Source organism: Myotis daubentonii, chromosome 7 (assembly GCF_963259705.1).
Source record: "Myotis daubentonii chromosome 7, mMyoDau2.1, whole genome shotgun sequence".
Classification (NCBI taxonomy): Eukaryota; Metazoa; Chordata; class Mammalia; order Chiroptera; family Vespertilionidae; genus Myotis; species Myotis daubentonii.
Window position 1 is genome coordinate 85,624,009 of NC_081846.1, and position 65,668 is coordinate 85,689,676.

The following is a 65,668-nucleotide window of genomic DNA, read 5'->3' on the forward strand; positions in this document are numbered from 1 at the left end:
GACAACCAAAAAGATCTCCAGACATTGCCCGATGTCCCCTGGGGGCAGAGTGGGCCCAGATGAAAACCACTGGGCTAATCAGAGATGATTCAAGGAATACCCCAATGGGCGATTGGAAAGCTATTCACTAGAGACAGTGGTTAAACCTGTGGAACCTGGGAGTACCTCAGTTTCCTCATCTGAAAATGGGGCTGATGGTAATGGAACCCCGCTCTGGGTTTGTGATAGGAGATGATACTTGTCAGGACATACATGACAGAGCCTGGCACCTGTAAGGCCATGTGTGACCCCTCATTATTTGTCTCCCAAGAAGAAAGGACCCTAAGGCAAAATAGGGGAGTGGGTGACTCCTTGAGCAGGGTGGGGAATGCCCAGCCCAAGGGCCGTGTAAGGCCCGGGAAATCATTTGGTCTGGCCCTGCCAGGGCATTAGGGATGCGTTAATGAAATGTTTGACCAAAGATAGCAGGCTAATTTTTAAGTTGATAATTTTGTATGGCCCGCAAATTATGTTATAAATATCCAAATGGGGAGGGCGGGCGCCGGTAGTGACGTAGCCGGGCCGAGCCGGCACTGTGGACGGAGCGCAGGCTCTCCGTGGCGTCTGTGCCCACCAGCCGGTGCCGCCGGTGTCCCGAGTTCAGAGTCCTGTGCAGGCCCTGCTGCCCGGGCACTGCCATGTCTGCCACCAGCCATGCGGCCGCGCTGGCAGAGGACAACAGCCCAAAGATGAGAGTGATTCGCGTGGGTACCCGCAAGAGCCAGCTGGCGCGCATACAGACGGACAGTGGGGTGGCAATGCTGAAAACCTTAAACCCAGGCCTGAGTTTGAAATCCTTGCTATGTCCACCACAGGGGACAAGATTCCTGATACTGCACTCTCTAAGATCGGAGAGAAGAGCCTGTTTACCAAGGAGCCGGAGCACGCGTTAGAGAAGAATGAAGCGGACCCGGTCGTTCACTCCCTGAAGGACCTGCCCCTGTGCTTCCTCCAGGCTTCACCATTGGAGCATCTGCAAGCGAGAGAACCCCTATGATGCTGTTGTCTTTCACCCAAAATTTGTTGGGAAGACCCTAGAGACCTTGCCAGAGAAGAGTGTGGTGGGAACCAGCTCCCTGCGAAGAGCGGCCCAGCTGCAGAGGAAGTTCCCACATCTGCAGTTCAAGAGCATCCGGGGAAACCTCAACACGCGGCTTCAGAAGCTGGACGAGCTGCAGGAGTTCAGTGCCATCGTCTTGGCTGCAGCGGGCCTGCAGCTCATGGGCCGGCAGAACTGCATGGGGCAGGCAGATCCTGCACCCCGAGGAATGCGTGTACGCTGTGGTCAGGGGCCCTGGGCGTGGAAGTGCGTGCGAGCCAAGGACCAGGACATCTTGGGCCTGGTGGGCATGTGGCACCATCCTGAGACCCTGCTTTGCTGCATTGCGAACGAGCCTTCCTAAAGCACCTGCTGTACCTGACTGGAGGGGTCTGGAGTCTGGATGGCTCGGAGAGCAGGCAAGAGACCATGCAGGCCACCATCCACGTCCCTGCCCAGCATGAAGATGGCCCTGAAGATGACCCACAGTTGGTGGGCATCACTGCCCAGAACATTCCACGAGCAGCCCAGCTGGCTGCTGAGAACCTGGGCACCAGCCTGGCCAACTTGTTGCTGAACAAAGGAGCCAAGAACATCTTGGAGGTCGCACGGCAGCTTAATGATGCCCACTGACGGGTCTGTGGTGGCTGCTGCTGCCCAGTGCCGGCACCCTAGACCTCAGGGGCCTGAACGGCAGGGTCAGACTTCCAGGGACGGCCTTGCCTGCTCAGTAGGCGGGGCCTCATCTCTTTAGAGCCCAAGCCTTTGAAATGTAATCGACTCTGCCAATACGCCAGCTCTGGAGGTGCCTTTGTTTCGGTGGGCTTGCAGGGAAGAGGACAAGCAAAGCCCTTTACTCCTTCAGAGGCTGGGAACTGCCCAGAGCGCTTCTGGAACCTCCTTGTTTCTGCCTCCATCGTTCTCATGTCACCTCCAACAGCAAATTGTCTCCCAGGGACATTAAATTAAAATAAATAAATAAATATCCAAATGGGCCTGGCCGGTGTGGCTCAATGGTTGAGCGGTGTGGCTCAATGGTTGAACCAAGAGGTCACAGTTCGATTCCCCGTCAGGGCACATGCCCAGGTTGTAGGTTCAATCCCCGATCGTGCAGGAGGCAGCCGATCAAGGAGTCTCTCTCATCATCGACGTTCCTATTGCTCTCTCCCTCTCCCTTCCTCTGTAAAATCAATAAAAAAATATTTAAAAGGAAAATATCCAAACGGCCCTTGGCAGAAAAAAGGTTCCCCACCCCAGCGTTAGGGGATCTTGGTCTTTCTGATTCCCCAACCTAAAGAAAATGTGTAGACAGAGTTAGTAAACTCTCAACAAAGAGCCATGGCAGGCTAGCCCGTAGGGGGCTAAGATTCTAGCACCCAGTTCCAATGTGTGGCGGGGGTTCCCTCACCACCAACAAGCAATGCGTGGACAGCAGCTGGGTGTCCTGCAACTCAGCTCAATTCTGACACTGAACCTGGAAATAGCACCAAATTAAGCACCCAGTCCAACGAGACCGCCCTCCACGTCAGATGCCAACCAGACCAGATGTTACCTGCGCTCTGAGCGGCGAGAGATTGGAGATTTATGGATGCCACCACCACCCTGGGTTCCGTAAACTTGCTGAGGCGACTCACACAACTCAGAAAACCCCTCTTCTCACTAGATTACTGATTCATGGCCAAGGATATAATATGAATCAACAGCAGAAGAAGAGATGCATAGGGTGAGGCCCAAAGGGGCTCTGTCCTCGAGGAGCTGGGCCCAGGTGGCGGCCCTGGAAGCGATCTGGGTCCCCAGCCTGCAAACTCTCTGAAGCCCCCAGGTGGGCTCTCATGGAGGCTTCATCGCACAGTCCTGCCTGAAGGAATCATTGGCCACTGGTGACTGATTCAACCCCAGCCTCTTGCTCCCCAGGAATCGGGTGGGGCTGAAAGTTCCAGTCCCAGTTCAAGGGCCAACCAGCCCCCCTTAGGTGCTTTCCAAACGTCACTCATTAGCACAGCAAACCCAGTTGTGGGAAGGGGCCTGTTATGAATAATGAGACCATCTCCCCTTTATGACTCAGGCCTTTTCAGGAACTCAGGGAGGAGGACACACTAAGTATTAGAACCAGAGATGCTCCCACTGCTCTCATCACTCAGGGCGTTCCAGGGGTTTGGGGAGCTGTGAGCCAGGAGCCACGAGGGGAGACCGAATAAACATGGAGAATATATTGTGGTTACCTGAGTGAACAAATACATATTTCTTATAAGTCACAAATTTCAGGGGCAGTGAGAGGCAGGACCCCTCCTGCAAGCCTGGCTGCAAGCAGAGAGCGCCCACACGTTCTGGGACCAGGGCTTCTTGGATGTCAGGGGCTCCTGCTTCCCTGGCCTGCCAACGCAGTGGCCTGCTCCCCACCATCCCCGGGGCTTACGTGGCTCTGTCTCCATGCCCCCAGGCCCCTGGCGTGAACACAACTGCTCCCTTTCCCTGTCCCCCGACCCCTGACCCCCGAAGCATGCTAACTACAGTTGTTGTTGTTTTAAAAAAAAGGAACAATAGAGCAAAATGGAGTCATTTTTGCTAAGCCATCATCACCAAACCAATACTTAGTACCTAACTCAATAGTGGCTGAATTTTAAGCCAGTCAGTCTAGATTGAACTCCCTGGTGGCTCTTGTGAGGGAATCTGCCTGATAAAATCCCCTCCTTTCCCCTGAGGAAAGGTCTCCCGGCCTGAAATAACCCCCTCCATTCACTTCTTAGTCCCACCTTTCTCTGCCCATGAAAACCTTCCCTGTACAATCCCTCAGAGCATCCTTCCAGTTGCTAGAAGGGCTGCTGCCCCATCACCAATTGTTTAATAAAGCCAATTAGATCTTTTTCTTCTCTTTTTAGGCCAACTTGATCTTGACATTTACTCCATTGAATCTTGTTCTTCAACACAAGGCAGGCGGCCAAGATAGGAGTTTGCTGAAGTCTGGGACACGGTGCGTAATGGACACGTGGGGCTGGAAACGATCCTAGCGGGCTGTCCACACACGGGCTAGAAAGAAGGGCCTAGGTCCGCCGGCTTCCAGAGGCCCCTTTCTTCCCAGATCCTCCTTCCGTCTGGCTGTGAACTCTGGCTCCTCACACTTCTCTCCCAGCTTTCCTGAAGGTTAAAAATCCTGGTTTTTAAAATGCAGGACAATTTCTTTCCTGTGTGTGTCTGGTCCCCCTGCCCCAGGTGTGAGGCGAGGGATTAGTGGAGAGTTTGCCTTTCATGGTGAAATGGTTACTTAACGGTGGTGTCCCAAAGAGGCAATCTCTCTCTCTCTCTCTCTCTCTCTCTCTCTCTCTCTCTCTCTCTCTCCCCATTCCCCCCTCCCTCTCTCCCTCCCTCCCTCAGAAGAATTCTGCCTTCCTCCTTGAGCCTTGTCCAAGTGGTTCCAATTATAGCCTGTATTTTATTTTATTTTTATGTGTTTTTATTGATTTCAGAGAGGACGGGAGAGGGAGAGAGAGATAGAAACATCAATGATGAGAGAGAATCATTGGTTGGCTGACTCCTGCACGCCCCACACGAAACTGAGTCGGAAACCCAGGCATGTGCCCAGACAATCGAACCGTGACCTCCTGGTTCCCAGGTTGATGCTCAACCACTGAGCCACATCAGCCAGTCTAGCCTGTATTTTAAAAATAACACAATTCTTTTTAAAGAAACATCCACATGTACTGACATAAAAAAGATGGAGCTGCCCACTACTGGGGAAGAGCCCCGAGAAGAGCAGGGTGGGGTCTGCGGCTCAGGCCCCCTCGTGGCTGTGTGACTGGGACAGGCCAGCCTCACGTCCCTGCGTTCCGGATGCTGACATCGGAAGGGCTGGAGACCACCCAGCAAAGAAGGCATTGCAGGCAGCATGGGGCCCGTCCTCAGCACATGGCTCTGAGCTGCCCCAGGCCCAGAGCGACAGAAAGCTTCCCCCTCTCCTGCCCTCCCCCCCTCCCTAACCCCCTACCTGTCCCACCCCTTCCTTCCCCACTCCTCCCAGGGCTGCCACCCCGCAGGGCAGGGCTGTATGGACAGCCAGGCTCTGTGCAGGGCGGGTGAGTGCCACTCAGGCCTGGGCGCCTTTCTTGCTGAGGGAGAGGCACTGAGTGGTGGTTTCTCCCAGGTCCAGGGTTTCGCGTCTCCGTTGCCAAATATCACATGTGAAAGCTTTCGTTCGGGGGTTGGTCTGTCAAACGGGCATAAGCTGATGGCGTTCAAGCTGCTTCACCCGATCCAGGGCATATGTGCTCAAAGCTATTACAGACCCGCAGCTGAGACAAAAGCGCTGTGAGACAAACTTACCCTTATGGTGTGATGGTATCTGATATCTTAATTTCATTCTGCTCCTTTCATTCTTTTTTTTTTTTTTCATGAGAGAGAGAGAGAGAGAGGGAGACATCAATCTGTTACCTCCCCTATGCACCCCAACTGGGGATTGAACCTGAAACCTGGGCACGTACCTCGATTGCAGGCTGGATCCCTGGCTCCGGTCAGGCGTGTGCAGGAGGCAACCAATCGATGTGTCTCTACATCAATGTTTCTCCCTCTCTCTGTCTCTCCCCTTCCACTCTCTCTAAAATCAATGAGGATTAACAAAACACACAAAAAAGTGAAATGGCCCTGCCATGTGGCTCACTTGGCTGAGCGTTGTCCTGCACAACTGAAAGATGGCAGGTTCGATTCCCAGTCAGGATACATACCAGGTTTCGGGTTCAATCCCCAGTCGGGGTACATATGGGAGGTAACAGCTTGATCTCTCTCTCTCTCTCTCCCTCTCTCTCTCTCTCTCTCATGAAAAAAAAAAAAAAGAATGAAAGGAGCAGAATGAAATTAAGATATCAGATACCATCACACCATAAGGGTAAGTTTGTCTCACAGCGCTTTTGTCTCAGCTGCGGGTCTGTAATAGCTTTGAGCACATATGCCCTGGATCAGGGTGAAGCAGCTTGAACGCCATCGGCTTATGCCCATTTGACAGATCAACCCCCGAACGAAAGCTTTCACGTGTGATATTTGCCAACGGAGACGCGAAACCCTGGACCTGGGAGAAACCACCACTCAGTGCCTCTCCCTCAGCAAGAAAGGCACCCAGGCCTGAGTGGCACTCACCCGCCCTGCACAGAGCCTGGCTGTCCATACAGCCCTGCCCTGCGGGGTGGCAGCCCTGGGGTGAGGGGGGGGGAGAGGAAGGGGTGGGGCAGGCAGGGGGTTAGGGAGTGGGGGAGGGCAGGAGAGGGGGAAGCTTTCTGTCGCTCTGGGCCTGGGGCAGCTCAGAGCCATGTCCTGAGGACGGGGCCCATGCTGCCTGCGATGCCTTCTTTGCTGGGCGGTCTCCAGCCCTTCCGATGTCAGCATCCGGAACCCAGGACGTGAGGCTGGCCTGTCCCAGTCACACAGCCACGAGGGGGCCTGAGCCGCAGACCCCACCCTGCTCTTCTCGGGGCTCTTCCGCACGCAGTGGGCAGCTCCATCTCCTTCATGTCGGTACATGTGGACGCCATCCCATTCCCACCGCTGCAGCACCGGCATTCTCAGCTAGGAAACGGGCAGGGGCGGGGGGTGGGGGAGGGCTTGCTAGAAGGCGCTGAAGTTGTCAGGGATGAAAGGGAGCCCGGGGCAGGCGAGAGCTGCTCAATAGCAGCAGGATGGCCCTAGCTGGTTTGGCTCAGTGGATAGAGTGTCAGCCTGAGGACTGAAAGGCCTGGGTTCGATTCCCATCAGGACACATGCCCAGGTTGTGGGCTCAATCCCCAGTAGGGGGCATGCAGGAGGAGCCGATCCATGATTCTCTCTCATCATTGATGTTTCTACCTCTCTCCCTTTCCCGTCCTCTCTGAAGTCAATACAAATATATTTTTTAAAAAGCAGCAGGACGGCCAGGCAGCTGATGAGGTGGCCGTGTCCCGCAGAGGGAGGTGACAGCCCTTGGCCCTGGCCCGTGTGCTCTCCTGCCCAAGAGGGTTTGAGACTGGAGCACAGGGGCCCGTTTTTCAGAGCATGTGCCAGGGTGAAGCCCCCTCGCATGAGAGGGCAGAGCCTCGGGGGGCGGAGGGTGGGAGGGTCAAGAATGGCATTCCAGCCCTGACTCCAGGGGGTCCAGGTAAAGATGCCCGAGCTCAGGGTCACAGCCTCAAATACACTCTTGAGGGGCAGGGTCCATGTCTCTGCTCTCTCCCTTCCCAAGGACCCACAGCCCTGCCCACCCCGCTTACCCCTCAGTGCACCATGCATCTGAGAGCCTGGGGCACGCTCCTCCCCACCGTGCATTAGCCTGGCGGTGGCTAATGCTTCAGCAGCCGCTCGCCTCACTAATGGAGGGGGAACCGACCATCCCCCCCCCCCCCCCCCGGCTGAGTGCTCTGCCTGCCCACCTCTGCCCGGCTTGGGCAAGAAGCCCGGCGCTGCCCCACAGCCACGCTCACCACACTGCCCTTGGCTCCCGTTTGCCCTCTGCCAAGGGCGTGGGCCTCTGCTGTGGGGCTGGCATCGTATTTGGCCCGTCATTGCACCTGGTCCCTGTGTGAGAAGCCGGGGAAGCACAGAGTTGCCTTATTTCACTTGGGGAGCCAGTCGAACTCCGAAGTGAATGCTGCTCGGGAAGAAGCCGGGTGCCCCGAGGTTGAGGGGCGGAGACTGGCTGCTGGGCCTAGAGACCCTGTTCTGGCACTGGTGCCCCCGGACTGCCCAGCCTCTGCCAGCTCAGCCATGCCTTCTGCCACCACCTCCACACTGTGCCTGGCCAGTACCCAGGCCGGAGAACAGGTGGGTTATGTGGGTCTCAGAGCCCATCAGCCTGTCACCCCCTACAAAAGTGCCTTTGCTTTTGAGGCTGAAATCATTCTAACACGAGCTCCTACACCACCTACCAGGAGGTTATGGCCTCTGGAGAATACCTGCCCCACCCCTACCACCGTTATCTCTGAGTATTTCCCAGAAAACTCTCTCCAAGTAAGGCCCTTCCTCCAGCCTTTGCCCTGCCCCTTACCAATGATCAGCGAGACGGCCACATGCCCACTTGTGTGGGCATAGCTCTCTCCACTGAGGACCACGAATGCCCCCACTTGCTCTAGAGAGGGAATGGGATCCCTGATTGGCCCCAGCATGAGCAGGCCCGACTATGACTCAGAGCTGAATCTCCCTCAAAGCTCAGAGTCAACCCAGATCCAGAAATCTTAGTTCACATGACCTCAGCCTGACCTTAGGACACCACTCAGTTCTTGCCTGTGCCCCCTCCCCCATTCCCTGGAACTGGAAGGTGGACCAGAGGGGGGCTGGGAGGAGGAGGAAGGAAGTCACAGCTCAACTCTCACCAACGGGAACTCTTGCCCCTCCTCTTACCCCTCCACAGTTGAGCAGTTGGGCCCAGAGGGGACCTCCTTGCCTAGTTCTAAGGCCCCACCGCAGGATGCGTGCCTTTCCCCATGATTGGCTAATAGAACATTCATTTCCTGACATAAAAACACTACCCCCAGCTACCCACAGAGTGTTGTCTGGCCGAGACCAGGCCAGCTTAGGGAAAGAGCAACAAATACCCCTATGGCTGAAACAGACTTTATGTGCTACCACCTTAAAGCGTGTTTCCATGCATTCACAAAGCATGTGCCCAGCGCCTTCCAAGTGCCAGGCCACAGGTCCGGGAATGGAGAGATGGCCCAGAGGTGGCACGTTCAGGGGCCCTGAGTCCCACTGCAGAAGCCCGCAGCTCTAGGTGACTCCATGCCCACATGTACACACACCCCGGTATTTAGTTATTAGGTATCTCAGTATCATAGACAGCGACGATGGCAAAGGGACAAGAAATTCGATCAGGCAGCTCTGGACTGAATTCCAACTCTGTCGCCTCTTGCTGTGTGATGAGAAGTTCACCACACCCTCCACGCCTCACTGTCCTTCTATGGGTGAGGGTGTTGTCCTGAATCAGGGGTCAGTGCCTGCAATCTTCCTCTAGGCAGTGATGGCGAACCTTTTGAGCTCGGTGTGTCAGCATTTTGAAAAACCCTAACTTAACTCTGGTGCCGTGTCACATATAGAAATTTTTTGATATTTGCAACCATAGTAAAACAAAGACTTATATTTTTGATATTTATTTTATATATTTAAACGCCATTTAACAAAGAAAAATCAACCAAAAAAATGAGTTTGCGTGTCACCTCTGACACACGTGTCATAGGTTCGCCATCACTGCTCTCTAGGGTGTCCCCTCGGTGCTTCCTGCAGAGAGACCTACGCAGTGGGCCCTCCATGGTTGCTTGTCTCCCGTGTAAGCCCACTGAGAATGACTGACTGAAGGGGCAGGCCTCTCCCTGTGAAGTCCTCCTGGGAAGCAGAGGCGGAGGCAAAGTCAGAAGTAAAGGGGGGGGGTACCCCATCCCCACCAGCTGCCATCCCAGGGCACCCAGCCTAAGGCCAGCTACATTTGCATGTTATTTACATAAATTTGCATGAGCACAGTATTCACATGTCTTATAGCCAATTATCTTATTCAGGCATCTCTGCATCCAGGAAAGGGCACCAGCAGAGATGTGGCCCCCTGGGCTTCGTGTCAAGAGGGCATCCAGGGCCCCTACTCAACCCCAACAGGAACGGGTCTCCCTCAGGCCTGCACCTCTCCTCCCCCACCTTAAAGAGTGTTTCCATGCATTCACAACGCATGTGCCCAGCGCCTTCCAAGTGCCAGGCCCTGCCCTAAACCCCCCTTAGGAGCTACTGCCACTGCCGTTGACCACCACCAGGGAAGGCCGGGTCTTGGCAACTCCAATCGTCCCCCACTCATGAACGTCCTAATTTAACCAGATTAGTCTCTTAGATGTGGAGGCCTGGATGTCACAGGCAAGAGATATGACCTTGGATAATGGGCCTTTCCACCCCAGGTCAGAGGCCAGCGGGCAGGCCTACCCTGAGCTTGTCAGGTGAGCATGTGGCTCCTTTTTCATCCACAAACAGAACCTTGAAGATCTACCTGGCATTCCACAGACCTGCTTCCAGGCTTTAAGAATATCAGGTGGACAAACCTGTGAGAGGCTGGGAACAGTTTGCTAAGACAAGAGCAGAGCAAGGGTGTCTGAGACCAATTCCAGCATGTCATAATTTTAAGAGTTTCATCAAAAGGTTGATGAGACTTGGGGACTCAACAGGGTTGAGTCACACATGTAGTCACCTGTTGGGAATGGCTAAAGGCATTTCCCCAAACCTGAATAGGAAACTGATTGTGGCTGCCAGACAGTTAAAGGGCATCTTAATCTACATGTTATTGCCTCCTACTGGCCAAACACCTGAACAGTCGTAGGTTATTCCCCCATTCTGACAATGGACTCTGTGCCCTTTGAAACCTTACCCTTTGAAATATATTATCTCTACCTTGCCTTAGGACAAATTGTGTTAATAAAAGCAAGGGTCCTAGACAAGGAGGGAGTCTTCAGTTCCTTTAGCTGAAGGTCCTCTGACCCCCAATGCCTTTCAAAATTATATCTCGTCTCCGGACTCTTTATTAGTCTCTGGATTCCTATGTCATCTACACACAGTGCCTTTTCCAGATTCCTGAACCCTTCTTGATGCTGGGACATGAACCCCGGCATAAATGGACGCCTGAAGTGGGACAAGAACTCCAACGATACAAGGACGATGGGCCGGGTACAGAAACTCACCAGGGCGGAAAGCCCTGGATACTTAGCAAGGGGCAAAACTGGGAAAGCAAGAACCTGGCCCCAGGGTAAGCTATCCTCCCCTAGCACATCCCTGGTCATGCAGTTTGGAGCCCTGATCTTGCATATCACTAGTCATGGGATTTAGACCGCTTGATCTTTTCCTTCCTGAAGATAACATCTAGGCCTCAGTTGTATTTCAGCTCTAGGCCCAGAAAAGCAACAAAACCAGACAAGTGACGCTGTGGCTGCCTCAGGCCCAGCTTCTTTGACTAATGACCCTCTGCCCTGGCACTGACCAATCAGTGGAGACCATGACCCTGAAAGAGCACACCTGGAAAGCTCATGAATATTAATACACCCCCCTAAGATCTCCATCTGCAAGAGAGAGATAAATATGCTCAGGGCAAAGGACCCAGTGCGCACTCTCCCTCCAAGGAGCACACCCGGGCCATTTCCCCACAGGCGCGAATCTCCCCACCTCTCAGGGACCCCAGGAGACTTGCAACCCGGGGCGCAATGAGCAGCAGCAGCTGGGCTCGGACTAACTCCTGCAACCTGTCTCCAAGGCCCCCTCTTCTCTGACTTCCCAGTCTCTCTCCACTAGCCCGCTCCTCACTTGGAGTGTATCTTCAACAAATCCCACTTTGCTTTACTTTCATTTTCATTGACCTTAAGATCTTTTCAGTGTCGATGAGAAGAACCGAAGTCCCAGCCGGTAACCCCATCAGGAAGGAACAAGCTGGTGGGACCTCGGTAGGCAGGGCAGGGCAGGGCTGCACTGTGAGAAGCATTTGGGAAAAAGGTCCCCTGGCTCATCTGGTCACACACAGCACTGCTCAGCCCTTGCCCCAAGCTAGCTCTAGTCCTTTGCACCGAGAGCACCGTCACTGGAGAGATGTTGGCCACAACTCACTGGAGCCCTCCACCCAGTGAGGCAGAGGAAGCAAAAGAGGAGTCGGCTTCAAACCCTAGCTCTGCCACTTCCTCACAGCGTGATGCTAAGCAAGCACATTCCTTATCTGAAAAATGACGATGACCCCATTCACCTGGCAGGGTCTGGTGAGGCCCAAAGGGGGTAATGTAAACAGGGCACAGTGCTTGCCTCAAGGTGAGATGTCAACAAATGCCACTTCCCTACCCTCACCTCTGTTGGGGAGGGAAAATTATCTTCTACCTTCAAGGTTCCTCTGGCTGGACTAACATCAAATGGACACAAGACAGATTAGCAGTAGAAAAACAAAGTTTACATATGAAACCTGACATGCTCAGGGAGGCCTGCGTGGTGGCCTTACAAACTCTGAGGCCTAAAGTAATCACAAAGCTTGAAACTTAAACTTTTTTAACTAAAAGCAGTTTAGTGTGGGTAGTCATGTTCTAGGCTGGTATCTTCCCTGAAAAAGGTCAATCTTTACCGTAACTATTGTCTTTTGCATCTATGACAACATTCCTATGGAATGTCAGGGTAACCCCCCTTTTTCCAGACCCCCACTGGGTACAACAACCCAGTGGAGCCCATAAATCCTCTCATTGTTTTATCATGTTAATTGTTAACTATCTTGTACCCACCTGTGTAAAAGAGGTATGTGTCTGTGTCTGGTGCAAGTTCCTCAGCCAGGGACTTGACCCCTCCAGGTGCAGGGAATTGGAAGAGCACATGAATGACCACAGGTAGGTGGGACATGCTTTATTATGAACAAAGCAGCAACAACTGGCTGGTCAGTGGCACCTTATACACGCGCTCAAACAAAAGAGGCCTCCTGCCAATTCGTTTTGTCCGTGCTATGTTAACATAAGCAGGTTATTTCAGGGTGCGCCTGCGCAGTAGGGATAGTGGTACGGCTGAGTCATTGCCTGCACGCATGCATATGGCGAGTGGGCCTTTAACCTCCGGCATACTCTGGTCAGGGCCCCCACAGTCTATCATTTTACTTTGTTTCCAATCCCAGAGGTTTCCCCGCGTGCTTTCTCCTGCCTCCCTAATCTATCACCAATGGATTTCATGCAACCCATTTACGTTACGTCTCCTCCTTTGATGGAAATGTATAAAACAAGGTGAGAAACTGCCATTCTCTGGCGCATTATCCCAATACGTTGAGATTCTGCTTTCCAGCAATTGTGGACAGTTTGGCTCAAATAAACTCACAAAAATTCTTCCCATTTTCTAATGTTTCTTACGCTAACAAGTTTAATAACATGTATACCTCCTATGCACATGGGAGTGGCTAAAGCCATCGTCTGAAATACCACCTTCAGCTAAAGACAAAAGCTGATGCTGGGGTGGAGAGTCCGTTGTGGGAGGTAACCAGGAAGAACAGTGACCAAGGGTAAGGTTGCCACTGGGTTCCAGTGCAGGTCTGGCTGGGAGGCCGAGCCCCTTACCAGTGAGATTCCCCTTACAAATATAAGTGTCATTTACAAAGGGTAATTCTTGATTTTCAGAGCCTCTCCCATGTCTGCGGTTTCTTAAATTACCCAGCCTCATATAACCACTACCCCCAAAGAAGCATATTTTGGGGTAGTGAGCTGCTCCCCTTCACCTCCCCTTGGGAGCCAAGACCCAGGAAACAGAATTGTGCAAGTTCAAACATCCCCAGCCTGGAGGGAGGTGTGTGAACCAGTTTGTTTGCACATAGTCTGAGGCCACTGACCCCACCTGTGCTGGGCGATGCCATGACCCTCCTGACCTTAAGCAGCCTTAACTGAGTCCACAGTCCACGCTGTGCTGAGTGAGCGCTGGCTGCCCAGCCTGGGCCCAGCGGCAGAAGGAGCTGCACGTGGAGAGATGGCAGCTGAAGCCCCTGGTGAACAGGACCCTGCCTTAGGCTGCGGAGAGTCCCCCAACACTAAGGACCCCCAATCAGGTGAGATGGGCACTAAGGTGCAGGAGGGAAGCTGGGAGGGACACAGTATAAGCACCCCAAGTTGTTACTGGTGAAGTTGAAACCTTGGTTCTTTTTGTTTTCTTTAATGTTTTTATTGATTTTAGAGAGAGGAAGGGAGAGAGAGAAACATTGATCTGCTGCCTCCTGAACACCCCTTACTGGGGATCAAACCCACAACCCAGGCATATGCCCCAACTAGGAATCAAACCAGAAACCTCTGGGTGCATGGGACTATACTCAAGCAACTGAGCCCAGGGCAAAAGTGTCCTTGGTTAGGGAAGAGAGGATTTGGGGGTTTACTAGATGGCTGTAAACTGCTTGGCCATGTAATTATGTTTGTCCTGGCTGATTAGTGTCTCAAAGTAACCTCTAGCTGGTTGGGTTTTCTTTTCTCCTAAGTCAGGATAGAAGTTCCAGGACACATCCTTCTCCCAACCCCTCCATCCTCTTCTCAAACAAAATCCAACAGAGGACGTGCCATGACCTGGCTCTTACCATGAAAAGGTGATAGTCACCCAGGAGCGAGGGTTTGCTGCTGTAGCACACAGACCTTTCCAAATCATCTGACTCAAACAATGTGCTGTTTCTAAAAGCAACTTACGGTCGCTTATAATGAAAAGCTTAACAATAAGGCTAATAGTACACTAGACACAAAAAGCATGGACCAGAGGAAAATAAAGTAGAATGTAAATACAGTTGACAAGGTTAATACAGCCATGAATATGGGTCTGAGTATTATAGTAGCCATGGTAAAAAGGGAAATAAGATCAGTTATTGGAAAGGAGTAAGCATGCTAGCCTTTTATTTTCTCCTCCAAGCTTTGTATAGCAGGCATTGAGTGAAGGACAGAGTCATTTGCTCCATATTTATAAAAATTCAGAAGCAGCCTGGCCAGGTAGCTCAGTTGGTTGGAGCATCATCCTGATATGCCAAGGTTGTGGGTTTGATCCCCAGTCGGGGCACATACAAGAATCAAACCAATGAATGCATAAGTAAGTGGAATAGCAAAATCAATTTTAAAAAATTTAAATTCAGAAGCAGATTAAACAAGTCTACTTGGCTCACAAGGACCATTAAGAAAACAAAGAGTATGAGCAATATTAAAGCGCAACCCCGTGAGGAGGAGTGTGGCCCAGTATCGCTTTCTGTCTTGGCCTAGGTGTGCAAGGAGCTGGGTGTTCCCTCGATTGCACTGTAGACCAGCGTTTCTCAAACTTTCATGTGCACAGTCTCTGGCAGTTCCTGTTAAAATGTGGCTCTGATTCAGGAGGTCTAGGGTGGGCCTAAGACTTGGCAATTTAAAACCCTCCCAGGCCATCACGTGCACCACACTGGGCGCACGGGGCTGAGGCCCAGACTTCTGGAGTCGGTGCCTTTGCACTCCCCCAGCTGAAAAGCAGTGCTAGCCCCCCCCCCCCCCCCACACACACACACAGGAAGGACCTGCTCCCTGGAGGTGCTGGGCCAGCTTCCTACATTCCCATTGGCCACTGACGGCCTAGTCACAAGCCAAGACACTTGATCTCACACAAAAAGTCATGAAGTACTGTGGATAAGAAAAAGCGGGGGAAAGAGGGATTCTGTAGAAGTAACTCCAAAGGGTGATCTGATCACACAGGTCATGGCGGTAAGTCATGCCCTAGGCTTGTAACTTCCCTAGTAAAAGGTTATCCTGGCCTTAAGCAAACCCTGCCCATTGTTCGTGCATCTAAGTTAACACACCTTTGAAAAGCTTCTTTTCAGAGCCCTCAAGCAAACCCCCACCCTCAAGAGAACACAGAATCTTGTTAACTCTCCTGTAATCCAATCCCTGCCTTGCTGTCTCCCATCTGCATGGAATCTTCCTTAGTTCCAAATGCAGAAAAGCAGCTGCAAGCTGTCTTTCTCAGAAGCATTTTCTCTGTCTCTTCCTGTCTTGTTTCCAGGAAGATCCTCTGTGTGGCTCAAATGAATTGTTATAACATTTCTGTGTGGGTGTGGACTTTCTTACACTGACATACCTACTATGTGCCAGGGAGCAGAACACCCCACCCTCAGTTCTTTACCCACCCTCCACTTTAACAGCTGCCTTCAGAACCTTCTCCACACTTGTGCTGGATCTCCTCGACCAGCATTTCTCAAACTTCCATGTGCACACAGTCTCTGGCAATGCCTGTTCAAATGTTGCTTCTAAGATAACATACCTCTGAAATGTCAGAGGGGGAGGGGCTCCTTTCCAGACTCCTTAGGGCACAACCTCCCACCAAAACAGGAGACATGGCTCCCCAGTCCGCTGAGCTCAGAGAATGTTTCCTCTTGGGAGAGTTCATGTTTCAGCTGAGGACCAGACGGAGGGCAGCCTTATGCCAAGCTAGATTACCAACCTCAGGTGCAGGGAGATTGATGTAGGGGTGGGTACATCTCAGTGCCCTGTCTCAAAATAAGGTGCCATGTGAGAACAGAGTCTGTAGATAAATCCCAGGCCCCAAGCACACCTGTGCCAGCTTGCTTTCCAGTCAGTGCCCCTCCCTCACAGGCCATCCCCGTTGCTCACATGCCTGAGCTCTGGGAGTTTCTGACCTGACTTAACCCACTGAGTCATCACGGTGGCAGACAACCCTCCATTTGCCCAAATCACCCTCAAGACCCCTTGAATTTGTGGATGAAAAAAGGGCAACATACTGAGCCTGACAAGCTCAAGGGAGGCCTGCATGGTGGCCTTACAAACTCAGAGACCTAAAATAACCACACAGTATGGTCTGAACATAAAAATTCCTAGCTAAAGGAAAGGGAGTGGGGGATGTAGCAGAGGATAAAGGGGGATAAACGGTGACAGAAGGGGGCTTGATTTTGGGTGGTAACACAATACAATATACAGATGATGTATTAGAGAATTGTACTCTTGAAGCCTATATAATTTTATTTTATTTTTTTATTTTTTTTAAATATATTTTATTGATTTTTGACAGAGAGGAAGGGAGATAGATAGAGAGTTAGAAACATCGATGAGAGAGAAACATCGATCAGCTGCCTCTTGCACACCTCCCACTGGGAATGTGCCTGCAACCAAGGTACATGCCCTTGACCGGAATCGAACCTGGGACCTTTCAGTCCACAGGCCGACGCTCTATCCACTGAGCCAAACCGGTTACGGCCTATATAATTTTATTAACCAACTAGAGGCCCAGTGCACGAATTCATGCATGGGTGAGGTCCGGCCAGCCCAGCTCCAATCGGCAGATTAGGGCCAGGCCTGTCAGGAGGAAGAGACGGTGGGAGGTTGGCCAGCTGTCCTGCCTTGATCAGGGCACTATCAGGGCCAGGCCAGCTGGCAGGAGGGGCCGAGGGCCATTGGCCGGCCAGCCCTGCCCCCAATTGGGGTAGGGAGGTCAATTGGGGATGGGGCTGGCTGTAGGGAGGGGCTGTGAGTGGTGGGCCGGCCATCCCTGCCCCCGAATAGAGTGAGGAGGCCGATCTGGGAATGGCAGACTAGAATCAGGAGCAAGGGTTAGACCAGGAGTGGGCAAACTTTTTGACTCGAGGGCCACAATGGGTTCTTAAACTGGACCGGAGGGCCGGAACAAAAGCATGGATGGAGTGTTTGTGTGAACTAATACATGTTAACACTGCTGCTGGTGAAGGAGCGGAGGGGAGAGCAAGAGAACCCTCCGCTCTTCCAGCTCCGCAGGCTGGATAGAACAGCCGAACGGGCCAGATCTGGCCCGCGGGCCGTAGTTTGCCCACGGCTGGGCTAGGATGAAGGGCCATAGAGGGCGGTGGGGGGGGGGGGGGCGGGGGGGGAGGGTAGCCGCTCCACCCTCGGTCAGGGTGGGAGAGGCCGATTGGGGTGGGGCTGCTGGTGGGAGAGGCCATGGGAGGTTGGCCTGCCTGCCCCACCCCTGTTCGGGCTGGTTCACTGGCCACAGTGGGAGTATCATAGTGACCAGTCATTACGGTTGTTCCAGTGTTCCGGTTGCTGGCTTTTTATATATATAGATGTCACTCCAATAAATTCAATAAAATTAATAAAAATTTCTAACTAGAATCAAGCCATGGCAGGGACACATCCTAGGCCTGTAGCTTCCTTGACAAAAGTCAGTCTTGACCTTAACTGAGCCTGCCTACTGTCTTTTTGCATCTAAGATAACATACCTTTGAAATGTCAGAGTAATCTCCTTTTCCAGACTCCTTAGGGCATAACCTCCCACCAAAACAGGAGACCACAGACTCCTCATTGTTATCTGTTCCCTGCATAGCATCTCTGTGTGCTGTAAATGTTACCCATCCTGTACCCAGCAATGTAGATGTGTCTCTCTGATTGCCTCTTCATCCAATCCCAGCAATTTCCCCCTTTGCTTTCTCCCTTCCCCTAATGTACCACCGATGGATTTCATGTAATCCCCTGCATCTCCTCCTCTGACTCTAATGTATAAAATAAGCTGCAAAACTGCCATTCTCCGGAGTGTTTTCTGTCTGTAACCACACAATCTATGGGTCCGTGCTGCCTGTCACTACTTGAGCCAATTAAGCAGAGACAGGGTCAAATCATATATGCGCACTTACTCCAATACTCTTGGCAGAAGGTTACCCTCAAAAATCTGCTCTTCAGCCCCCCATAAACCAGCTGCGTATATAGGGTAGGACAAAGATTACATGGGGAAGTAGGGATTATGGGCATGGGGGAAGTAGGCTATGCAGGCTGGGGTGGGACCCCATTATTTGGGCAACAAAGTAGTTAATCTTTCCATGATAATAGGCAGTTCTTTAAACAAAATTTTTTTTTTTATTGATTTTTCAGAGAGGAAGGGAGAGGGAGAGAGAGATAGAAACATCAATGATGAGAGAAAATCACTTATCGGTTTCTACCTGCATGCCCCCTACTGGGGATCAAGCCTGCAACCTGGGCATGTGCCCGTGACTAGAATTGAACCTGGAACCTTTCAGTCCACAGGCAAAAATAGGCAGTTCTTGAATGAGAAGGGACCACATTCCCACGTCCAAGGTTGACTCCCAGGTCCTGGGGGTGTACAACACCCAGCCAGGTTAAAATGTCCCTTTTTTTTTTTTAGAGCCAGTGGAAGAGAGAGGGAAAGACACAGAGAAATATTAATGTGAGAGAAACACATCAATTGGCTGTCTCCTACAAGAGCCCCGACCAGGACCTGGGCCAGGGAGGAGCCTGCAACCAAGATACGTGCCCTTGACTGGAATCGAACCCGGAACCCACGGAGCCAAACCAGCTTGAATGTCCTTTCTTTAACCAGTACAAGGCAATCATGGCTAACAAAACATGACTACTATTCCCATCACCATAGCTAACCCCTAATATTCTATTTTTGCCCCCTAACAAGTCCATTGAGATTTTGCCTCCTGACAATTTTCAGTTTGGCTCAGATAGACTCATAAAAAATTCTCTATGGTTCTTACGTGGAGAAATGGCAGCCCCACTCCCTCCTCACATAGGGGAGCAGCTCCCTGTGCCCAAATTTGGAGGCGTCTCCCCACGCTCGGGTGAGAGGAGAGGTGAGCGCAGGTGAGGCTGCTGCCGTGGCTGGCTCCCAGGGCCTGGCTCCCAGCCAGCGCTGTCCGAGTGCATCAGGGCACACCGCTTCTCCTGGCCATCGCGCTTTAATAGTCAGTTAGAATATTTATTTTGTAAAATGGATGTGCGGCCTATAAATGTTGCATCAATCTGAGCAGCTGAGCGGGAACAACAGCCCTCTTCTCTCTGACCCGAGTAGGACGTGACCCTAGATTCTCATCCGGGGTGCGCCTGTCCTCTTAACCAAAGGCTACCCTCCTGTTTAGGAGACGGAAATCTCAGGAGGTGGCAGCCACGGGCTCCCTAAAGAGAATACCCACCAACTCCGGTGCCGACATGCATCAGAGGGACTAGTACAGTGGGCACTCCTCAGTCCCCACCGCCCTACCAGCTCTGGGGCAGGCAGGGGAGGAGGCCAGAGGTGGGCAGGAGCCATGGGGGGAGTTTCTCAGAGATGCTGAAGAAGGGCAGGGTTGGGAGTGCATTCATTCAACAGCTATTCACTGAGCACCTACTTATGTGCCAGGCACTGGGAGTACAGAAGTAAATGAGACAGAAAAACTGCCTGCCCTGCAAGAGCTCACATTTCCATGAGAGAAAACACTTCCTGTGCCTGGGGTGTGATTGCCCGCCTGGACCTGCCCAGTTAAGAATGTATCACCAGATCCCCTGAGGTTACTTTTCTCACGGCTTCTGCCAGGTCATCTTTCCGATCTCCCTCTCCAGCTCCCGGGGCGCCCCACAAAGATGCCCACCAGATCTCTTGGGTAGAATGCTGGTAGATCCAGGGATCCTTCCAAAAATGCTGGCAGATTTTAGCACTTCCATTTTCCAGGTTCTATGTCCTGTGCCACCCATTGCGGTTGCAGGAAGGGTGCTCGGAGATCCCCATCAGCTAGAGCAAGTATGTGGAGAGCACCTACTCTATGCAGGGCCCCATGCTGGGGGCACCAAAGGGGGCGAGAAACTGGTTTTTGTCTTCTTCAACTTTGCAACTCATTGCAGAGGCAACTCACCATCCAAAGGCAGGGACCGGGCAATGGGCACCCATGTCCCCAGCACTTGGAACACTGTAGCATTGAGGGCTCCCTCAGTGTTGAATGGATCAAGGACCTATAAGCCAGAGAGGGCGATGCCCTGGGGCAGGGTGGGGCAGGAGGGTCCCAGAAGAAGACAGGAGAGGATCTGGGCCCTGGGCCCAGGCAGAAGAGAGGGCTGGGAAGGGAGGATATTTTAACAGGAGGAAACCCATGGAGGCAGGAAAGCACTAGCTGTTCATGGGTGGGTCCCGGTGGGGAAGCGGGGGAGGGGAGGCCCCTCCCAGCAGCATTCCCACCACAGGGCTGTGAGAATGCTGCCTCTTCGTTGAGGCCCAGCCCCGCTGCCTCTGCCTTGGGGTTCAGATAACCCCTGTTAGGGCTTATCTCTCCAGCACAGGTTGGCTTCCTGGAGTCCTTTGAAGGTCTTTACCAGGGGCTGGTGGACTATGCCCCCAGCAATATTCCAGCGAGAGTCCCTGTCAGCCTCCTAGAGGAGTGGCCTTGGTGCCCAACTTCTCCCCCACAGCCCTGTTCTCTGGCGGGGAGAGGAAGAGCTGCCAGTAGCACCCTGATGTGAGGTCCTGGGTGAGATGGGTGTCCGATGAAGAAGACACAAACCTCTAGGAAGCGCCCAGGAGATGCCCCCTTCGTGCCTGCCCTGCTGCCTTCAGCTTGGGGACAGAGGCCGTGGAGGGAGGTGTTTGGGGTCCCCGAGTCCAGACCGAGGCAAGCTGCAAAGTGCCCCGCAGCTCCCGGAGGCCCAAGCACCTGGACACCCGGGACTACTGGCCCTAAGGGTGGACAAGGGACAGAGATGGGCAGGACCACCAAGGCCTGCGCGCAGAAGGAAGCAGGGCCCAGCTGGCACGTTGGCTTCTTACCCCTGTGCCAGCCGAAAGCCGCTGTGGACCAGCCGTGGGTCTGAGTGTCCCTGAGAGTAAGGGGCGGGTCTCAGAAGTCACGGCCTCCAGGACTCCCTCGTCCTGGTTAACAGGCGGTTGGTTCCCGAGTCCTGCGCACTTTACGGGGGAGAGAAGGGGCAAATCGGGAGGCTGCGGAACGGCCCCGAATACTGGGCGAGGGGGGAGGGTCGCGGTTGCCGCCGCCGCCCCGGGCAGCGGGTCCAGCGCGGAGAGGGGACAGGCCATCCCGCCACCGCACCTGGCAGGTGGCCGAGCCGGATAAGGGGCAGCCAGGGGCGGGCGGGCAGGCGGGCGGGGCGCGGGGAGGAGGAGGAGCCTGGGCCGGGCGCCGCCTCCATCCCGGATCCTTCAGCGGCTGCTGGGAGCAGCGGGCGGAGAGGTGAGTGACCCGTGCCCTGGACGGCCGCCGTCCGCGGGTTGCGCCCTGCCCGGAGCCCGCGACCCAGCGCTGCCCCTGTGCCCCTGTGACTGCGGCCGCCGGGACCCCCCACGTCCTGGGTGCCACGCCGCGCGCCCGCCTTCCGCCGAGCCGGGAGCCGCGTGCGCCGCGGGGGTGGCAGGTCCGGTGCCCCGCGCGGGGGACGGGGCTGGGGGCTGGCGGGGCGACTGCCCAGGTGGCCGGTCCCTGTTCCCGGGGTCTGGTCGCCGCCTCAGGGAGGGCCGGGCTGGGGGCCGGGGCCGGGGGCCGGGGGCCGGGGGCCGGGGGCCGGGGGCCGGCTTCCCCGCCGGGGCTTCCCGGCTGCTGCCCTGGCCGGGGAGGCGCGGGTCCCAGACCCCGTCCTTGGTGGGACGAGGCCGGAGCCCTTGGCTAGCACTCACCTGTCCTGTGCGTGTCCCTGAAATCGGGGTGGGCTGCCCAGAGAGGTGGTTGGAACCTGGGGCGCTCATGAAGGGAAGACACGGTGTGCGAAGCTAGCACAGGGGTTGGCGAAAGTAGGTCTGCAGTTGTAATACAAACAACACAATGATAAGTAATACAACAGTAAACTTTCGGGTACTCTGCCTCGGGGTTCAGATAACCCCTGGCCGGTCCTCCTGGGCGGGGCCGCTGAGCCCTGTGGGTTGAGCCCTCCATGAAATCTCTTTCCAGCATCTGCACCAGGAATGGGCCTCGATTTAAAACAGACACTCGCCAGTTTAAGTAGTTTTAAGGACCTAAGGCCAAGCTGGCTCTTTTCCTCCCTCTTGGGGTTTGGAGTGCTGAGTGCCTTTTTGCCACCCGAATGTTGTTCAGGGGCAAGAGGCGGGATCAGAGCCTGGCAGAGGGCACTGAGGGGCCTCCCAGGGGCCAGGCCACCTCCGGGACAGGCTCCAGAAGTGGGGGCTCTGACATCCCCCAGGGAAGTATGTCTGTCCATCAGCATGCAGTGACAATATAATGAATAGTAGGCAGTTATTTTGCATCTATCTGTGCCGGCAGACTGCTTTGCACACGGCCCCAGTTCATCCTCAGGGCGGGAAGGCACCATTATTCCCCAGTTAAGGATGGGGAACCGGAGCCTCGCAGAGCATGGGCGTTTTGCAGGGTTACACAGGGAGCAAGGTGTAGAGGAAGACGGTTCAAAGCCCGACTTGGGAGCCCAGAGGAGCCTACCTGTGGGAAAGAGGCATGTTCTCAGGATTGTGGCAGCCCAAACGATGCAAGTGCTGGAGGCCAGAGTTTTCACAGGACCAAATTTCTCACCTGGGTGTGTCCCTCAGTCACCTGCAAGGTCTGTTAAAAGTACAGATGCTTAGTCCGGCCAGCATGGCTCAGTGGTTGGGCGTCCACCTGTGAACCAAGAGGTCACGGTTCAATTCCTGGTCAGGGCATATGCCCAGGTTGTGGGCTCGATCCCCAGTGTGGGGTGTGCAGGAGGCAGCGAATCAATGATTCTCTTTCATCATTGATGTTCCTATCCCTCTTTCCCTCTCCCTTCCTCTCTGAAATAAAGTATGTGTGTGTGTATATATATATATATATGTATGTATCTTAAAAAAAATACAGATGCCTGGTCCCGTGAATCCCAATCAGCAGGGTGCACCCCCAGCCCCACACCCAGTCAAGTTCACCTGGGGAGCTGGGACCTGTTTTACTGATCTCTATGCCCATCTCCATCCCCAGTGGCCTGCGAGGGGCTGGCATGAAGCATGTGCTTAATCAGTATCTGATGGATGAGTGGACGTAATGGGGTTGGGGGGGGGGCGTAGAGAAGGTTTCCTGAAGGAGGATTTAAATGGTGGGCACTGGCCTCAGAGCCATCAGTGCTGAGCTCCCAGGACCTGGCCTGCTCACACTGGGACCACATCTCCAGCCTGGAGATGCCAAACATGTGGCTTCCTCTCCTGTCCATGTTATCCGTCCTTGCCCCATTGCTCTTCCCTCCCTGGATTTATCCATTATTGGGCAGGGCTCCGGGTAGTTAAAAAGTGAAAGTGAATGACCAAAGTCCACAGCTGCGCACCTCGGTGGTAGAAGCAGCTGAACTGACTGTAGGGACGGGCTCCTGGCTTTGGGATTAGATGGACCCAAGTCTGAATCCCCACTTGTGATGACCTGGGCAGTCTTCAGCTCTGAAGTTGTTTCTTCATCTGTAAAACCTTGCTAAGGTCTTTGCACCTGATATTCCTATAAATAGGGTACAATATTGCCTGCCTGTGAAGGGCAATGAGTTTAGGAGTGCAATATCAGATACTTCCCCCTTTCTCCCTCCCTCTCAGTTCCAGACTCATCACTCTCCTGGTCTGAACCCCTCAGTTCACTAGAGAAGGTGACTAAGGCCCAGAGAATGGCCTCCATTGCCCCCTTCTCTGTTGCAGAGCTGGCCTCAGGCCCAGCCTCAGGCCCTGTTCAGTGTCCTGGCCTAGGCTCCCACCCTGGGAGAAGCCTGCCTCCTCCTCATAGAACCTCAGCGGGCTGGGGTGGTGTGCATGTCGGCTGGGGTAGCGGAACAAGCTGTGCAGTAACATCCAGGCTCCCTGGGCCCCACCTGAGACTAGATCTACTTTTTCTGCCCTCCCCACCAAGCACAGTGGCCGGTCCTCCTGGGCGGGGCCGCTGAGCCCTGTGGGTTGAGCGCTCCATGAAATTGCTTTCCAGCATCTGCACCAGGAATGGGCCTCGATTTAAAACAGAGACACTTGCCAGTTTAAGTAGTTTTAAGGACCTAAGGCCAAGCTGGCTCTTTTCCTCCCTCTTGGGGTTTGGAGGGGTGAGTGCCTCTATTCCCCCCACACTCTGCCCTCGCCAACCCCGTCCCATTCCAGGAGGATGCGAGCCAGGATTCAAAACCAGAGCAGCGGTTTTCAAAGGTTCCGCTAGAGAAGTCGCACTTCCTGCCACAGCAGGGCCCACCTTCGTGTCCAACTTGACCTCCTACCAATCGGAGGCCCCCGCATGTCAGCCCTTCATCCTCGTCATGCCCCTCCTGCAGGAGCCACGGCACCGCTTCCATCTTCATCATCACTGAACATCAGCTGCCCGCGTGCCAGGCCCTGGGCCAAGCATGCTATACGTGTGAGCACATTCGAATCTTCCGATTCTTAAGGCATAGATAGTGTTCTCCCAGCTATTCAACTTTCCTGAGAACACACGGAACTCCAAGCCATTCTTTAGACCCCAAACGTGTGACTCCTAACCACTACCTGTATATCCTTGTCCAAATTCTGTCTCATCATTTACTCATTTAACAAATGTCTACTGAGCCCCAAGAGCTGGCTGAGTCCCACTTCTGGCAGGATGAGCGTCGGTTGTCATGTATGACCCTGTGAAATCCCACGCCCCCCCCCCTTTTTTCTAAATACAAGTGCGGGAGCTCAGCATCACTGAGGCCCAGGTCCCCAGCTGATGTGAGGCAGGATTCACAACCAGAGACAGCTCCCTGCTGAGCTGGAGCTATTGACACCCACCCCCCCCCCCCCCGGCCTGCTCTCAGGGCTCTGTTGGTGACAGGTGATTTATGCAAGATCGTGCACTCCTGAATTGTCACTTCAACCCAGGGCTCAACTCTTCCCAATCAGTGTGTCCTCATAAATCACCATTGTCACCGCGCAGAACCTGCAACAGGTGACATTAATTGTCCTGCAATCACGCGGCAGCTTATTCTTGTCTCCCTCTTCCGCTTCATGAGAGCCAGGTGGGATCTAAGCAAACAGAGCATTTTTTAAGCCTCCTGGCGCTATCAGATCAGGAGATTAAACTAAAACATCGCCCCAAGAGCATAAAGTCAGTCACAGGTGGATGTAATGTGGGGACTGGTGAATGTGCCCACTAAGCTTCCTGGGTGGAGTGGATGCCCAATTTCTGTGTAGACAGCAGGTCCCAAAGATGGTGTGCTGGCATCTGATGGAGTGACCCTTCAGCTGTTGCCATAGCAACCGATGCTTGTGGTGGCCGAGGGCCTGTGCCAAGGCTTTCTGGATGACCAGGCCTGCACATGGGTCAGTAGTTGTACACTGGACGCAGCGAGTGGGGGTGAGGGTCCATCACCATCTTCAGCAAATCAACTGCAGCCTGGGTGGGGCTGAGCAGCGCAGGTGAGACCCAGCCCTCTGTGCTGGTCCATGCAGATAGCTCCAGACTGGCCAAAATGTGTGGCACTTGGCACTGGAAGGGAAGGAGCAGGACAGTGCAGGCCTGGGCAGCCGGGATGGTAACGGGAGTTAGGGTGCTTCCCCCCGCCCTCTGGCCTTCCAGGATGGGGAGGTTAGAGGCTGGAGGTTGGAGACCTGAGCATGCTCTGCTCTTGTGAGTTCTTGCATAGCTGCTTTCTGTCCTCCCATAGCTTCTACAACTCTTCTTGAACATTCTGATCTGGCCTGGCTGTCTGTGGGAGCGGAATGGGGTTCCCAGGATTTGGGGGAGCTCAGTGAGAATCTCAGGGACAGATCGCAGCTGACCTGGACGACCCCAGGGACCGTGGGGGTGCCCTCGGAGCACCTGCCCACCACCTGGAGGGTTTGCTTTCAGAGCAAGTGTGGCTCCTGACAGGACGGCTCTCCAAGGGGCTCAGACCCCTGAGCTTTGATAGGGGCAGAGTGTCCGTGTTCACTGCCTGAGCCCGTGGGCCCAGCGGGCATCGACCAACCTCCCAGTGAGCAGAGCGCGCTGTGTGGGACTGTGCAGACAGGTGTGGCGGGCCCGCAGCTCCCTGCGCTCCTGGAGCTTCGAGTCTAATTGGAAAGCTGAAACGTGAGCATGCTCAGAGCAGAGCACAGCAACTGTGAAAACAAGAGAGTTCTAAGGTGGGGCTTTGGGGGCTTTCGAGTTCACTGTTTTACTTAATCATCCTGACAGAGAAGGAGTAACCTGCCCAGTCTCAGGGCTGGTACATGGCCAAACCCGAATTCAAACCCAGGTCTGTCTCACTAGATCCACCAAGGAACACAGCTGCTTCTCTGACTTCAGACAGGGAGAGCTGCTGTGGGGCGGCGGGGCTGGGAGCGCCTACCTGCCCAAGGCCCTTCAGGATTTGGATGGCCAGGAGGATGCCAAGACGCCAGGCGGAGGTAGCAGTGTTGGCAGAAGTGGGGAGCGGCAGGGGCCGGAGGAGGGGGTGGAAGATGAGCTAAGGGGCATCGGTCTGCATGTAGGACAGCGCTGGACTCCAGGGGATCAAGCATCCCGGCCCACAGGAGGCTTCTGTCCAGCAGAAGAGCGACCCCGGCCACAGCGGTCACCCATGCAGGCCCTGTTCTGTTAATGGCAGAGGAAACCTGTCTGGAGCCTGTGGTATATATTCTGGTTATCAAATGCCCAGGGTTACTCAGAGCTACAATTTTCCAAGATCACCAGTTTTCAAACAAGTTGGAAACAATCGAATGCTTGTCCTGAGACTGAAGTTGGCATAATTTGTGTTAATGATAGAGAAGCCTCCAAGCCGCTGGCCTCCCTGTGCTGTGGGCGTGGCCTCCAGTCCAGCGGGCAAGCCCTCAGCGGCGGGCAGGCGCCCGGGCCGCTCTGCCCTGGGACAGTGCTGGCCTGTCGGTCCCTCCCCACCACCGCGGTGACAGCAAAGAAAGACGGTCAGGAAGCCTTTGTTGGCACAAAATATGGAGAGAATTATCACTAAGCCTGTGACAGCCACAGTGATTGCAATAAATTACCTCCTCAGCAATTTATAAATTGCCACTTTCTATAGCCATTATGTTTGGCTTTGTATCCCGAAGTGTAAAAGCACTTTCTCTCTCTCTCTCTCTCTCTCTCTCTCTCTCACACACACACACACACACACACACACACACACACACACTGTGGTGAGGCAGTCTGCCCTGCTTGGAGGACATGTATTCATTTTATGTGCCCTGGGTTCTGCTGGTTGTCCTTCTTTCGTTCCTGGAGCAAACAGACTTGAGTCTGAGCCCTTACTTCTCATCAGTGAGGTTCCCTCCCCAAACAGAAAGCGTGGAGCCAGAACGCTGTGCAGTGCCCTCTGTAACCCATCATCAGCGACCGCTCCTGCACCAGCCTGTGGCCAGGAGCCTGAGTGCAGACGGAGGGGCAGCCTGCTGTCCCAGCCCCTGGGAGGTCCCTCACCTTCCAAACAGAAGTCAGGCTGCCCACAGGCCGGAGGGAGACGCAGGCAAGAAGGGTGGCCTGGGTCACAGTGGAGTTGTCAGGACTGGTGCTTTGGACCCTTGCATCACCAGATGTTGTGCAGCCTGTGGTGGGTAAGTGGATTAGGGCAGATCCCAGATGGCCCCCTGGGAGTGTGCGGCCCCTTCCCACCTGCCCCACCAGCCCCTGGCCTGCTCACGGTTCCCTGTCATCTCGGGGTCCCAAGGCCCTGAGCTGCCCGGCTTAATTCGGGTGCCTCTGACTTGCGACTGGCAGCATAGAAGGAAATATAATGAAATTCTTGCCAATATAAAATGGGAAATATCATCTAAACCTTCAGTCAGGAGCCTTGTTAAAGTAAAGGGTTCAGGATTTACCACCCAGTGCCTCCGGTGAGCGAGAGCCATGTGGGCTCTGGCGTGTTAGAGCAAAGTCATTAATGCCTCTGCTGCATTTCTGTGGAGACAGACCCGCTGGGAACTGTAAATTTTATTTACTGGTAACCATTTCTGGGTTGGTTTATCACAGAACTGCTGCTGTAAGTAATCGAACCGGACTTTTCTAGAATGATTAGAAAATCTAGATGTTGGTAAAAAGCCCTATAAATTATTCATTCACTTCTATTTTGCAAAGCGGTGTGGTAATAAACTGCTCTTTTCTGTTAGGCCAAATTTGCACGTATGTGCCTTGTGTGTGGTTTGGCTTGTGTGTGTGTGTGTGTGTGTGTGTGTGCTGAGCTTTTTGTATTCTTTTGTAGAAACGTCTCCGCCTTCCTCTTAAAAATATAATGATTTTTTTATGATGTCTAAGTAACAATTCCAGGCAGTATTACAAGAAATATAACAGGAAAATGTTTGTGAGCGTCCATCAGAAAGGGAACGTGCCCACAGAGAAAGTAGAAATGCACCCATTAAGATGCGTGTGGCTGTACTCCGGCTTTTAAGCCCCAATTCGAGACCAGCATCTTCCACCCCGTCTCCCCTCGGGTCAGCTGTGGGGATCGGGTCGGAGGAGGACTCAGGGGGAGCCTCCCTCTTACCTCCTGACCCCTCGGCCGAAGAGGGAGGGGGGAGGCCTGGGGCCCTGCTGCCGGGGTCTGGAGTCTGGGATAGAGGGTGGATTTGCAGAGCAGCTTGAGATGAGGGCTAGAAAGTGTGGGTTCAGGCAGCCCAGCAAGGGAGGGATGGCCAAGAGGAAGAGCAGACCCGTGTGGACCAGGTGACCGGCTATTACGCCACGACAACGAGCCGCCCGCCCTCGCCACCCTGGAGGAAGCTTGAATGCAGGGCCTGGACGGGACCAGGGCCAGAGCCAACTCTGGGGCCTTAAAGAAGTCCTAACTGGGCCTCAATTTTCTCATCTGCAGCACGGAAGTCATGAGAGCTTTCTGCACGTCAAAGCCAGCGTCGGGTCTTCCCATGTGGGCCTCGCCTCACAGAACCTTATCCTCTGTGACTCCTGAATTCTGCCCAGGAGCCACGTGCCAGCCACTTGCTGGCTGCTGGGCTGTGCCTCGACCGCTGCCTCGCTGTAGGGGCGGTGACTTCCCTGAAAGCGGCTTCTATTTGCATAGCAAATGGCCCACTTTTTGCTTAGATTATTTCAGATCCATAAAGTGGGAAGGATTTGCAGAAGCTGTTAGTTGTTTTACCTGCCTGGGAAATGTGAAGTATTGTATGAAAGGGTATTAATTTTAATATTAACATCAGCACGTGGGAAGGAGTAATGGAGATTATGGGGGCAGGGACCTCTCAGGGAAAGGGGGCGGGGAGAGGGGTTAATCCTGCCTCACAGAGGGGAGAGCTTCACCGAGGCGGCCCTTCCCCTCACCCTAGGCCTCCATCAGTTGGAGGGAAGGGACTCGACAGGCAAAAAGCTTAGGGCTCTGACCATAGCGGGAAAGAGCCTGAAGTTTGGGTGTGGTGGCCACTGAGAGGCCAGGAAGGAGCTGGTGGAAAAGGCCAAGGAGGCCCTCTGCCAGTGGCCACAGCTGGGCCTCACCTGCCCCTGGACGCCCTGCCGGATGGAGACTGGGCAGACTCCTCCGAATGGCTGCTACCTGCCCCCATCTCAGAAGCCCACAGGCCGGGGAGCCACTGACCCAGCATTCCTGCAGCCTCCTTCCCTGGATACCCAGGCACCCACGTACCCAGCTCCCACTGACCTGCCTCACATGTGTGTTTGGTTTTCCACTCTGTCAGAGCTGCGGGAGTCCATTGTGTCGCCCGTTTATTTGCAGCGTTTAAATACATAGGGGCATTATTTGTCTTCTGTGTTATTAAGTCTATCAAACAGGCGAGTGCCTGGCCAGGCCCAACTATATTGCCAGGCTGCGGTAGGGATAGAAGCTCGCAGTATTTAATCACCACTGGGTACGGCAGGGCCCCCGCAAGGTTCAGGGGAGAAAGGCCCGACGCACAGCACACTGCCCTCAGCCACAGTCTAGCAGCGGAGTCCTTCAAGCTACAAACAGTAATTGAGCACCACTTGGTGCCAGGCCCAGGCTGGTTGCTAGAAACACAGAAATGAGGAAGAAGTGACCCCTAGTTCAGTGGGTGACAGACAAGTGAACCAGTGTGGGTCGTCAATGGTAACGTGACAGTGCAGCGTGAGCCATAGGGGAGGCCAGGAGGCACGCCCGGGGACGCCTGCAGAAGTTGTGCGTGGAGCTGGCGCATGGCAGAGCTGGTCCCGGGGCCTCCTGCAGGAGTCAGAGTTGTGCCTGGAGCTGGCATGTGGCAGAGCTGGTCGAGTGGGAAGTAGTTGCATGACCCTACCCACCCAGCCGCTGGACTGGAGGCTGACTTCCAGACCCTACGAGTCCAGAGGCTACCGAGCGTCAGCAGGGACCTCTCTCCCCCTCAGAGGCTTCCTGGAGCAGGTGGCCCATCAGCTGGGCAAAACAGGGGCAGCACAGATCCCCAAGCCTGGAGTCAGACCACATGAGGCAGCTGAGCTCCTTGGCAGAAGCCCCTGGAGCTGCCCCGTGTGGCTTGGCTGCCTCTGCCCCTTTCCCTGCACTCACCCCTCCCCTGCAGGGAGTAGAGCTTCTAGCCCTGATTCTGCAAACCTACACCATGGCTAGGTGAGAGGGTGGAGCAGCCACAACCCACAGAACCTATCTGGTCCCAGGGTGTGTGGCTCCAAATGTCCCAGGCGCTGAGGCTGCAGATTCAACTGCCCCCGCCTGCTAGCCTCCAGCCTGGCTGCATTAACTGGCCCAGAAGGAGTGGACTGCCCACCCCCACATGCCAACTCCCTGACCTCACTGGGTGGAGGTCAGCTGCTCCGCACTGGCTCGCACAGCACTGGGTGTGCCATTAATCAAGCACTTCAATCCTTGCTGCAGTGTGTCTCCAGCCTTTGCCCTAGTGTCTTGCTCCAAGCAGGGTACACAGTAGGTCTACAGGGAATAACGAATGAGGAAATGTTTCAGATGAGGATTGTCAGGACCAACTATTGTCTAAAACTGCACAGGCTGTGAATGCCGCATCTATTTGCAGCTAGGGTTCAAGGTCTGGAGAAGGGGCTGCACACGAACGGATACACTAAACAAGAAATATAAAATTTAGAAGGCATGGGGGAGCCAGGCAGAGGCTTCACTCTAACGAAGAAGCTCTCTGCATCTGAATCTCAGGACCCATTGGCATTTTGTTTACTAGAATACACGTTTGCCCTTTAGCAAAGCAGACAGGCATAGCAATGGTAAAGTTTGGTAAACAGTAAAGGATTATCAGGTTAGGGGATTGCCTTCAGCCATTCAGCAAGCAGCAGGCAATATTATGCTGATTTTCAGCCCTGCTGAATATCAAAGTCCATCAGCCTTCTGATGGGACTTCTGGCATTTATATGGTAACTGCTTGTTGGTCTTAGTCTCTGGCACCTGCGGTACTGTTCACAGGGATTGCAGTGTAAATGGTGCCCCTGGGTTGTGCAGCATGGGGACCATGGGCCTTAAGCATCTTCACTGCCTGGAGCTCCTGGCCTTGGTGCTGACCACTGGGCCTTCCTCCTTCCCCTTCCCAGCCAGCACTGCCCTCCCTCCTGCCTCTGCTGGCAGTGGCTGGTGATGACTTGCTCCAGTGAGCAGCTCTTCCAGGCCCAGCCGTCGGTAGTGAGAGAGTCCTGCATGTAGAGTAAGGCCATCTGAATTCTTGGTCATCTGGGGAACTCGGTCTTCGGTGAAGATCTCCCTAGTTGGGGTGTTGGGGTCCCCAGGATCTATGATGTCTCCTCGTACCACTCCTCTGTTCTCCCTCAGCCTGCAGTGGGCCTAACGACCCATGCACAGGAGGCGGGGGGGCGCGGGCTATGGGAGCATCCCTGTGGCGTTGGCCTCACTGGCTCAGCAAGAAGGCTGCCATTATCCTGACTGCTTTCTCCTCACCATAAAGACCCAGCTCTGACCCTCAAGACCTAAAGGAGCACAGGGAGAGAGCACTGCTGCTGGGTCCTGGGGTCAGGAGGGCTAGAGGAGGAGCCTGAGTGTGAGGACCCAGGAAAAGGGCGATGTGGAGTGGTTCTTGCAAGTGATTTCATTCATTCAATGCTTTGCACAGACCTTCATTGAGCATCTACTGCAGTGGTTTTCAGAGTGTGGCCCTGGGACCAGCAGCACCAGAGATTCTGGGGATGGAGCCCAGCAACACATTTTCACAAGCCCTCCAGGTGACTCCAGTGCATGCCAGACATGGGGCCAAGTACGGGGTGCCAAGTGAGTTTGACTTCAGCCCTCCCTGGCGGAGCTTGGAGTCCAGGGAGGAGGCAGACAGGAAAGAATGAAATACTGTCAGCGGGAAAGGAGCTGCTCTCAAAGGGATGGAGGCCGAGAGGCAGCTGGCATGGTTTGGCCCAGGAGCTGGGGGTCCTGGCCAGGATGGGTGGCCTGGAGACCCCCATGGCATGAGGGCCGTCTTGGCAAGGAGCCAGATGTTGGGACTAGCTGCCCCTAGAGGCCTCACAGGGCCCATGGCCTAGCCCAGCCGTGGGCAAACTACAGCCCACGGAGCCGAAAGAGCGGAGGGTTCTCTTGCTCTCCCCTCCACTTCTTCACCAGCAGCAGTGTTAACATGTATTAGTTCACACAAACACTCCATCCATGCTTTTGTTCCGGCCCTCCGGTCCAGTTTAAGAACCTATCGTGGCCCACAAGTCAAAGAGTTTGCCCACCCCTGGCCTAGCCTCTCCCTAGAGCAGTGATGGCGAACTTATGACACACGTGTCAGAGGTGACACGCGAACTCATTTTTTTGGTTGATTTTTCTTTGTTAAATGGCATTTAAATAGATAAAATAAATATCAAAAATATAAGTCTTTGTTTTACTATGGTTGCAAATATCAAAAAATTTCTATATGTGACACGGCACCAGAGTTAAGTTAGGGTTTTTCAAAATGCTGACACGCTGAGCTCAAAAGGTTCGCCATCACTGCCCTAGAGTAACCCCTACCTGTCCCACCGCCCCTCCCTTCCCACTCCCTGGGTCACAAATGGCAGCAAGTCAATGTCTTCAATTGCCCTGGTGGGAAATGTGTGCGAACCACCAGGCCATTATCTCAGCGCACATTTTTAGAAAATTTTAGAGCCAGTTTTTCCATTCAGCAGGGAACATCATGTATTGATTTAGGAGCATCTATTTCTGCTTTACACAGACAAGAGGTTTTGAAAAATTCTAGATAGAGAGGAACACAATGAAAATGAGTGAAAATAGGCTCAGACCGTGGCAGCTTATCTGATATGATCGTACTATAGCTCATTACAGCAACATCACTCTCTTGTACTGATGAGGAAACCGAGGCTCAGAGAGGTAAAGTGACTTGCCGAGGCCCCCGGCCCCTCAGTGTAAGGCTGCAATTCGACCCCGCTGCCTCCAAGCCTGTGTCTCCCTGGCCTGTGTTGCCATTTCCAAGGGGCCTGATGCTGAGTAAATCCAGCTCATCATGCGTTTTCCTGAGCCCACACCCTGTGGCTGCGTTGTGGGGAGCTGGCTGGCTCTCAGGGCTGATTCTCTGTCTAATTAAAGAGGGGGTGAGTTGGGTGGGGAAAGGGGAATGACTCGGACCTAAGGCCCCACCTAGCAGCTTTGCAGCTGTGTGCTCTGTAAATCCTCAGCCACTTGGGTAATTGGCAAATAATACCTTCCCCCACCCTCTTACCAGACCGGGGAGCTGGGTGGGCTGGGCTCAGACCTCAGCACCCTTATCTGCCAGCCGCCCCATGTGACCCTGGAATGGCTATCTGCTTGCGTGAGGTGAAGTACAGAGAAGTATCTGTGTGAGCAAAAGCTGCAGGCCCATTCAGAAGCTGAGAGGCTTGCTTAGCCTATTGTACCGCCTCCCCTACAACAACAGTTAATAGTGTTGATTATGTAAGCCTCACTTTTCTGAAGGTCATGCGGCTTAGAAGCCTCAAATATGTGGGAAACAGCTAGGGAATAACTTCGGAAGATTGTAGAACCACCAACATGAATGTCCAAAACCCACACATTAAGCTCATGAAGAGTCCTGAAGCTCTCACTCAAAGCATGTTCGGGGATTATGAATACGCTACTAGGAATGTTGATGTTCACATTTTTGTGTGGAAATATGTTTTCATTTCTCTTGGGTATATACCTGGGAGCGGAATTGCTGGGACACACAGAAACTCTGTTTAACCCTTGAGGCACCGCCAGACTCTTTTCCACAGTTGCTGCACCACTTGACATTCCCACTAGCAGTGGATGCAGGTTTTGACTTCTCTACATCCTTACCAACACTTGTTATTATTTCTCTTTTTGATTATAGCATCCTCGTAGGTGTGAAGAAGTACCGCATGGTTTTAATTTGCATTGTGGAGCATCTTTTCATGTGCTTCTTGCCAATTTGTGTGTCTTCTTTGGAGAAGTGTCTATTCAAGTCCTTTGCCCCTTTTTATATAGGTTACTTGTCCTTTTAACATTTGCCTCTTTCTGTTTAAAAGTTTCAAAATATCTTTATTGATTTCAGAGGAGAAGGGAGAGGGAGAGAGAGTTAGAAACATCAATGATGAGAGAAAAATCATTGAATGGCTGCCTCCTGCACGATCAGGGATGGAGCCCACAACCCGGGCACATGCCCTGACCAGGAATCAAACCGTGACCTCCTGTCCTGGTTCATAGGTCAACACTCAACCACTGAGCCACGAGGCAAGGCTTTCTTTTTAATTTTTATTCATTGATGAGAGAGAGAGAAACATTGATTTGTTGTTAACACTCATCCATGCATCCACTGGTTGATTCCTGTGTGTGCCCTCACCGGGGATTGAACCCAAAACCTAAACTGTATCAGAACAGTGCTCCAACCAGCAGAGCTACCTAGCCAGGGCTGTCTTTTAAATATTTAGTTGTAAGAGTTCTTTATCTATTTAGAAACAAGTCCTTTATCAGATACAAAATTTGCCAAATTTTTCTCTCTTTCTGTGGGTTGTGTTTTTACTTTCTGGATGGCGTGTTGCCTATATTTCTTGTTCACAGCAAATTAGCAGGACTTGGGTGGGGAGAGGGGAGATTTTAAGAGGCAAGCCAGCTTGGTGATAGAAAGAGATTTGACTGGGGGTGGTGAACACACAATACAGTGTACAGATGATGTATTATAGAATTGTGCACCTGAAACCTGCATAATTGTGTTAACCAGTGTCATCCCAATACATTCAATAGAAAGGGGGGGCAAGAGGCAGACAGACAGCTGTGATAAATGTCCTGGCACCCTCCCTTGTTGAGAGCAGGTTCTATAAAACAGAAGACAAGACCCACGAACATCTCTTCAGCTTGGGTGATCCCTGCCTTTTGGGTGAGGATCTGACTGCCTTCTCTTGAAAGATACACTGCATTTTGAAAGGATTTTTGTTCCCCAAGGATAGAGTGAGTTTTGAAGCTGTAAGTTCCAGAGATGTGTGCCTTCATGGAACCCCCTACCATGTGCCAGGACAGTGCTGGGTGCCAGGGGTACAGCATGGAGCAAACACAGCGACCTCTGCCCTCCCCAAGGTGACAGGAGGGCGGGAAGGCGGACAAGCATGCGAGCCAGCAGGCAAGGACTTCAGAGAAGTCTCCAGCCACAGAGCAACGCCTCAGGTGTGACAGCCCTCGCTGTGCCCACTGAGGACAGCTGGGCAGCTGTAGGCACTCCTTTGGTACAGATGAGGAAACTGAGGCTAGAGAGAGGAGGACTTATGGAGTCTGCAGGTGAGGAAATCATCGGATAGGACCCAGAGTTTCGGCCTCTCAGATTACTCCTTTCAGCTCTGCACTTTTTAGGCTTAAACAACAGTCTGTGTAAGAATTTGTGTTTTCATTTATGGCTTTTGCTGAGGCCCTGGTGCTGGCGTGGGCACACACCAGTCTGCCCCAGGGAGGCGAGCCCTGGTGGGTCCCTGCGCACTGCCCTTTCCAGCCACAGGCCCTCTTCCAGGAGCGCTTTTTCCTGGTTCATCCCCACATCCCTCAAGGCTCAGCTCAGGCCAGCCCGCCCAGTTCCCCCTTCTGAAGCCAGCGCCCTCTTCTCAGGAGACCTTGTTCAACTTCCTCCTGTGCCTGGCTCTCTCTTTGGGCACAGGTCTGCAGAATGGGCGCGGACTCCCCATGGATTAAGGAAACTGAGAGCTTCTATGTCTATTTACATTCTAGCCTTATCCCTTTACATTTCTTCTTGTTTCTATCTGATTTATTCTGTATATCACATTATAGTGCACAGATTATACATTTTAAATATATTTAACTTATCCATAAATGTAGCAATAATAGGAATGTATCCCCCAAACTTAATTTTACTACCAGATAACATTTAAAAATAAAGGTTGAAGGTAACTGTGGGCCGCATGAGGACAAGAACTGTGCCCTGTCCTCTCTCTGCCCCATGGCCAGCCTGGGCCAGAAATATTAGCTCCGTCAGCCCACTTGGCCTGAAGGCCTTCTCTCCATCTAGCTGCAGGGCGCCACAGCCAGCTACCCTCGGTCCCCACCCACAGTGACCGCTTTGTGGCAGCTGCCCGCCCAGCCGCTTCAGCCTGAGGGTTGTCTGCTGCCCCTGCAGAAGAGGCCGCAGGGTGGCCGTGTGGGGACTGCCCGCCATTAGTGGCCTGCCCGGGAGCTGGCAGGAGCTGGCAGGCAGGCCATGGGCCAGGCGTGGCTCCCAGCCACAAACAGCCTTGCCATGCCTCTGCCGGGAAGTGGGAGGGGACGGGTGAGCCGGGCAGAGACCCAGAGGGGCTAGGACCTGCGGTTGGGGCTCCTGCAGGCCTGGGTCTCTGGTTTTTTGCTGGAAGCTTGGGAGGGGGAGGGGCGGGGGCAGGTCTGTGGGTAGGCTGGGACTCAGCCCACCCAGCAGCAATTTGATCCCCTCCCATCTCCCTCCCCCAGATCTGTAAATAGAACACCCTGGGAGCCAGGTCAAAGCCAGAAGTAGTCTACACCAGCGGCAGGCCTTGATCTGGGCACTGGGAGGGCAAAAGAATTTTGAGACCTGCCCGCTGCCCATGAAGCACCCCAGAGAACAGCTCGGGCACACACCAGCACATGCGCCAATCAGAAGAGAGGGCTCTGAGCTTGTGCACGAATTTCCTCCTTTCATCTCACAGCAACCCATGTGGAAAGGTGTAACTAGAGTCCCCATTTAAAGGCTCTGGGACAGAGGCTGAAAGGCACCAGCTCGCAGTGGCGGGTGTGGCTATGGTTAACCTCAGTGCGTGGCCCAGTGGCCGCCCTGGATTTCCTTCTCTTTTAAGGCTGAATAATATCCCACTGCGTACATGTACCACATCTTCTTCATCTGTTCACCCATCAACAGATACTCAAGTTGTTCCCATATCTTGGCTCCTGTGAGTACTTGCTGCAATGAACATGGGTGCAGAATTCTCTTCAAAATAGTGATTCTAGCCCGGCTGGCATGGCTCAGTGGTTGAACATCAACCTATGAATCAGAAAGTCACAGTTCAATTCCAGGTCAGGGCACATGCCCAGGTTTCAGGCTCAATCCCCAGTGTGGGGCTTGCAGGAGACAGCCAACCAATTATTCTCTCATCATTGATGTTTCTCTCTCTCTCTCCCTCTCTCTTCCTCACTGAAATCAATAAAAACATTTAAATATATATATATATTCATTCTATTTCTTTTGGATAAATACCTAGAAGAGGGATTACTGGCTCATATGATGGTTCTATTTTTAATTTTTTCAGGAGCCTCCATACTGTTTCTGTATTGTCTGTACTAATTTACATTCCTATGAACAGCATACAAGGTTCCCTTTTTTCCCTCATCTCTGCCAACATTTATTATCTTTTGACTTTTTGATAATTCTAACAGTTTTTATTTACATTTCCCTGATGACTAGTGATGTTGGTCATCTTTTCATGTACCTATTGGCCATTTGTATTTCTTCTTTGGAAAAATGTATATTCAGGTCCTTTGCCCGTTTATTTGTCTCTTTTTTTGAGTTGTATAAGTTTCTTGGAGATTATCAGATACATATAACTGGGTGTATAAGATATAAGCTTACCAGATAACTTATTTACAAATATTTTCTCCCATTCCATAGGTTGTCTTTTCATTTTGTTGATTGTTTGCTGTGCAAAGACTTTTTAGTTCGATGTAGTCCTACTTGTTTGGTTTTACTTTTGTTTGCCTGTGCTTTTGGTGTCAAATCCAAAAAAAAAAAAAATCATTATCAAGGCCAATGCCAAGGATCTTTTCCCTATGCTTTCTTCTAGGAGTTATACAATTTCAGGTCTTATATTTAAGTCCTTAATCCATTTTCAGCTGATTTTTGTATATGGTTTGAAACAAAAGTTCTATTTCATTCGTTTGCATGAGGATATGCAGTTTTCCCAACACCATTTATTAAAGAGACTGTCATTTCCCCATTGTGTATTCTTGGCACCTTTGTCAAAGATTAGTTGACTTTATATGTGTGTTTATTTCTGGGCTCTCTATTCTGTTCCGTTAGTCTATGTGTCTATTTTTATTCCAGTATTTTGATTACCATAGCTTTGTAATATAGTTTGAAATCAGGGAGTAAGATGCCTCTAGCTTTGTTCTTGCTCAAGATTGCTTTAGCTATTTGCAGGATTATTTTCTCTATATTTGTGAAAAATGTCATTGGAATTTTAATAGTGTTTTGGACTCGTAGATCACTTTGGGTAGTATGGACATTTTAACAATATTCTTCTGACCCATGAACACGGCTATCTTTTCATTTATTAGTGTGTTTATATTTTCAATTTCTCTCATCAATGTTTCCGGTTTTCAGTGTACAGATCTTTCACCTCCTTGCTTAAATTTATTCCTAAGTATTTTTTTATTTTATTTTTGATGGTATTGTGAATGAGATTTTTTTTCAATTTCTTTTTCAGATAGTGCATTATTAGTATCTAGAACTACAGCTGATTTTTGTACATTGAGTTTTGTATCCTGCAACTTAACTGAATTAGTTTTTTACCTTTAACAAATTTTTGGTAGGGTCCTTAGGGTTTTCTATATGTAAGATCATGTCATCTGCAACTAGTCATAATTTTCCTTCTTTTTCAATTTGAATGCCTTTTATTTCTTTTTCTTGTTTGATTTTTCTGGCTAGAACTTCCGGGACTGTATTGAATAGAAGTGGCAAGAGCGGGCATCTTTGTCTTATTTCTGATCTTAAAATAAGCTTTTTATCATTGAGTATGGTGTGAGGTGTGGACTTGTTGTATATGGCTTCTATTGTGTTGAGGCGCATACCTTTTATACCTATTTTCTTAAGAGTTTTTATCATGAAAGGAGAAATGCTCTTTTCTGCATCTAATGAGATGGTCATATGATTTTTATCCCTAATTCTGTTAATGGGGTTATCACATTTATTGGTTTGCAGATGTTGAAACATCCTTGCATGCCAGGGATAAAATCCCACTTGATCATGGTACAGGATTGTTCAATATGCTGTTGAATTTTTTTGCTAATAAGTTTGTTGAGGATTTTTTTTATCAGCGATATTGTCCTGTAATTTTCTCTTTATGCAGTGTCCTTATTTTTTGGAAGAGTTGGAAAAGAACTGGCATTAATTATTTTTGTGTGTTTTCTTTTTGCTTTTTTGTTTGTTTGTTAATCCTCACTCAAGGATATTTTTCCATTTCAGAAAGGGTAGAAGGGAGGGGGTGAGAGAAACATTGATGTGAGAGAAACACATTGATTGGTTGCTTCCCACACATGGCCCTATCAGGGCTGGGGAACCTGCAACTGAGGTACATGCCCTTGTCCTGGAATCAAACCCATGACCCTTGGGTCCAAGGGCCGACGCTCTAACCACTGAACAAAACAGGCCATGGCTGGCATTAATTCTTCTTTAAATATTTTGTAGAATTCACCAGTGAAGTCATCAGTCCTGGGCCCTTTCTTTGTTGGGGAAGGTTTTAAATTACTGATTCAATATCCTTACTCATTATTGGCCTGTCAGATTTTCTGTTTCTTCATGATCAGTCTTGGTAGATTGTATATTTTTTTAGGAATTTATTCATTTCTTATGGGTCACCCAATTGTTGGCATATAATTGTTCATAATAGTCTCTTATGACCCTTTATATTTCTATAGTATCAGTTGTAATTTCTCTACTTATTTGTTTATTTATTTATTTTTTATTTTGTTTTGTGAATCCTCACCTGAGGGTATTTTTCCCAGTGATTTTTAGAGAGAGTGGAAGGGGGAAGGGCAGAGACCCAGAGAAAGAAACATTGATGTGAGACACATTGATTGGTTGCCTCCTGCACAAGCCCTGACTGGGCCAGGGATCAAGCTGCAACCGAAGTTCATGCCCTTGACTGGACTTGAACCTGCGACCCTTCAGTCTGCAGGCCAACACTCTAAGCACTGAGCCAAACTGGCTAAGGTTCTCCTCTTTTATTTTTTATTTAATTTATTTTTTATCTCTCTTTCTTTAGTCTCACTAAATATTTGTCAATTAAAAACAAACACAGGTCTCACTCTGCTTATGTTGCCTGTAACATTTACACTGTCGTAGACGAAGGGAAACCGGCTCCCTTGGAGATTTAAAAAAACAGGTCTCAGTTTTGTTGATTTTTTTCTACTGTTTTTCTCGCCTGTATTTTCTTTATTTTCACTCTGATCTTTTTATCTCTTCAGCTAACTCTGGACTTAGTTTGTTGTTCCTTTTCTAGTTCCTTGAGGTGTTAAATTGATTGAGATTTTTTTCTTAATGTAGGCACTAAACTATTAATAACCCTCTTAGAACTGCTTTTGCTGCATTACACAAGTTTTTGGTTTCCATTTTCATTTGTTTCAAAATATTTTTTTTCCCTTCCCTTTGTATTCTTCTTTGACTCATTGGTCGTTCAGGGTGTGTTGTGTAATTTCCACATACTTGTGAAGTTTCCAGTTTGCTTTCTATTATTGATTTCTAGTGTCATACTGTTGTGGTCAGAAAAAAATCTTGATATGATTTCAACCTTCTTAAATTTGTTAAGATTTGTCTTGTGACCTAACATATGATCTGTCCTGAGGAATGTTCCAGTACACATGAGGAGGCCACAGGGCTGGCCAATGTGTCCATGCTGATTTTCTGTCTGATGATCTATCTATTGGCAAAAGTGGGAACTGTATCGCTGTCCGTTTCTCCCTTCAGATCTGCTAGTATTTGCTTTATATATTTAGGTGCTCTTCTTTACAGTGATTTAAAATTAGTGATGAGTTTAAGCAGTATTTGGAAAACTCTTTTACAATTAAATTTGTGCTGTCACATTGGTCAGTATGGGTGACAAACTCACTATGAATACTGCTGTGGTTTGTTGCTTACTTTCATGCATAAGGAAATAGCAAATTCCAGTTAGAATTTGGTAACAATTAAAATATAATTTTTCCCAATAAGTTTACTATAAGCTCCTGGTAACTCCTGGTTCAAGTCCAGGGTTTCGCCCATGTCCACTCATCCCTCAGGCTCAGTGAGGGAGATCCCATTCAAAGTCATGACCCAGCCTCCCTGACCCTTCGAGTAGCACTTCAGTATTTAGTCATTCATCCGGCAAATATTGAGCACTGGCCCTGTGACAAGTGGTGAGATCCAAAGTCACATAAGATGAGGTCCTTGCCTTCAAGCTGTTCACCATCTCCTTAAGGAAGAGCACCATAGGTACCATTCCAAAATGCAAAATGTAGCCAAGCAGAGGACCATGCCTGCCCTTCCTGGCAATCACAGATAACACCCAGCGATGGTGAGGAGGGGTAAACAGTCACTATGGATAGTAACACTGTCCACCACATACTCCTTCGAAAGTAAGCATGGCATTGACTCGCATGGTATTGGAAATCCCGTACCCTCCTCACTCAGCACTCTCACGCTGCGCATTTGTCCCAAAGAAATAATTTAGCAGGAAGGACACAGGGTGGAGGGCAGAGGTCCTTCCCCCTCCTCTTCCTGCACATGTGCCCTCCTCAGGGAGGGGCTGAGTCTCACTCAGCCTGTGGCTCCATGCTGGCACCACTAGCACTCATAAGGCCTGTTGTGTGAATGTTCGACCACCATGCAGTGAACAAGAGACAGAGCTGACAGGAAGGGCAGTCCAGGAGCCCTCCATTGACCAGGCCCCTGTTTTCTCTTCCAGCCACCAATACGCCAGGAGAGATGGACAAGCCGCTGATCAGCCGTCGCCTGGTGGACAGTGATGCCAGCCTTGCCGAGGCTGCCAGTGGGGCCCCCAAAGTGGGCATCCTGGGCACTGGGGACTTTGCCCGGTCCCTGGCCGCACGCCTGGTGCGCTCTGGTTTCGGCGTGGTGGTGGGAAGCCGCAACCCCAAACGCACGGCTGGGCTGTTCCCCGCGGCAGCACAAGTGGTGTTCCAGGTGGAGGCGGTGGACTCCTCTGAGGTCATCTTTGTGGCCGTGTTCCGGGAACACTACTCCTCGCTGTGTGGGCTCAGCAGCCAGCTAGCCGGCAAGATCTTGGTGGACGTGAGCAACCCCACGGAGCAGGAGCACCTTCAGCACCGCGAGTCCAATGCTGAGTACCTGGCCGCCCTCTTCCCCACCTGCACAGTGGTCAAGGCCTTCAACGTCATCTCTGCCTGGACCCTGCAGGCTGGCCCAAGGGATGGGAACAGGCAGGTAGGTGCGGGGGCGGGGGGGACAGGGGGAGATGGGGAGGGGAGGGAGGAGGGGAGGGAGATAACAACCATCATGACAATCAATATAATGGCTAGCTTTCCTTGAGGGTCCTCAGCACACCAGGCTCTTTGTGCTCATTTTCTCAGCTCATCTCACATCACTGTGCAGTTCCATTTCACAGACAGGAAACTGAGGCTCAGAGATATTGATGAATTTACACCAGGCCCCACCATTGGCGAGCTAGGATTTGAACCCATTTCCTGTGAATCTGAAATTCATATTCTTTTTCTATGGTAACTTGCTTACCTAGGGAGCAAGGAGGAAAAGGTTGATGGCTTGCCTTTTGTATTTTTTTATTTTTTAAATAAGTCTTTATTATTGAAAGTATTACATATGCCCTCCTCCCCCCACCACCACCATTGACCCCTCCAGCCGATGCCTTTTTTTATGTTTAGAGCAGCCGTGGGCAAACTACAGCCCGTGGGCCGGATCCGGCCCGTTTGAAATGAATAAAACTATTGAAATAAAAGACCGTACCCTTTTATGTAATGATGTTTACTTTGAATTTATATTAGTTCACACAAACACTCCATCCATGCTTTTGTTCCGGCCCTCCGGTCCAGTTTAAGAACCCATTGTGGCCCTCGAGTCAAAAACTTTGCCCACCCCTGGTTTAGAGTCAAGAAGGGAAGAAACTTTGCTTTTAGAATTGGACTCAGAAGAAGGAAAGGAACACACTCATGTGCCAAGCCCTGAGGAAGTGTGTATGTCCCCTAGTTTCACCCATTTATTCAGAGGGCTTCCCGGAACTGAGCGGATTTCTCAAAATAGTCACTAGCAGGCTTTTCTGAGGGTGGAAAATGGCTCCGGAGAACGGCCCGAGCTGCACACAGTTCTTGGCAGGAGGAGCTCTTACCAAGACCAGGTAGTGTTTAATACCAAGAGGCCAAGCATTTTCCTGGAGGAAGGGGCCAGGACCCACATATGTGTGAGAACTCCCGCCACTGAGTTCAGGCCAGATGCCGCTGCACAGCTGCATGCCAGGCTGGGGAGAGTAGCTTGCCTCCTAGGGCTCCCACGTGTGGACGTGTGGACAGGCCAGGAACAGGGGGTGAGTGGGGGTGGCGGGCTTGGAGGAAATAGAGCTAGCGGCTGGCTGGGGGAGCCTTTGAGGTCGGCCTGGGCCTTCGCCTTGGCCTTGCCCACATCATGTTGTTGTGCATAGTGAGCAGCAGGGCGTTTCGGGCTGAGGAGGCACCTGCAAAGGCATAGACCTCAGTTTCCTCACCTGAAAAATGGGGACAGTGTGCTGGGCAGGGGTAAAGCCCGGTACACAGTATGTGCTGAGTCAGTGTTGGTAGAACATGCTGACCATAGCAGTGTCGTAAGGCCCATGGAGGGTTTAGGGACAGAACCAGGGTGCGTGCATGTGAGCTCACGGTGGGGAGCCATGAACAGGCTGGAGTGTGTTGGCTGAGGGTCATGGGGGCCGAGGAACAGGATCAAAAGGGACAATCTGGACTGAGGGGTAGAGCTGCACTCCCAGCTACATGTAGAGCCCAATTGTCAAGTGCCCTCGAGAGCACAGTCCTCGATGCGGCTATTCCCAGGGAGCACTGTGGAGGCTGATGGTAATGACTGGGCGACACGTTCACTGCTCGGGGGGCCCGGTGCTCCCCTGAGTAGTGGGCATTGCTGGGCATTGCTGAGTGTCAGAGCCACCTCTGTGCCCAGCTATACTGTTAACTGGCACCACTGGGCCTCAGTTTTTCAGCTGCTCAGTGGGGAGTTTGGCCCTGATGCTCTCTGCGGCTCTGCCCACGCCAGTGGCCTGTGACCCGGTCTGATTCCCCTTCGCCTCCCTCCGCAGGTGCCCATCTGTGGTGACCAGCCAGAAGCCAAGCGTGTCGTCTCAGAGCTGGCGCACGCCATGGGCTTCATGCCCGTGGACATGGGGTCCCTGGCCGCGGCCCGGGAGCTGGAGGCCAGGCCTCTGCACCTCCTCCCAAGCTGGAAGGTGCCCGCCATCCTGGCTCTGGGGCTCTTCATCTTCTTCTACGCCTACAACTTCATCCGGGATGTGCTGCAGCCCTACGTGCAGGAGGGCAAGAGCAAGTTCTACAAGCTCCCCCTGTCCGTGGTCAACACGTCGCTGCCGTGCGTGGCCTACGTGCTGCTGTCGCTGGTCTACCTGCCCGGCATCCTGGCGGCCGCCCTGCAGCTGTGGCGCGGCACCAAGTACCGCCGCTTCCCCGACTGGCTGGACCACTGGCTGCAGCACCGCAAGCAGATCGGCCTGCTCAGCTTCTTCTGCGCCGCCCTGCACGCCCTCTACAGCGTCTGCCTGCCCGTGCGCATCTCCTACCGCTATGACCTCGTCAACCTCGCCATCAAGCAGGTACAGTCCTGTCACCAAGGCCAGCCGTGCCCGTGGGTGTGACCCGCCAGTCACGGTGAGCGGCAGGGCATCCCGGGCTGAGGAGACAACCTGCAAAGGCTCAGGCCTCAGCTTCCTCACCTGACAAATGGGGACAGTGGCACCTATCCATAGGCCATAGCAGGGCTGAGGGGTCGCGGGGGGAAGCCCGGTACACAGTACGTGCCGGGTCAGTGTGCCTGTCGTCTTCTGTGGATTCTGCCCTGACCCGGCAGAGCCCACATGCTGCTGTCCAAGATTTTGAGTATCCGTGAACCAACTATGAAAATCCCTGTTGTCATGGGCACAGTCCGGCAGGGGACTTAGCCACATACTGCAGTAAGTTACAGAGGACTTTTAGGAGGTCTGAGAGCTAAGGAGAAAAATTAAGCAGGGGCCAGGGGTGGGGTACAGTTGTAACGGGTGGTCAGGAGGCCTTGCTGAGGGGGAGGCGGAGGAGAAGCAGGGAGCAGCCAGAGCAGAGGCCGGGGGGGGGGGGGGGGGCAGGGGGGTTGCCTGGCACATGTGAGGAGCAGCCAGGGGGGCCCTTGTGGCTGGACCCAAGGGAGGGGGCGGTGGGTGAGGCCTGACGGGTTGGAGCCAGACCAGGGAAGCCCGCGAGGCTGAGGGAGCCAGCGAAGGCTTTTAGTAGAGGAGTGAGGATCCAGCTGATGGTGCCACTGGCTCACTCTGGCTGTTGGTGCAGAAGTGGAGGGGCAGGATGGCATTGAGGCGGGTACACAGACTTGTGATGGACAGGAGGTGGTCAAGGTAACTCCGAGCTTTGGCCTGAGCACCTGGAGGAATGGTGAGGGGGGGGGGGGGGCGCGGGCGGGTATTCAGTCACTTAAGGAACCCACACGCTGCTCTCTTGCCAGCAGGATTCCTGTGAAATGGGGCCTTCATGCCAAGGCAGGTAGCAACACAGGCGGCACCAGCTGGCACCTGGACCCACAGAAGCAGGCCCCCTGAGCTTCTCCTGGCTGACAAGCTCATGGGGCGCAAGCTCAGGTCTGCAAGAGACACAGTCTTTCTGTAGGTTCCCCGACCTCCCTGATTCCACCTCCTGCCCTCTGGACTGGTGTTTGGGTTCACAGGCAGTCACCCAGCGGGCTCTGGCCCAGGTGCCAGTGAGACACTGCTCGTCCGTCCCTCTTTCCAGCCCTGATGGTCCCTGCAGTTTCTGTTCCAGCCTAGGGGGGTGCAGGGATTGTGGAGGGACTGCACCCTCCCCAGGTGCACCCGCCATCCCCTCAGTGGCTGGGCCACATCCCAGAACAGGACCGCGAGTCGAGGCTGGGTCACTGTCTAAACCACAGACTTCAGCCCCTGCTCATTCTCAGCCTCCCTGCTGGCAGCTTCTCCAATGCCCTCGCCCTTCCCACCCTCGGACTCCTGGCATCACGCATCTGTGGGTTTGGCCTTTCATAGGAGAAGCGGACGCCACGCTCGAGGCAGGGGAGCAAGATGCCTGCTGGAAATGAGGGGAAGGGGAAACTATAGTCACAAACCTTTAAAACGAGCTTGCTGTGTTCCAGGTGCTAGTGTAAAGGCCTCACACCCTCAGTGTGAATTCATTTAACCCTTCTCTCACCCCTATAAGCCAGTGTGCTGTACTACCTTTATGTTGCATATGAGCCACAGAGAAGTTAAGTAACTTGACCAAAGTCACACAGCCAGTAAGTGGCAGAACTGGGATTCAGATCCAGCCGCCCCCTGATCCATGCTCATAACCAGACCGCTTTCTGCAGGGGAAGCAAGTCCAGATGAAGAGTTGAGTGGATGAACTCAGGTCATTATCTCATTCATTCCCTGAGCACCTTCTCTCCAGGTCCTGGGGCAGGGGTGGGCAAACTTTTTGACTCGAGGGCCACAATGGTCCCTTCCCTCGGCTGGGGCGGGGACCAGCAGGCTCTGAAGGCCAGAGCCCCTCTTTTGTCCTAGGGCCCTGATGTGGATGTAGATCAAGGCCTCTCCTAGTGCTAACGTTTTTGATTCTTTGATGATATTTTCTCCTAAAAAGGGCGGCTCTGTGCGGCTCCTCTGGGACTGGCACCGTGTTCGCTGCCCAGGAGGTGGCAGATCTGAGTGGCAAGCATTTCAGGCAGGGGGTGGGGATGAAGGTAATGCTCCTCCCCCGAGCCCACACACAGCCTCCCACGGCCGTTCCCTAAGTTCTCCGCCCTGCCAAGGCTCTCCTGACAGGATGCCCACCCCGTGTTGCCAACATGCAAATAGTAGGGCACAGCGGGCACATGCCAAGCAGCTTCCCTGAGTTCCAAAGCCCTTAGGGCTGGAGGCCCTGGCGCAGGTTGCCAGGCAACCATCACTCCCAGAGGACTGGATCACTCTCCGAGTAGGAGTAGCGCAGGCCTGTCACACAAATGGGCTTAACCTTGGCCTGCAGAGCTCTGGAGGGCAGAGCAGGGGTGATGTCAGGGAGGGGGTAGAGGAAGGCGGGGCTAACAGAGCAGAGCTGCCGAGTGGTGAGCCGCCTGGCCGGGAGGTGCTCTAGCAGATGCTGAGTCTGCGGGTCAGCCTTGTTCTCAGGCGCTGAGACGGGACATCGAGGCTGTTCTGCAGTCAGCCGGTCACAGCAGGGCCTCCGGGTGCCTGGTGCGTGGCTTTCCCATCCTGCCCTGGGGCCTCCCCTCAGGGCCTCCAGGTGGGTGCACATTCACCATCCCGGCTGCCCTGTGGGCCTTTGCGGGAGGGGATCGCACTAGTCAGGGTACTGGAGGCAAGGTTTCCACCACGCCCCTGAGGCCACAAACCTGGAGGCAGAGCTGCATCCCGGCTGCAGAGAAAACCTCTGACCATGTTTGTTGACTGTATTTCTACGAACAATAACTGATATTTGCACAGTGATTTCTAGGGTGCTGTGTGGTTCCCTAGAAATGCATTTCAAGATCAGGATCAAAGAAAGTGTTTAACCAACAGTTTTCTTCTCGCCCTTGCCCCGGATCTAATCTTGGCTGCCAGGGAGAACTGTCTAAAACTCACATTTGACCATGTCACTGCTGAAGAGCGCTCAGCGACACCCCACCGCCCTGGGGTAGTGACAGACTGTTCAGCCTGCAGCCTCCTCACCCAGCCGCGTCTCCCCACTGCTCCCGTGACCCGTCCCACTAGGTCCCACACTGTCCTGTGAATGGGCAAAGCTCATTCCTCTGGGCCTGGGCTCCCCACCTGGAGACAGCCTGACAAGCTCCTGCTCATCCTCCCAACCCTCCTGCTGTCGCTCCCAGCCCATCTCCCCCATTCTCCGTGCTCACCTCCATCAAATGCATGCTGTGCACACTTCTGTGATGTTTCTCATGCAACACTGTGCTCACTCATTTGCACGTCTGTCTTCCTCCATGACTGGGCCTTCACTGCTGGAGGCCTATGTGTGTGACACAGACTCCCACCACATGCTCACTGAGTGCTGATGGTTAACGTGGCCACACAAAGCCAACACCAGGTGTCTCTTAAGAGGAGCCCATGTGGAACTTGGAGCAGGAGCCAGCCCACCTGCCCGGGTCTCAGTGGAACAACAGCACCGGCCACTGACACCAACCACCTGCTGCGTGCCAGTCACCTGCGACCTGTGCCACGAACATCCTCCTCTCAGTCCTGGCGATAGCGCAGTAAGAAAGAGACAGCGCTGCCGTTAGCCAGGGCCCCCAGGCTGCCCCAGGCAGAGTTGGCATGGAATCCAGCCCTGGGACTGTGAGGCCATCCCCCACCACCCAGGCTGCCCTTCCACATCCAGCCTCCCCCTCCTCCGGGCTGGCACCACTCTCATCCCATCCATCAGCCACCTGGGGACACAGAGAGGGGCTGGTGCTGCAGCCCCTCTGGTCCTCCTGGCCCTGCAACCTACAGGGGAGGGAAATCCCACGTGACTGCCGCCACCATTGTATCTTCTGTTGATGAACAACTCTCATCAGTCTCCAGGTGGCTGCGTTGATGAGCTCTAGGGCAGTGGTTCTCAACCTTGGCTGCACATTAGAATCACCTGGGAATCTTTTTTAAAATCCTGATTTCTGGGCCTCATCCTCCGGAAATTCTGTTTCTTTGTTATGGGATGAGGCCACAACATTAGTAACAAAGAAACAGAATTTCCGGAGGGTGAAGCCCAGAAATCAGGATTTTAAAAAAGATTCCCAGGTGATTCTAATGTGCAGCCAAGGTTGAGAACCACTGCTCTAGAGGGAGAACTACCAGGGGGAGTGGAGAGCTGTCAGCTGTGTTCCAGCATGTGTGGCGCTGGTCACTGGGAGCCCCGAGTCCAGCTCTGGGGTTCAGTAGGTTGGGCGAGACTCACCGGCTGTGGAAGGCAGCTGGATCCAGATCCTCACGCAGGCTCCACACCACCCACTGCTCCCTCATGAGCCCCCTCCACCCTCCCCAGCACCCCTGCAGCGTGGAAGTATCACAGGGAAAAACAAAACATTTTGCAAGCAACTGTGGGGTGTGTGTAATCATCCAAACTCCGACTGGAGACATGAGCTGCCTGATCTGAGCGCCATGCACAGGCAGTGACGAAGGAAGCAGACGCTGCACAACCTGCACCTACAGGACCTCACGGTGGTTAGGCAGGAGGGTGTGATAAGACTTCTCTGGGCTCAGTTACGCAGATGCCGTCTGCCCTCGGTGCTGAGTCAGCCACCTCTCCAGCTAGTCCGCGAGCAGCAGTCCCAGGGTTTTAGATGCGACCTCGCCAGCGCGCTCAGGTGGACGAAGGAAGCCCAGGGTCACACATGACTTGTCAGGACGAGAAGCGGTGTCCCCAGATCCTCAGATCCTGGTTCTTTTGAGGCTTAAAGACGCCAGAGTGGGCCAGCCTGCCCTAAATTAGAACAGACGCAGCCATTCTCTCAAATTGCAGGATCAGTACCCAATGGATGGCATTTTCTCCAGTTTTTATACTTTCGTAAGCTACTCAAGCATTCTGCTCAGCCCACTAGATTACTTTCTAATGTTATATCTGGTTACTGGGCTGGGGTTTTTTTTCTCAAAAGCCTGTGTGAGTGACTGTTGTGCGAAGCAGAGACCTGGTGGCTGGCGCGCTGTCACGGTTCCGAATGGGAAGACCTCCTCCCAGGCCGGACAAAGCCCCAGCGCGTCACGGTGTTTCTCAGAGAACACCTCGGCTTCCAGGACTCCGCCACCTGCTCTCGGGGGCAAATGGCACTTCTAACGGAATGACCTTGATAAAAGCTCCTCATGTGTGCGCTGTGTGCCTGAGTGCCGGCTGGGCTGGGAGGAGGCTCAGCTAAAGACACGCTGGGTGGGGAGGCGGGTAGAAACCTCCAGGCCCACGTGGACCCTGATTCGTGTGTCCCTGGAGCTCAGGGGAATCCCAGAGCTCTGTGAGGACAGGTATCCGGGCGCTCTGCAGCCCAGGCGTGATACACAGTAGGTGCTTTATAAGTGCTTGCTAGGGTGCTTGGTGAGTGTGTCAGTCCCTGTGGCCTGGCAGTGGTAAGCCAAAGCCACATGCCTCCGACAGAAATGGGGGTCTGGGTGGGAAGGTGGGAGCTGGGGCGCTAGTGTCTGGGTGTCTCTGTGTGCCCTGAGTGTGAGGCAGTGACAGGGCAGGTTGGGGGACCAGGAAGGCAAAGGGTCAGAGAGCAAGCAGGTGGCAGAAACAGGGGCCCACCTGGCTGATGGGATTCCGAGCTAGGAGAGTTCCTCCCTCGTTTGGGGGACTTGGTGACATGGTCGTGTGCACAGGGTCTGCTTGTCTGCTGACTTCTCTGACCCTCACCGGCTCATGTGACCGTCGGGCTGGCTGGCCCAGGCAGATCTGTGAGAGCCCCAGGGAGGGAGCCCAGGTTTTCCGGGCCAGTCTGCCTGGGTCCCATCCCAGCTCGCCGCCTCTAGCTGGTGTGACTGTGGGGAGGGAACTTCGTCTCTTTGCCTCGTCTCCCTGTTCTGTACGACAGGGAGAAGGAGACCTCGGCCTCGTGGGTGGCTGTGAGACTTAGATGGCCTGACACCTGAAAGCGCTTAGAGCAGAGCCAGGCCCGTGTTGCGTGCGGCTGGCCGTTACTCCGTGTCTGGCATCTGAAGGTACCGCTCGCCGCACCCCAGGGCACGGTGTTCACGTTCCCCTTCCATCCCCATCAGGTCTTGACCAACAAGAGTCACCTCTGGGTTGAAGAGAATGTCTGGCGGATGGAGATCTACCTCTCCCTGGGAGTGCTGGCCCTCGGCACGTTGTCCCTGCTGGCTGTCACCTCCCTGCCGTCCATCGCAAACTCGCTGAACTGGAGGGAGTTCAGCTTCGTTCAGGTAAAGCAGGGCTGCTGTGGCAGTGAGCCTCAGCTCAGCCTCCCCCGCCTGGCGTGTGCCCGCACCTCCCCCTTTGCACACGGCCTCGGTTGTGATCATCTACACAGCAGGACTGCTCAGTCAGGTGCCAGGCTTCTGGGCCCAGTCCAGTGCCCGATAAAGGGCTGCCTGGGACCAGCTCATTCTCCTGGCATCTGGGGAAGCAGATACAAGTGTGTGAGAAGAGTAGGCAATAGACCACTGAGCCCTGGGTTAAGCAGGATCATTTTCACAATTCTTGAGCTTCCCAAACCAAACCTCATGATGTGCAGTCACTGGACATCACTGGCGGGGGGTCAGTGTGCCAAGGAGTGAGCCTAGCTAACCACCCAGCACCTCCTCTCAACCCAGCCCTGTGGGTCCTGTAACCCTGGAGGTGAGCATTGGGAGGCGAGCATTGGGTGGTGAGCATTGGGTGGTGAGCATTGGGAGGTGAGCATCGGGAGGTGAGCATTGGGAGGTGAGCATTGGGAGGTGAGCACTGGGTGGTGAGCATTGGGAGGCGAGCACTGGGAGGCGAGCACTGGGTGGTGAGCATTGGGAGGCGAGCACTGGGTGGTGAGCATTGGGAGGTGAGCATTGGGAGGTGAGCACTGGGAGGCGAGCACTGGGAGGCGAGCACTGGGTGGTGAGCATTGGGAGGTGAGCATTGGGAGGTGAGCACTGGGAGGCGAGCACTGGGAGGCGAGCACTGGGTGGTGAGCATTGGGAGGTGAGCATTGGGAGGTGAGCATTGGGAGGTGAGCATTGGGAGGCGAGCACTGGGTGGTGAGCATTGGGAGGTGAGCATTGGGAGGTGAGCACTGGGAGGCGAGCACTGGGAGGCGAGCACTGGGTGGTGAGCATTGGGAGGTGAGCATTGGGAGGTGAGCATTGGGAGGTGAGCATTGGGTGGTGAGCATTGGGAGGCGAGCACTGGGAGGCGAGCACTGGGTGGTGAGCACTGGGAGGTGAGCATTGGGTGGTGAGCATTGGGAGGCGAGCATTGGGAGGTGAGCATTGGGTGGTGAGCATTGGGAGGTGAGCATTGGGAGGTGAGCATTGGGAGGCGAGCATTGGGAGGCGAGCATTGGGAGGTGAGCACTGGAGGCGAGCATTGGGAGGTGAGCATCGGGATTGCCAGTTTATAGCGGATGTAACACAGCATCTCCCAAAGGACCCCATTCCCGTGAGAAACCCAGAGAAAAGGAGGTCTGTAGTCAAATGAATCTGAGAAAAGGTTTGCTGCCCCCCCAAGAGAGACACAGTGCACTTTGGCACCCTGGAGATTCTAATAATGTCTACAACACAAACCTTGATAACCAGACTTCTTTTTTTAATGTATTTTTATTTATTTCAGAGAGGAATGGAGAGGGAGAGAGAGAATCATTGATCAGCTGCCTCCTGCACGCCCCCTACTGGGGATTGAGCCCCCAACTCAGGCATGTGCTCTGACCAGGAACGGAACCCAGGATGCTTTCATCTGCAGGCTGACGCTCCATCCACTGAGCCCAACCAGCCAGGGCAATAACCAGACTTCTTTGAGCACTGTCTGCACTCCACAGAATACACTTGAGAAATGCTGCTCGTGACGAAAGGTCCTTTATGCATTTATTCATTCAATAACTGTCTATTGAGCACTTACTGCATGCCAGCCATCAGGCGAGGTCTGGGTGTGACAAGGAACAAGACAGGCATAGCCACGTTTCAATGATAAGGACATCTGAGACGGACTTTTTCCACATGGTTGGCATCTGCCACTGTTCCCCAGGCAGAACGCGTGGCAAGCTCCCGGTGTTGGTGGGTTAACTCTCCCCTCCCACGCAAGGAGCTGACGAGGACTGGATTCCGCCCCCGCTATGGTGGCAGGCCGAGGGCAGCTATCGTATCCACCCCCACTGTCAACGAAAACCTGTTGCAGTCTTCTCTCTGCAGTGAGGACAGAGTACGGGATTCGAAGAGGGACACTGAGAGTGCAGGGCTCCATGTGACCCATTCATCGCCCCTGACAGGGACCACTTACACAGCTCAGAATCAGCCAGCGCTGTGGCGGTTTCTTTTCTAAGTGAGTCAGTTTCTGAGTCTCACTGGCTCTGCTCATCTCAGCAGGCCCCAGGATGAATGCTCAGGGCTGACACATGCCGGCATTAGAGGGGAAAAAGAATTTCATTTATTGGCCACTAATCCTCCTGAGTCGCACACCCAAAGCTAGGATTTTCCTGTTCCTGCCCGAGTATCCCGGGGAGCCTGGTTTGTCCACAATTAAAACAGACTGCCGTTGCTCCTCTCACCAGAAAGTTGCTCCCTTAAGCAGCCGCAGATTACAAGCTGGCCGCCGGCTGCCCAGGAAAGCCGGAGGATTTGGATTTGTTAACCAAACTGACTGGGGCCTCAGCAGCCACACTCCGCTTTACATATTGAAGAGTCGAAAAGACAAATATGAAAGTCCCCCTGCCACTGCAGCAGCAGCGGGATTGGCGGGCGGGAGGTGGGGAGAGAGGCAGGGCTTTACTTGTGGAGATCAATTGCCTGCATTCTGTCCAGAGAAGCAAATGCCCTGTCTCCCCCAGGAGTGCTGACAGGAGGGGGGGCTGTGAGTGCCCTGGAGCCCAGCCCTGGCTGTCACCGGACACAGAGCACATCCTCCCAAGCCTCTTGTAAAATGGAGCTAGTGCGCTACAAGGATGCTCTGAGCCACTGTGAGGGGTTATGTGTGAAAGAGAAAAAGCATTTTGCTATTATTCTTACAGTATGCAGCCACATTTCCATTATCCCCGACTAAGCTACCAATCAGTAGGAGGCGGTGAGAGAGGTCAAGGAACTCCAGCCCTGGGCAGGAGAAGGTCCAGGTCACCGTTTGCAAACTGTGATTGATACTTATTGGTGGTCATGAAATCAATTTGTGGCTCGCAGCCAGCCTTTTAAAAACATGAAATAGAGTAGAATGGGGAAGAAAGCATCAGAGGGCTTTGCATGTTGCATTTTTTAAGTTGCGATGATTCAGTAGTTCCATATACACGTGTCATGCCTGGTTGTGTACTGGGCAGTGATGTGTGATTCTGACTATGAGCCACCATCAAAAATGCTGGAAGGCACAGAGCTCTCTCTTCGAGAATTACGCAGGCTCCTCCCTGACCTCTGAGTGCAGATGCCTGGGGGTGGCTTGGGTGGCTCTGGAAGTTGGTTTCTGCTGGCTCCTGGGTGCCTCTTAGGTGTGCATGATGCACTCCCTCTGAGGGAGGGGACACAGGTTTGGAGCCGGCAGACCTGAGTTTCAGTCCTTCGACCACCACTCTCTGGCCCGGTACCATTAGACAGTGTTTTAGCCTCTCAGAGCATCTGTGTCCTCACTTATGTCTGTGTCCACGTCCTCTGGCCATTGGTAGTATTTGAGTTGAGGACAGGGAGAGTGCATGAGTGGAAGACGTGTAAAAGTCCCAAGGCCAGCGGTGGCTGCCTGATTACTGAGGCAAGCCGCCGTCTTCTGTAAAGTTAGCATGGCCAGTGAAGAGCAAGCTGACCCCAATGCCTTCCCCTGCTACACACGACCCAGCAAGCCACCGGGCTTATCAACTGGCTATGGAGATGCCATGGCTGTCCGTGGGCCCAGCGGACCCCTGGGTCCTGACTGATTTATTTGGCTAAAAGCTTTCAAAACAGTGCATTGGTTCCATACAGGTGACTTGTGTGTACATTTGTCCTTTTGTTCCTGAGGCCATCTTCAAACTATTAAATTTGGATTTTTGTTTGTTTGGGTCAGCTGTGGGCAAACTATGGCCCACGGGCCGGATCCGGCCATTTGAAATGAATAAAACTAAAAAAAAAAAAAAAAAAGACCGTACCCTTTTATGTAATGATGTTTACTTTGAATTTATATTAGTTCACACAAACACTCCATCCATGCTTTTGTTCCGGCCCTCCGGTCCAGTTTAAGAACCCATTGTGGCCCTCGAGTCAAAAAGTTTGCCCACCCCTGGTTTGGGTGGTGGTGGTGGAATTGTTTGTTTAATTTGGTTAGGGCTGTGCTAATTGCTCCTAATTAAGCCAGTTAAACATCATTAGATGGCAGGAGAGGGCCCAGGATGGCCGAGTAGGTGGATGCTGCACTCACTTCCTCCCATGAACACTAAATTGCAACTAAATTACAGAGCAATCAACCTGGAGAACCATCTGAAGACTAGATGAACAGAAGTCATATACCTAAGATATAAAGAAGCCATGTCAAGGAGGGGCAGAGACACAAAACGGGCTGGCCCCACACCCACGTGTGGCAGTTGAGAATCCGAAGGGATGTCTCAGTGGCAGAGGCCCCCCCTGAGGAGTGAGGGGTGTCAGCCTCATGCTGGGCCCTCGAAGAGGCCGCAGAACCAACACACCCACTGGCTGGCCTCAGACCACAACAGAGCACCACTCAATTGATCCACAGGTAGCACACCCAAAGGGAGGACTAAGCAGGTACCAGACCCTGCTGGGGCGAATTCCATTTCATGGGGTCTCCACACAGTAGCTCATACACTGTGGTGGGGTCAGCCACACTCATAGACATGCTAGCAGCAACAAGGCTGAACTACAACCAGAGGGCCCACATAACCCACACAAGGGACACTCCTGGAGATCCCGGCTCAGAGGATCAGGAAACTGTGCCACTGGGCCCCACAGGACAACTACTAGATACAGCCACCATGCCAATACTGAAGCAGATCTACTGAATACATAGAAAAGACACAGAGAGGCAGCCAAAATGAGGAGACAAAGAAACATGGCCCAAATGAAAGATGAAGATAAAACTCCAGAAAAATAACTAAACAAAATGGAGGCAAGCAATCTACCAGATACAGAATTCAAATCACAGGTTATAAGGATGCTGAAGGAACTTAGTAAGAACTTCAACAAGGAGTTAGAAAGCATAAAAAAAGGACATAGAACCCATAAAAAAGAATCTGTTAAAAATGAAGGATATAATAACTGAAATGAAGAATACACTAGAAGGAATTAACAGCAAATTAGGTGAAGCAGTGGATAGAATCAGCAATTTGGAAGACAAAGTAACAGAAAACACCCAATCAAAACAGAAAAAAGAAAAGGAATTTAAAAAATGAGGATTTCCCTAACCGGTTTGGCTCAGTGGATAGAGTGTCAGCCTGCAGACTGAAGGATCCCAGGTTCGATTCCAGTCAAGGGCTTGTACCTTGGTTGCAGGCATATCCCCAGTAGGGAGTATGCAGGAGGCAGTTGATCGATGTTTCTCTCTCATCAATGTTTCTCTCTCATCGATGTTTCTAACTCTCTATCCCTCTCCCTTCCTCTCTGTAAAAAATCAATTAAATATATATTTTTTTAAAAAATGAGGATACTTTAAGGGACTTCTGGGACACCATAAAGCCTAACAACATCTGCATCATAGGGGTACCAGAAGAGAAGAAATAGAGCAAGGGATTGAGAACCTATTAGAAGAAGTAATAAATGAATATTACCCTAACCTGGTGAAAGAATTAGACACACAAGTCCAGGAAGCACAGAGAGTCCCAAATAAGATGAACCCAAAGAGGCCTACACTAAGACACATCATAATTAAAATGCTAAAGGTTAAAGACAAAGCGAGAATCTTAAAAGCAGCAAGAGAGCCACACCAGCCGGGTGGTGAAGGGATTTAGAAGTACAAATTAGTCGTTACAGAATGGTCACAGGGATGTAAAGTGTAGCAGAGGGAATGTGGTCAATAATATTCTAATGTATGCATGGTGTCAGATGGGTACTGGCTTTATCTGGGTGATCGCTTAGTGGGTTGTATGATGTCTAATCACTGGCTTGTACATCTGAAGCTAATATTGTGTGGCAACTGTAACTGAAAAATACACAATTATTTAAAGTCAAAAAATAAATTAAAAAGTCCTCTGGTAGCCACCAAAGGTATGAATAACAGTTACATTATTGAATCCTTATGAATCAGTCAGTCCTTATATACCTTCAGGGTAGAGGTATTATTCCTGTTTTTCTGCTGGGGAAACTGAGGCTCAGAGAGTTTAGGTCAGTGATGGCGAACCTATGACACGCGTGTCAGAGGTGACACACGAACTCATATTTTTGGTTGATTTTTCTTTGTTAAATGGCATTTAAATATATAAAATAAATAAAAAAATATAAGTCTTTGTTTTACTATGGTTGCAAATATCAAAAAAAAATTCTATATGTGACACAGCACCAGAGTTAAGTTAGGGTTTTTCAAAATGTTGACACACCGAGCTCAAAAGGTTCGCCATCACTGGTTTAGGTAGTGGTAAGATCACATGGACAGCAAGTGATAAGGCTGGGATTTGAACCCAGAGCCTTGACTGCTAAAGCCACACTCCTTCCTTCCCCTCTGCCGGGCAAGCAGGGGGCCATTGGTGGACTCACAGTGCCCGCCAGCCCCTGGCCCTCACCCCAGCCTTCTCTCTTCCGCAGTCCACTCTGGGCTTCGTGGCCCTGGTGCTGAGCACCCTGCACACGCTCACCTACGGCTGGACCCGCGCCTTCGAGGAAAGCCGCTACAAGTTCTACCTGCCGCCTACCTTCACGCTCACCCTGCTGGTGCCCTGCGTCGTCATCCTGGCCAAAGCCCTGCTCCTCCTGCCCTGCTTGAGCCGCAGACTCTCCCGGATCCGGAGGGGCTGGGAGAAGGACAGCGCCGTCAAGTTCACGCTGCCCGGGGACCACGCTCTGGGCCAGAAGACGAGCCACTTGTGAGGACTTACAGCCAGCTCGACACCAGCCCTGGCAGGACGGCGCCTGCGCCTGTGCCTGTCAGGGCTGCTTTCTTGCTATGGCGTAACTGTGCACAAACCGATGGTTTGAAGCTCAAATTCCTGGGGCGCAAATGTATTTAGTAATATTCAGAATGACACGCACATGTGTGCGATACATAGGTTCATATATATGTCATATATATAACAGGATTTGCAATTATACTCACTAGCTAAAACGTTCAGGCCCTGAGAGTTCCACCTGCAGATCTAAAAGCGAGCGCCAGGTTAGGAGAGCAGCGGCTCGCGCTGGCATTGGCTGAGATGCACACATGCTTTCAGCCCAGGAAAGACCATGCGGGGCTGGTCCCTGGTGGACTCGGCCCATTTGTGCCTCGCATCCCCCTTGGCTGCTTTCCCAAGGCGTTTGCAGAGCTGGGCTCTCAGGTGGCAGGGCAGACAGGGTCGGGTGGGGGATCCTGGTGTCTGTGCCCTGGGACCCAGTTGAGGCCCTTCCTTTCCAGTTGGTGAAGGGGAAGGAGGGTGGTTGGGCTGGACGGCTCCCCCTGCTCCGCCCTGAGCTGGGAGAGTTCCCCTCACAGCCAGGAGTCACCACCGCTGCAGATGGACCCTCCTGTGGGCGTGGGAAGGCACCTCCTCCCGGAGGCCTAATGGGCCCATCTTGCGAACAAGTGGAATTTCTTTCCTCCTTGAAGCTGGTGATGACCGGTCCTGGGACCGCTGTGCCTTCTCCCTTTAGATCCTTAGCTTGAGTGTCTGTCGGAAGCCTGGGGCAGGCCCCGCCACATCTGTGTGTGGGGAGGGGACCCAAGGCTTGCTCAGAGGGGCAGCTTCTCTCAGAACCACCCCCCCACACACACACACAAACACACACCCCACGCCAGGGTCTGCAGGGCTGTGTGTCTTCGTGGAATTGGTCCTGTGGGAAACACAGGGTCTCTTCCAATGCCCTCTGCTGCCCCCGGGCACAGAGCCTGCCTCTGAGTGAGCACCCAGAAAGTGCCAAGTTCCTCTTAAAGGAGGGGTACATTTCAAAACAGCTGAGGCGTTTTTTTCCACCAAAGCTACAAACTTGAAATTTGCTGCCACAAAGCATAAGAGGCTGGACCACAGCCAGGGCCACAGGACATGTGCCCTTGAGTCATATGCCATCCCTGCCTGATTCACCCTGAAACTGTGTTTACTTCCCCTGTGAATGCACAGTTCTCCCCTGAACCGCGCCCCCCCCCCCCCCCCGCCCCAGCTCCTGGCAGAGCCAAGGTGTCTGTGGTTTCCACACAGAGCCCTCGGAGTTCCTGATCCTGAGGGAGACCTCGGAGAGGCACTGTGCTCCCCTCTCAGCAGGGAGTGGGGTCACGCCCACATTTCTTAGGTCTTCTGGGCCAGGGGACTGCAGGCAGAGGGTGCCCTGCCTGGCGGCGGGGGGGGGGGGGGGGGGGTGCGGGGGGAGCTCTGTGAGCTCATGTCTGCAGCTCATCAGGGTTTGTTAGTGAAAAGGGGGAAAAAGCCAAGTGCAAGGCATCTCATTAGGCCAGTGACTGGGGAGGGGGGATGAGAGGGTGCAGGGAACAGAGCCAGCAAAGCTGTGGCTTCCTGCAGATGCTGCCACCCGCTGCTCCTTGCCTCCTAACTGGGCCCTGGTGGAGCAGCCTCAGTGGCCCCCAGAGGTCTCTGCGAGTAGGCGGGCGGGCGAAGCCGCGGTTTCAGCCCTTGCTGGGCAACCTGAGGGCCCATGCTTCCTGCTGACAGTAGCAGGAAGCTACATGGGCCGCTGCAACCCACCAGGCTTGCCAGCCCCAGTGGATATTGGCTGCCTTCCTTCTCTGAGCCCCCCTGGGCCTGGGGACTGGTCCTTACACCAAAGATGCCGACACAGCCAAGTCCAGTGCGCGCCCTCCCTCCCGCCACCTCCCACTGCAGGCGCTCAGGAGGGAAGGATGCCCAGGTGGGTGGCGGGAGGAGCGGGTGGGAGGACCTCCCCACCCACCAACTGGATAAGCAGCCCATAAAAGGCCGGTGGCTGTGGGCCTGGGCTTGGCCTGGACCTTGTGTCTGCTGCTCTTCCCTACCTCACCCAGCAGCTGGCAACAGCACCCCCAAGAGAGCGAGCCGCTCTCAGAGCCTGGACAGTCTGTATGCCTCTGGGTGCACAAGTGCCTGAACCAGCGTGCTCTGGGAATCCGAACTGCCACGTCGGAGGTTGTTTAAAATGTATGCATTGAAAGAGTCGTTTTTACCTGTAGAGCTTGTCTAAGAAGCAGCGAAAATAAATATCTACCCTTTGAATCTCAGGCTTTGACTTCTGTCCTGTCGCTCACTCATTCGTTCCTTCATCGAGTGCAAGGTGAGCACAGAATGATCCAGGCTACAGCTCACCTCTGAGGAAGACCTGCAGCAACAGGCCAGTGAGGAAGCCTGAAGATCCAGGTGACAAAGTGCAGGGGGAGTGAGAGGAGCACCAGCCCGCAGGGGCTGGGAAGGCTCCCCGAGGGAGCGGTGTGTGCGGTGGCCCGAGGCTGCAGCCTGGGACGTGGGCTCGGGCAGCAGTGCCTCTTGAACTGGACTGTGCGTGAGAGTCGCTTAGGGGTCTTGCTCACACACGTTCTGGCTCGTTGGTAGGGGCGGAGGCCTGAGACTCTGTACTTTTTCTTTTTTCATTGAATTTCCTGGGGTGACACCGATTAACAAAACTGCACAGGTTACATGAGCGCAATTCCACAGCACGTCACCTGTACACCTACTGTGTGTTCACCACCCAAGCCACGTCTCCTTCCATCACCATTTACCCGCCCATACCCTCGTCCAGCTCCCCCTACCCACCACCCCACGCTGTTATCTGTGTCCATGAGTTTTTGTTTGTTTGTTTTAAATATATTTTATTGATTTTTTACAGAGAGGAAGAGAGAGGGATAGAGAGTTAGAAACATCGATGAGTGAGAAACATCGATCAACTGCCTCCTGCACACCCCCACTGGGGATGTGCCCGCCACCAAGGTATATGCCCTTGACCGGAATCGAACCTGGGGCCCCTCAGTCCGCAGGCTGACGCTCTATTCACTGAGCCAAACCGGTTAGGGCTGTTTTCCCCCCTTTTTTCTCAATCCTCCCACCCCGCCATCCAGCGCCCCCCCCCCCCCCCCCCCAGCTGTCAGCCTGCGCTCTGCCGAGGGGTCTGTCTCTCCTCGGCTTGATGGCTCATTTTGTTCGTTAGATTCCACACAGGAGTGAAATCATGTGGTGCTGGAGGCTGTGCATTTCTAATAAGCTCCCAGGTGACAGGACGGGCTTGATCTACAGACACTGTGTAACAGCGTTGAGATGGATTCCTTTGTCGGCTGTGCTGTACCCAACAGCCCACAAACCAGTGCACACAGTCCTCTCTGCCCACGAGCCTTCCCCGACCCTGGCGCCCTGGCCGGCCTGGTGAGCCCTGCGTCTGCACACTGCCCTAGGGCTGCAGCCTGTTCTCGCAAAGGAGGGAGGAAGCCGGCGGAGGCAAGGCCATGGACGCTGATGCCCCAGGTGGCCCCACCCATGGGCCTGGGTCCACCAGGAGAACGGTCACTTCAGAGACCACCCATCATGCATCAGGCTGCTCCCGAAGCAGCCAGAACTGACTTCCTGCGCAGGGAGGGAAAAGGAAACCCATTGCAGGAAGCAGACTAATGGCTAAAACCGTTTCTGGGGAACAAGCATCAGAAAGAGGGCGTTGCCTCTGAGCCCATGGTAACCGTTCTCCGAAGAAACAACCGTGGCCGGAAAACAGCTCCACTACAATGACTGTCACCAGGAAGAACCTCGCGCTTGGAGGTTCGTGTTCTCTGTGTCTTCCCACACACAGCGCTGGGAGAGTTAGTGTAAAAAGAAGTGACAAAATATTTTGATGAAAAAATCACTATTCAGGTCGCTGATACGAGAACTAAGGGGCAACCAAAATAACCCATCTCAGTGAAAGAGACAAATTATCATTCAGCTATTTGACAAGCTGAATCTCTCCCACAAGCATTGAAGTGGCCCTTGGTCATGCAGAAGCGCGCTTGCCCGGCCACTGCCCTGGACTCCGCAGGAGGGAGCAGAAACGCAGTCCCACCCGCCCAGCACCAACTTCTCCTAACAAATATGTTGAAAATCCCTTTCACTAACCTTCAATGAAATTCAGAAATAATGTAACCTACCTATACATATGGTTTTTTAAAAATCACTTTAAGGTCTTCATTGAAATAAAAATTAGAAATTAATTTAGTCAAATATATACTAAAAATGAATAGCAATTATAAGTAATGTCCTTGCAATAAATGAGTTTGTTTTAAGAGAAATACAATGATGCTCAATGAAATATCATTTACCCTCTTTATAACTGACATTTTAAAATAAGGCTTAAAGGGGTGTGTGTGGCCCTAACCGGTTTGGTTCAGTGGATAGAGCATCAGCCTGTGGACTGAAGGATCCCAGGTTTGATTCCAGTCAAGGGCATGTACCTTGGTTGTGGGCACATTCCCAGTAGGGGGTGTGCAGGAGGCAGCTGATCAATGTTTCTCTCTCATCGATGTTTCTAACTCTCTATTCCTCTCTGTAAAAAATCAATAAAATATTGCCGGGAGCCGGTCCATGCTTGCTGTTTCAAGGGACCTAGCATATATGGCATACTGTTCTTAAAATGTTTGCTCACCTTCTTGGCACTATGTGTTTTAACCAAGGTCATCTCTCCGAGAAAGGTTGAATCCCCAAGTAGGGATTTTCCCCTGAAGTTAGGGAGGGAATAAAACCCCTCAACTAAGTGCCAGGCGGGTAATTAATCACTTTAACTACGAACAATCATGCTTAAGCTACATAATCTTTACTCCCTGGAATGGAGATAAGAAACGCCCTAACCTTTGTAATAAAGATTGATAGGATTGAATCAACTGGTATAAATACAGATGTAACAAAACAGCAAGAGACAGAACTTAGAAGGAGCCAAGAAGACAGAACTTATAAGACAGAACTTCAGAGACAGGGCTTGGAAGACAGGACCAAGAGAGACAGAGCCTAGGCACAGAACCTACACAGAACGTTCTCTAGAGACAGAAGAACTTCGCTGTCGAGAGCATGCCGGAGGATCCTGGACAGGGACTGGCCTCGGAGCCTAGAGGCGGAGCCTGGCGAGAGAGCATGGCAGGGGATCCTGGACTGAACCTGACTGCGGAGATTGGCAGGAGAGCCTGACTAGAACCTGGTGACTGGACCTGCCTGGAGAACCTGGACAGAACCTGACTGGAGATCCTAAGCAGAACCTCTCTGGAGATCGAGACCAGAACTTGGCTGGAGATCCTGGCTAGGCTTCTGATCAACTGAACGCTGTCTCCGTGTCATTCCTTCTTCGCCAACTCCGTCCACACCTTTGGGGACCCCTGGACCTGCTGGGGTTGGACCCCGGCAAAATATATATTAAAAAATAATAATAAAATAAAGGGGTGTGTGTGTGTGTGTGTGTGTGTGTGTGTGTGCTTGAAACTTGGAGACTGGGGAGAAGTTAAGAAGAATGAAGACAAAGAAATGTCCACTGGATTTGGAAATATGGAAACTATATGGTGAGAATTTCAGTGGAGTGTTGGAGGTAAAACCAAGATTGGTAGGCGATGAGTGAGAAGTGGAGAGATGGAGACTAGTTCTACCAGCTGCTGAGCTTTGCTGTGGGGGAGCGGATTGAGGTTGGTCGCGGGAAAGCTGGAGGGGTAGGGAGTGGGTGGATTATTTTTCCCATGGTCCGGGCATGAGCATGATTTCAGTTTCTGAAGAAGAACGAGGTGAGCAGGCTGCTTGACAGTGAGAGAGAATGAGCTCAGGAAGCGTCAGCAAGGAGCAGACCCTCTTTTCAAATTACGAGAAAAGGCCGCGCACAATGAGGGGACTGTCAAGCTTTGGTGACGTGAGTGCGGAAGTCCTCTTCCCATCCTGTCTGCAGCCTTTCTAACAAAGAGCCAATGCCACCTCTGAGAGTGACAGGGAAGGGAGGCGGTTTGGCTCTGAGGAGTGAAAGGGAGGAAAGGTTAAAACAAATTGTTGGAGAAAGTGAACAGGGCACTGACCAGAGAAACATGGTGGGTTAGGCAATGACAAACAAATACTTGGTTATCATTTTTTTTTTTTTTTTTTTGGTCTAAGGTGAAACATGGTAACTGTGTTTCCTGGAAAGCATGCAAAGTGGAGTTTTTATTCAGTTAAATTCCGTTGGTCCCACCAATTTCTGTAATAATTCCAGGGAGTTTGTTTGAGTTCAGTTTGATCTCTGATAGCTACTCAAAATGCTTTGGCTTCTTTTTTGTTTTCTGTGTCGGGAAATGAAGGAGCACAAATGGAACTTGTGGCACTCAACCAACTAAACAGCCCCACCGCCAACCGCCCGTAACGTGGACTATCAGCCCCTTGCGTAAGTGCTGATTGCACTTCTTGGGCCAGAAACCTGGCATATTTGTACCGAACACAGAACCTACCCTTGAACATTTAATTTGACTCAACAGTTAAAACTTTTCCCCAACTAGAATTCACTAGAGCCTTCACTTCCTGAAGAGGCTTCCTGTACAAAGCAACTCGTTCCTGGGCAAAGGACACAGTTTTTAATGCTGAATTCTCCAGAGGTAAGAGAAATCCCCAGGGCAGAAGACAAGTGGGACACACACACACACTAAAGAGACAAAACCTACTCTCCTTGACTCCTGGCAGAAGCAAATTCAAGTCCTTTCTGGAGAAAAACAACATTAGATCAGATCAGCCAAATAGGAGCTCAAATCTAAAATCAACAAACCGTGGCTGAGACATTGGCAGAAATACAACCCCAGGACATCGAAGAATAGAATTATCCAATATAGAATGATGCACCAAATAGAGAAAGAGTGAAATAGAGTCATAAAGACAAGCTACAAGACACTATGAAAGTGTTGCAGGCGGTGGGAAAGGCACCAGGTGTTACACCCGTGGGGTCAGACCGGACCTGAGTTCAGCAAATCAGTCCTTGAGTTCTGGCTAGGAGAGCATTCAGAGCCAAGACCCAAACTATAAGAGAACATTTACTTAGAAGATCTCAGAGGTACAAGAAGTAATTCGTAGAAGAAATGGACTGAGGAAACAAGTGGTAGAGGCAAAGGAGCTTGGAAGTGAGGACCTTAATAGTAACCCAAAGTGCCTGGGGGAGGGGGCGGGGGAGAGTGCCCTGGGTCCTCAGTCCTAAGGATTGTAAGGGCGGAGATTGTAGCGGAGGTTCCAGGGGAAGATCTCAGTAGAAGAGTCAGCAGTTTTCCAGGTGTGTCCTTCCAGGGTTATGGTCGCCACTGACTGGCGGGCACCAGAGCAGGGGTCATTAGTCAGTGCAGCTGGTCCTGAGGTCGCCTGTGGCTGGTTTTTTGCTCTTCTGGGCCTGGAACTGAAATACAACTGAGGCATAGATGTTACATGAGGGTGAAAAGGTCAGGGGGTCCAAACCACATGCCCAGGGATTTGCCA

The 65,668-nt window shown here is 52.5% G+C and overlaps 1 protein-coding gene and 1 pseudogene across 1 annotated transcript; both read left to right on the plus strand.

Annotated features, from left to right (window-relative positions):
* Positions 1-623: 623 nt before the first annotated feature.
* Positions 624-2,037, plus strand: LOC132238705 (porphobilinogen deaminase-like; annotated as a pseudogene).
* An 11,448-nt stretch (positions 2,038-13,485) lies between these two features.
* Positions 13,486-60,475, plus strand: STEAP3 (STEAP3 metalloreductase). Its single transcript, XM_059704666.1, has 5 exons — positions 13,486-13,598; positions 42,231-42,730; positions 44,601-45,128; positions 51,264-51,428; positions 57,891-60,475. Exons 1-5 carry the CDS (start codon positions 13,520-13,522, stop codon positions 58,170-58,172), a joined length of 1,554 nt encoding a protein of 517 aa, XP_059560649.1. The 5' UTR covers positions 13,486-13,519; the 3' UTR covers positions 58,173-60,475.
* Positions 60,476-65,668: the final 5,193 nt, after the last annotated feature.

What these genes read in the sequence shown, in the direction of transcription:
- STEAP3 (XM_059704666.1), top strand. Translation starts at nt 13,520, where the DNA reads ATGGCAGCTGAAGCCCCTGGTGAACAGGACCCTGCCTTAGGCTGCGGA. An exon ending in TCAACCTCGCCATCAAGCAG is followed by an intron (nt 45,129 to 51,263) that starts GTACAGTCCTGT and finishes CATCCCCATCAG; the next exon opens with GTCTTGACCAACAAGAGTCA. An exon ending in GGGAGTTCAGCTTCGTTCAG is followed by an intron (nt 51,429 to 57,890) that starts GTAAAGCAGGGC and finishes TCTCTTCCGCAG; the next exon opens with TCCACTCTGGGCTTCGTGGC.